The sequence below is a fragment of the Diabrotica virgifera genome, chromosome 7, assembly GCF_917563875.1.
Source record: "Diabrotica virgifera virgifera chromosome 7, PGI_DIABVI_V3a".
NCBI lineage: Eukaryota > Metazoa > Arthropoda > Insecta > Coleoptera > Chrysomelidae > Diabrotica > Diabrotica virgifera.
The window spans coordinates 65,809,176-65,881,264 of record NC_065449.1 but is presented as its reverse complement, the minus strand read 5'-3'; the positions used below and the strand labels follow the sequence as shown (position 1 = coordinate 65,881,264).

The following is a 72,089-nucleotide window of genomic DNA, read 5'->3' as shown; positions in this document are numbered from 1 at the left end:
GAATGGGAATAGACATAGGCGGTGGTAAATGTCTAACAACTTTGTTTTTTGCAGATGATCAGGTAGTCGTAGCGAATGATGAGGAAGACATGGACTACATGTTTAGAAAACTAAAGAAAGAATATGAAAAATGGGGCCTCAATATGAATATGTCAAAGACAGAGTATCTTAAAATAGGGGATGATGAAGAAGATCCAGAGTTAGAAATTAGAACCACGAAAAGATGTAATGAATATAAATATCTCGGATCTATAATATCTAAAGAAGGCACTACCAAAAGAGACATCGAAAAGAGAACGCAGCAGGGCAAAAAAGCGGTAAACATTCTGAGCTCTCTACTGTGGTCTAAAGATATAAGGCAAGAAACGAAATTGACAATCTATCGTACCTTGGTAGAGCCTATTATGACTTATGGGGCAGAAGTTTGGCAGATGACAAAAAAAGATAGGAAAAGAATAGAAGTAGTAGAAATGGATTATCTAAGGAGAGCGTGTGGTATATCTAAAAAAGATCACATCAGGAATGAAGATATTAGAAGGAGGACACATACTGTATATTCCAGTGTAGATAAAATTGAAACTAGACAACTAGTGTGGTATGGTCACGTGAAACGAATGAATGAAGATAGATGGCCAAAGAAAGCTTTAAATTACATACCACACCAAAGAAGAAGAAGGGGAAGACCTTCAGTTGCCTGGGAAGAAAATGTACGGCACATCATGAAAGATAGAGCCATCAAAGAAGACGAATGGATGGACAGAAAACGATGGCGGTCGAAATGCGAGAAGCGGCAGAGGCTGTAGGAACCTCGCTGATAGAGAGATCTTCGATTTTGGTAATAACAACTTTATTGAAGAAACTTATAGTTTTTGAGTTATTTATGAAAAACTGCTTTAAAACATGGATTTTTTTCAGGAAAAATCAAAACTTTTGATCTTTAATAACTCAAAACTATTGCTTTATTGAAATAACCTTATATAACAAATTTTACTTATAATTTGTCCCTCTATCGATTAGTGGTATTATTTTTAATAAAATAATTTCCACCCCCGAGAGGGGGTGGCATCCCCCCCCCCAGGGTAAAAGCGCAAGTTGGCACCATGTCACCTTTGTTTCTTGAGGTATCCTCTACATACTTACCAATTTTCATGAAAATCGATGGAGGTTCATCGAAAACTTTTTTTCATACGCGGAATCCAGACCTATTATAATAACGCTAACGTACATTAACCTATTTATAGATCGGGTTATAATTCAAAAATGCAAAGACGTAAATTAGTTTCAGGAATATTTCCTTGTTAATAGCAATATGTTACAAACAAAATTTTGAAATTTGAAAAAAAAAAATACCTAATTTAGGCGTTAATGGGTTAAATATCACTAGAAAGTTCCGAGACTGTATTTTACAAATAGAAATTGTTGTATACTGCTCTTTAATGTAACGATTGCAAAAGAAAAACAAAATTGTGTAATGGTTTGCCAACAACTACTTTAATTCTTATTATTGGAAAACGCGTTTAAGAAATAATGAAAGAAAATGAGAAAATCCATTAGCAAACTCGTAGAGAACAATCGTTTCAGATCGTGATCATTATGTTATTTGGGGAGCTTGATGGATTCTCAGTTTAATCTGATAACGTTGGAATGTCTAAATTGCTGTTGAATTAAGCTTTATTAAAAAAATTACCTATACATAATTAATAAATTCACTCAGGGATTAAAAATAATTTAATACGCATATTGAAAACAATTATGTATGTTTTAATTCCAGATGCTTTCTTTTTGATATACATTGAGGACATTTAGGTTGGAATAAATTCATTTTCTCGAGAATGGACGATTTTGGAGACAAATCCCAAAACAGGTCGATTTTTATTTTTAACTGGCCATGGTTCGCTCCGGAAGCTAAATTTATACAGGGTATCCAAAGAATGTCTTTTCAATTAAATTAATTGAGACAAAAAAAGAATGTATGTAATTTATTTAATTTAAAATACATTTAACTGCTGTCAGAAAACAGACAAAAATTATTAATTGAAAAATATACACTGCTTTTCGCTTAAATTAAATGTTCAAACTGCCAAGAGGCAGGTGGGTAGCCGTTTTAATATTGAATTAAGCGAAAGACAATATTTGTTTGCCAAAGAAACATTTTTTCATGTTTTCTGAAAAGAGTAAAATGTATTTCTAATTAAATAAATTACACATAAGTACATATTCTTCTTTTTGTCTCAATTGATTTACAAAATTGTGCACCCAGTATAAACACTTATGTTATTGTTTATATTACCGATAGAGAATTGAATAATCTTTCAAATGAGCTATAACACGACCCCTATTCTCATTTAAAAAAATCATCGGTTACGTCATCACGCCCAGATAGATGACGTCACTGGTATGACATATATGCTAAAAAATGATAATTTAGAAATAAAAATCGACCTGTTTCGGGATTTATCTCCAAAATTGCCCATTCTCGAGAAAATGAATTTATTCCAACATAAACGTCAGAGAAGCACGAGTAGTACGTTTTGCAACCGCTCTTCAGATTTTTCCTGATATAGTTAATTGCATAAACTTTTTAATTACAAAAGTTAGTCTAAAGTGTAGTATAAACTATTGTTTTGTATTTACAATATATTTTTAGTGAGATTTGGTATTATTTGTCTGCAAAATTTGGTGAATATTACAAAATCTAAAGTGGTTCAGTCGCCATTATGGTAATATCAACAACAGACATGCGTGAAATCAAAGGTGCCATAATAAGTATTTTTAATGATAAATACTTGCAAGAAATCGCTGAAAAAGTAGCTGGAATTGTAGCGAGCAAGCTGAAGGAAAGGCTTAATCAGCAGTCGGCTGCAATTGAGGCCCTCAAATCCCAAGTAAACACATTGGTTAAAGAAAACAAACGACTCCTGAAAATGTCTGACGACCATGAACAAACATCGAGAAATCAAAACATCAGAATATTCGGTCTAAAAAATAATGAAAATGAAGAAAACCTTGAAACAATAGGTTTAAGCCTGTTTAAAAATAAATTGAAAATAAATGTGGAAAAAGTGACCTATTAAAATGCCATTGTATACCTAATAAAAACGAAAATGATAACAATTTGCCAAGCGGAATTTTAGTCAGGTTTACGACGTGCAAAGTGAGAGAGTCGATTTTGAGAAACCGAAAAAATCTCAAAAATTCGGGAGTGCAAATCAAAGAAGATTTGACAAAAGTACGTCTTAGTTTGTTTAGAAAGGCCATACAGCTTTTCTCAAAAAATAGCGTGGGTGGTTAACGGCAATGTTTTCGTGAAAAATAAAAATAACAAAGTGTTCCGCATTCACAGTGAGCCCGAATTGGAAAAAATTTATCATGGAAACTAACCACTATGCCATGAATTAATAAAACACCGAAGTATGGTATGGATTAAAGTGATTTACATCTCTTCTTTGCTGAAGATAACCTTGTATGCTGTGATTTATGTTGATTGTTTGTGTAGATAAGTGATATTTGTCTATAATAATACAATGTTTAATAATAAAATTATTACATTGTTACACTAGGTACCTTTCTAACATATTATAAAAAGTGGCTCTTTTCTATACTGTTTGTATATTCATGTCTTTATTTTTTATTTTTTTTTTCTTCCAAATCGATATAAAAAAATATCAAAACTTTTCATTAACTAATATTAATAGCCTTGTAGCAAACTTACAACATTATAATAATATAATAATGGGTAGGTTTATCCTTCCATCTTATTCAAAAGGTCGAAAACATTATCGTAAAATGCAAGTATAAAAAAGGGATACATAAATATTTAAAAAAACATATAGATATAGGATATATGTACATGTATACGCATACTTATTTTGTAAAATTATAAACAATAACACAAAAAAAAAACTCTTTAAAAAATGTTATTATCTATTAGCAGATTTTCTTTTTGTATATATTTTTTTCTTTCTTGACTTCCGGGACATTAGTAACTACTTAGATAAAGTTAAATGGGCGGGTTGTGAGATAAAATTGAAAAATTATGAATTATTTAGTTAAGGCAATTTTTTTAGTTAATGAAACTTTTTTAAATAATCTTTTGGGCAAAACTGAACTGTGTAATCTGGGAAGAGGTAACTTGACCTACATTGGTGCGGGGAGAGGAGCTATTATGGGATATGGCTAATTATTTGGGCACTCGACAGTCGGAAAATAATGATGGCGATTTTTTAATAAGCAATTTAAGTAATTTTTCAATAGGCCATTTAAATGTACGATCTTTAAATACTGGTTTTGACGAGTTTACAAACTATATGATGGAATTGGATATTGACATATTGGGGTTGACTGAGACATGGCTAAACTCCGACATGCCAAGTTTCACCTACAGACTTCCGGGATATAGATTTGTAAGAAAGGACAGATTAGCAAGAGGGGGTGGCGTCGCACTTTATATTAAAAATAATATAAAATTTTCTTTGATTAATTTAAACTTTCCCTTTTTTAAACAAATTGCCATAGAATTCACTGTAAAAAATATAAACTATATACTTATTGATATTTACAGGCCACCTTCTGTAAGCGAATCTGATTTTCTAGACCAGTTTGAGGATTTACTGGGTTATGTAACCGTTGCCTATAAGAACATTATTATTGTCGGCGATTTAAATATCAACTTTTTAAGTAATACAACATACCCAAACAGACTAAAAAACTTGTTACAAACTTTACAATTTAATCAACATATTAAAGAGCCCACGAGGTTTAATTTTACAAATAACACATCTAGTTTAATCGATATCATTATTACTAGTCAAAACATACAATGTATAAAATCAGGATCATTGGCAATATCTCAATGTGTGACGGATTATAACCTGTTCTACATTTGAATCTGCCTAAAATAACCTGCCACAAAAAACTGTAACGTACAGAGACTAAAATAACATCATTTATGATTTATTAATGGAAGAAGGAAGAATGCTGGATTGGCAGCAGCTTTTCGTGACTAATAGTATTGACGAAAAAGTTCAGATTTTCACGTCTAACATAAATAAAATTTTAAATAAGCATGCTCCAGTGAAAACCAAGAAAATTTCCGAAAAACCTTATTTGCCATGGATAACTACCAACATAAAGCAGTTGATTAGGCTTAGAGATAAAGCACATAAAAAATATATGAGTACAAAAACGGAAGGGTCTTTATAATACTACAGACAATTTAGGAATTTTACCAAACATGCTGTAATACGGGAAAAATCACATTTTTTAATACATTTGGGCAGGGTAAAGGGAAGGAATTTTGGAAAACAGCAAAAAAACTCAATCTTACTTATAACGAAAATCAATCATATATACCAGATAATCTTAATAATGCGACAAATATACACAACTTTTTTTTCAGAAATCGATAACAAAAACAACACAGTTTCTACAGATTTTATAGAATTTTATAAATGCAACAGACTTACAGACAACACTGACGGGTTTAATTTTACACTATTGGACAGGGAAAATTTAAATAAAATCGTCTCCAAAATATCGTCTAATGCAGCTGGTGAAGATGGGTTAACAATAAAAGGTATAAAATTATGCTACTCTTTTGCGCAGATGCATTACCGAATATAATTAATTCGTGCATTTTGAATTCATTCTATCCATCGGGCTGGAAAAAAACTATTATTAAACCATTACCTAAAATACCTGAACCAAAGGAGCTGAAAGATCTGAGACCAATAAGTATACTTCCTGTCTTATCTAAAATTTTTGAAAAGCACTTATATAATCAAATTGAGTCATTTGTAGAAATTAACAAAATAATACCTGATTGTCAGTCAGGTTTCCGGAAAAATCTTAGTACCACTACAACACTAGTCAGCATTTTGAATGACATCCGAGAAAATGAAGAACAACAAAATAGTACTTGTATGGCCCTTTTGGATTTCAGTAAAGCATTTGATACTATTGGTCACGAGATGCTGTTGGCCAAACTTCATTACTTTGGCTTTTCTAACAGTGCAGTCAATCTCATGCAAAACCTACTGACGAATAGATTTAGTTGTGTCCTTGTTAAAAAAGTCTCGAGTGTTGACAAGTCAGAATTTAAATTAGTTAAAAATGGCGTCCCACAAGGTTCGGTAATTTCACCTCTGTTATTTTCCAGTTATGTTGCTGACATGAAAAACTGCATTAAATTCTGCAAATTTAAGCAGTTTGCTGATGACTCCCAGTTAAAAATACCTATAAATAAACACACTATAATAGACACTCAAAATAAATTAACTGCGGACCTTAAATGTATATCCTCCCATGCAGAAAATCACAATTTACAATTAAATGCATCCAAATCGCAAATAATAATTTGAAATAAAAATAAAAATGCCAGAGAACTTATCGAAAATATATTAAAAATTAACATTAATAACAACCCAATCCCTATCGTAAAACATGTAAAAAATTTGGGCGTTATCTTTGATAATGAACTCTCTTTCCAAAAACATGTAAAGAACAAGTTAACTGCAGGATATCTCAAATTAAAAAATTTATATAAAATAAAAAATACTTAACATCTATACAAAAATATTATCTTTGCAAGACTCTTGTCTTGTCCCTGTTTGATTATGGTGACGTAATTTATGGCCACTCTATATCTTGGTTACTTAAAATGTCAATCCAAAATAGTTTTCATATAGAATTCCGTATAATCGCCATACAGTGTGTCAATTTTAAAACTTACAATGGTTATATCTCACGAACAAAAGCTGAAAACGAAAAATGCTTGAAACCGTTTCTAGGATAGTAAGGGGGAACCAAAATGACATGAAAAAGAACTCACCCCCATCAACCCCCTAGGCCCCACCCCCCACAATCAAAAAAGTTTAAATTACAAACCCCTACTTGTGATACATCATTGAAAAGGCTATAAAAATGCTATCCAATGGTGTAAATAATAATTATACAGGGTGAAGCAATAATTGTGAAACTTTGGCTTAAATGAAAAATTTAATGAGGTTTTGTTGAACTACAAATTTGATAAAAATGTCAATTAAGTAAATGTTCAAAGTGGGTTCCGTTGTTTTATAAACAATAATACAGTCTATTTTCAAATTCGGCACGAAATTTGACAAATGTTTTTCTAGTAATAGGGCGACATGCTTGAGTAATTATTTCTCGCAATTTCCCAAGTGACGCAAGTTAAGTTTTATAAACAACTGATTTAAGGTAAAAATGGCAAATTAAGTTTTAATTAACAAAAAAAGTACGAGCGGATACTTACCATTTAAAATAATAGTCCGGGAGATAGCATTACAAATACAAAAGTCATAGTAAGCCAGCTGATATTAACACCCTGTATAATTATTATTTATACCATTGGATAGTACTTTTTATAGTAGGATAGTATATTACTTTTTTCTATGGGGTTACCCTAAATCAGTTGTTTATAAAACTCAACTTGCTTCACTTGGGGAATTGCAAGAAAGAATTACTCAAGCATGTCGCCCTATTACTAGAACATTTGCTAAATTTCGTGCTGAATTTGAAAATAGGCTCTATTATTGTTTACCAAACAACGGAATTCACATTAAGTATTTACTTAATTGACATTTTTAATAAATTTGTAATTCAACAAAACCTTATTAAATTTTTCATTTAGGCCAAAGTTTCACAATTATTGCTTCACCCTGTATAATTATTATTTATACCATTGTATAGCATTTTTATAGCCTTTTCAATGATGTATCACAAGTAGGGGTTTGCAATTTAAACTTTTTTGGTTGTGATGGGTGGGGCCTAGGGCGTTGATGGGGGTGAGTTCTCTTTCATGTCATTTTAGTTCCCCTTACTATCCTAGAAACGATTTCAAGCATTTTTGGATATCAGCTTTTGTTCGTGAGATATAGCCATTGTAAGTTTTAAAATTGATACACTGTATAACTCCTTACCTTAATCAACATAACATCCTCAAAATGGTTTATCGAAGAAGCCAACATATGTATAATTTTATATACAAAACAAAAGTTTTCAGTGTATTATTGTTAGATATACAAAATTGTTAAGACTGGGAAACCTCCATATTTAAAAGAAAAATTTTCAGCTTTGTCTAGAATACATACTACACGGAACACTGGAACATTTCTTCTTCCGCGTCACAGAACTGCGGCTTTCCAAAAATCATTTTCTTATCTAGCTGTCAAAATGTGGAACGGGCTGCCAACAAGAACAAAAAACTTGTCTCTGGTGAATTTTAGAAAGTACACAAAAAACATGTTATTACAAGAACAACTTAACTAAATTAAATCATTAACTATTTTTTTTACCATCTATCCGGCTGTCGAGAATCTGCACACTGTCCGGCTTCTCGTCCTTGGCACTCTTTCGTTGGGTTTAGTAAGTTATATAAATATTATCTTATTTGATTTGTTAATGCCCTTCTCCTTCAACACAGTTCAGTTTTGGTTTAGTTTATTAATTTTTTCTTTTGTCACTACAAAATGAGCTTCTACTGTTACCCTATTAATACGTACATTTAATATTAAATATTACTTCTCATTTGGGTCTTTTCGCAAAGGTCTACCTTTGTGGTGGACTTCTTGTAATCGGTTTTATAATCGTGAGAAGATCATTTTTTGTCTAAAACTGTTATTTATTTTGTGTTGTAGTATATTGTAATATTCTGTTTTTGACAAAATAAACTTTTTGTATTTGTATTTGTATTTGTATTTGTATTTGTATTTGTATTTGTATTTGTATTTGTATTTGTATTTGTATTTGTATTTGTATTTGTATTTGTATTTGTATTTGTATTTGTATTTGTATTTGTATTTGTATTTGTATTTGTATTTGTATTTGTATTTGTATTTGTATTTGTATTTGTATTTGTATTTGTATTTGTATTTGTATTTGTATTTGTATTTGTATTTGTATTTGTATTTGTATTTGTATTTGTATTTGTATTTGTATTTGTATTTGTATTTGTATTTGTATTTGTATTTGTATTTGTATTGGTATTTGTATTTGTATTTGTATTTGTATTTGTATTTGTATTTGTATTTGTATTTGTATTTGTATTTGTATTTGTATTTGTATTTGTATTTGTATTTGTATTTGTATTTGTATTTGTATTTGTATTTGTATTTGTATTTGTATTTGTATTTGTATTTGTATTTGTATTTGTATTTGTATTTGTATTTGTATTTGTATTTGTATTTGTATAAACGTCCTCACTGTAGATGAAGTGAATATGCCCTTGTTTTATAATTAATTTTATTACTTTAAATTTGTTTACTTATCTTCTTTTTCTAAAGGTGCCGACGACCACATCGACCCAACTTATTCTATTCACAGGAGCTCGGAATAGATCAGTTGAAGTTTCCATTTCCTAAGGACGCTAATCAATTTCTAATCCATCCCCTAAGGACACTAAAGAGGTAACATCTAAGAATTATTCTGCATAAATTGATACTTAAAGACAAGTCGTAGAGAATCATACAGATATAATATGTTCTCCACGCTAACGGTGTATCGTTTAATAGTTTTATATAATATGGGTGTTCTTACCAATGGTCATAATTTTTGTCTTCTTCTTCCCTAATAATATTTTCAGAGTATGAAATAGTGCTAGTGACAGTGACCAAACCTTTCGGATTACTTTTCAGACTGTGAAGATCTTGGACAGTTCATTTTCGAATCGCATTGTTACTTTTTGTTGGAAACATAAGTTTGAGATTAGTCTTCTATCCTTACCATCGAATCCTGATATTTTGGGAAATCAATTAGTTTACCATAGTACTTTGTCAAATATCAGCTCCCTGAACTAGAACTTGCCAACTGAAAAGTGCTTCCCTTGTTTCGAGTCCTGCTCTGACTCTCAATGAAACTTCACTTACGTGTTCTTTTAATTTAGTGTATGCGCATAAGTGAATGATAGTAAGGCATACTTTAAACACCTACATGGCTCATCAAAATAATGAATCTATGTTCTTCACATTTCATACTGTTGACTTATATTACTTAGCTTTTACTGATTGACTGAGCTTAGTGATTTGGTGTCCTCTAATATCTATAAAATTTCACCATGCACTTGATCAGGTCCTGGTGATTGTCAGTCTTTAAAGCTCTTAATTGTCATTGTTTGTCTATTTCACTCGGTCATCGTGCTTCACCTTTGAATAATTCTTGAATGAATTCTTTCCGTGTTTTTTTTCTCTCTATAATTGCTGTCAAAATCTGGATTCCTATGCTGGTATTGGGTTGTTTTCTGCTATTCTGTACCTCTTTAATCTTTTGTGGATATGGAAATCGTCATGTTTGCGTTGCAATATTTCAATTTGCATATATTTCTCCGTCAGCCTCTTTTGCTCTTGACAATTTTACTTTTTAATTTCCTTCGCTCTTCCACCATTTTATCGGTCGTCCACTTTTGCTATGTATTGATGTGATCTTTATTATTGATATGAGATAATATTTTTATATGTCATTTAATTTAATCAATACATGAATAATAATCTAATTAATTTACCAGATCACATATCAATGTGTTTTCAATCTCAGGGCTTTTTATAAAATTAAGTACTTACATACGTGGCTTCTAAGTATTTCTTAATGGTTCCTAATCGGGATAGGAAAGAAAAGAGTAAAATAATAACACATATGGGTTACAATTGTAATCAAAATATTGTTTATTTTATTTAAATGGCAATCACTGCTTAATATTTGCTATATCTTATTATTCTTAAACATAACATTTACACATGGGAATCTTATTTCCTTTTGGTTTCCAATTGAAAGTTTTTATTAACATTTAACTATTATGATTTATTAGCAACAATTCTATTTAAGTTTGATGAAGCTTTTCTGATATTATTGATTATGTTTCTTTAATTTTAAATGTGGTATTTAATACGAAAAACCCATACATTCATGTCCAAACAAATGAGACTGACCTTTTTCTGGTGAACTGAGAATGTCTTCACACAAGACCCGTTTCCTGCTATCCTTGGCTGCAATCAAAACCTCGTCCTGGCTTCCAGTAATGTTCTCCTCTGAAACTAGCTCGTATAGCTCTCGCTTCCTGCTTCTGTCGTGATGCTGTGTTCTACCTTTTTCGAAACTGCAATCAGCTACCGGGAACTCTTGGCTCAAAGAGGTTCTTTTACTCTCAACCTGGCCTACCTCTCGTTCCACGATAGATACTCCACACTCACGGAACTACACCGGCTTTCTCACTCTCCGTACACTACCATCTACTACTGGACTTCACTTCTCGACAGCTCAAAACATTCAGATCTCTATTTGTCATTCATTCCCCTACTTTCTAAATATCCCTTCCAGATTCACAAATCAAACTTCCACCACCAACTCTCATTCGCAGTATTCCTCAAAACCAATTTTTAAACTTTCTAAATATGCTTAATGGATTTCAAAAGAAAAATAGTTAATTCCCATTCTAAAATTACTTTCTACTAATTACAAAATTTTAATGACCTATTCTCTATTTCTACTAAGTCTTATTTAGCATCGGCTAATGATCGAACCTTCCGCGAACAACGATTATGACCTATTATCGATTTCACTTGAGTCTTATTTAATCACTTCTTAAAATTAAATATAACAATTTGTTGTATACAGGTTGTTCTAAATTTATATGCCCGTGGTTGAGAAAATTGAAAATATTTTATATTAAATTGAATTTTGTTTATAATTATCAAATTTTAATTTTCATATCAAATAGAAATATAACAAATCCCCGCCTTGTATTCGATAAAATTTATCTGCATTTTTAAATAAATTTTCTCGAGGCAAAACCAACTCCCTGTATATTTCTTTACTTTAATCTACGTCTTATACCCTAACTTACTATCTACTTCATGTAATTCTGTCTTTTATTCGTGATATTTGTATACATCGTGAATATTATAAATTCCTCGGATCTTTTCCGAGTTCCTGTGCCTCAACTCATAACTATTTATCCCATTTTCATTATTCACGATGTACGGGCCTTCGAAAACAGGCATCAACTTTGCGCAAATGCCACCAGGAAGATTTGATACTCGTAATGCCCTCACGAGTACTTTTTCACCCTTTTGGAAAGTCACTGGTCTTCTTTTTCTATTTTGTTCCTGTCTTTGGATATATTTTTCGTTGCTTCGCCGTAATCTTCTCTGTACGGTTTCAATCACCTGTTGATATTCTTTTGGATCTTGGTCTTCCCATGGCCTTATCGGCAGTACACCCTTCATGATGTATTCTGGGGTCTCTTTTGTTACTGTGCTCGGAATTGTATTTAGATACCTTTCTATTTCCGCCATTTTCCTGTCCCAGTGGCGATGTTGACCATCTGTTGCAATGCGAAGAAATTTCGTCACTTCCTGTATGAATCGTTCCGAAGGATTACTCTGTGGATGCCTGATGCTGACAAAATTTGTCTCTATTCCTCGTTCTCGAAGTTGTCCCTTGAAACGATCATTTCGGAAATACGTTGCATTGTCCAGTAGAATCTTTTTTGGTGTTCCTACTATGGCTATAAAATTGTCGATTTTTCTTAATATTTCTTCCCCCTTTGTGGTGCGGCAACTATATAATTTTACGTATTTTGAAAACACATCCACCATTACCAGAATATGTTTGTTCCTTTTAGTGGTCATAATTAGATCGCTTAACATATCTATTGCTACAATGTCTAGTTTGTTTCGGGCTTCAATATTTTTGGCAACATTTTCGTTTTTGAAATTCCGACTCTTATACTTTTGACATACATCGCACTTCTGGGTAATTTCCTTTGCAATGCGGTAATCCTGTCGGCTGATGTAATTTTCCCTAAAAACGAGCCAAACTTTTCTGCTACCGATATGCGCATTGTCCTCATGTAATTTCTTTATTATCTTTTCGGCCAATGTCTGTGTCACTAAATATAGTTCCTTTCCATCTATTCTCTTAAAATATATGTTATTTTCTACTTCCGCTCTTCTTTTTTCTCTTTCCTCTAGGTCTTCCTGGTTTGTCCTTATCTCATTTAACGAATATATCCCTTCTTCTTGTATTAATCTATTTAGTCCCACCTGTAGAGTAATTGTTTCCTTTTTTCCGGTGTCCTCATCCCGTGTTAGAGCGTCGGCTATTATGTTGTCTTTCCCTTTTATATATCGGAACTCAAAATCATACTCCTGTAATAATAGAATGCCTCTATGTATTCTATTATTTACTAATCTATTCTTCATGATATGTACTAACGCTGCATGGTCTGTTTCGATTGTGAATTTTGCTCCCAATAAGTAAAACCTCAATTTGTTTACGCAGTATAGTACACTGGCAAACTCCAATTCTGTAACACTATATTTTCTCTCATGTTTTTTAGTCACTCGAGATATAAAACATATCGGCACTTCTTGGTCGTTTTGTATTTGAGACAGAACTCCTGCAAATTTTTGTATGGACGCATCAGTTCGGAGTATAAAAGGTAAATTGTAAATAGGGTGGTATATTTTCGTTCCTTTTGCGAATTCTCGTTTTAATGTTTCGAAAGCTTCCTCCTGTTCTTCTTTCCAATTCCATTTTATTCCTTTTTTAAGCAATTTTATCAGAGGGATTTCCTTTTGGCTCAAATCGGGAATCAGCTTTTTAAAATAATTAATCGTGCCAAGAAAACCTCTCAATGTTTTCAAATTCGTTGGTCTTGGGTATTCATCTATGAGCTTGACTCTGTCTTCGGCTAATCTTACTGTTTTGGTGTCCAATTGAAAACCCAAATAAATGACTTCTTTTTGAAAAAATTGACATTTTTCAATGTTTAATTTCAATCCCGCTGTGTCCAATTCTTCCAGAATTATTTCTATGTGTTCCAGATGACTCTGAGTATCTTGTGAAAAAATTAATAAATCATCGATATAATGAACTATGAAATCTTCATGGCGATTCAAAATGGTATGTAGAGCTCGGACGAGTGCAGCACAAGCACTCTGCAATCCAAATGGCACTACCTTAAACCGGTAGACAATACCATCAATAGAAAAAGCGGTGTAGTTTCTACACTTTTCAGCTAACGGTATCAACCAAAAACTGTGTTTTAAGTCAATTTTCGAAAATATGTGTGACCCGGTGATTCTTCCAAAAATGGCCTCGATGTTTAGAGGTGATTCATATTGTGATACAGTGTGCTGGTTGATATTCCTGGCATCTAAACATAATCTCAATTCTCCATTGCTTTTCTTTACTATCACAATCGGGTTAACATACGGTGAATCACATCTTTCGATGATTTGATCTTCCAACATTTTATTTATTTCTTCTTTCACCTCTTGTCGATACTTGTATGGAATCGGGTAAGTCTTTGATCGAAAATTTCCCAAGTTTTTCACCTCAAATGAATGTTCGTACTTTTTAGCCACTCTGTTTTCCTCATTGATCAAATTTTCGTAGTTTCTTAACATCAACCGCAATTCTTTTTCTTTCCCTTCTCCACATATTAATTTTCTGTCTTCTTTCTCAGATTCTTCACACATGTTTACCGTGCATTCTGCATCCTCGTTTGCATATACTTCCTCTTCAAATACCACTGTTTCAATCATATTCTTTTCACTTTCATTTTTTAGCTTTATTTCTTCTTCTCCTGAGCTCGTCTCTTCTTTTGAGGAATCCCAGGTTTCCTTTGTTTCTGATACTCTCAAATTTTCTTCTTCTGGGCTCAACTCTTCTTTTGAGGAGCCACAGGTTTCATTTTCTTTTATCTTTTTCTGACCTTTTCTCCTTTTTTTTCTTTGTCCTTGCTTCGCTGCCAAATTCATTTCCACTGTTTGTTCTTTACTTGATTCGTCCGTATTTTGTTTCTCATGTTCCTTGTCCTGTTCTTTTTCTTTTTCTTCTGTTAGTTTCATCGTATTATTTTTAAAATCTATCACTACATGTTTTTCTGCCAATTCGTCAACTCCTACTATCATGTCATGTGACATGTTTGGCATTATTACACATTGTAGTGCATACATATTCTTACCCAGTCGTACCATTACTCGTATGCCTTCATTTATAGTTGCCAATGTCCGTTTGTTTGCGCCCACTAAATTTACCCTAGGTATTTTGTAAATTAAATTTGTTAAGTTAACTTCTTCTATTAGTTTTCTGTTGACCAATGTTATTTCAGATCCAGTGTCTATCATAATTTTAATTGGTTTCTCGTTGATAAATCCATCCACAAATTTTAAATTAACTCCATTTTTCTTTTCGTTGTTTCCTGCCAATTTAATAAACTCCTTGGGGTGACAAAAGATTCCTGTTTGATTTTTGGTTTTTAGTGAGCGCCGTCGTGAAAAGACGCCGGTTGCTCATCGTTGTTTATATTTTCGTCATAATGTCTCTCTCCGTCATATTCATCTGTCTGGGTATTATTTACTTCTCTTCTATTTTCTCTAGGTCTGTCGGATCTGTTTCGGTTTTCTCGATATCCCTGTTCATTTTGTCTACCATTATTTCTGTTTTCTTGATTTGAGCGTGTGGTGTTTGTATTCTGGTATTCTCGATTTCTGTCCTCATTCCATTGCCTATTTCTTTGTTCATAATTTCCTCTTCCGTTGTCTCTATTTTCGTTTTCCCTTCTGGGATTAAAATCTCGTCTTGTATAGTCCCTCCTATTTTGATTTCTATCTCTGTAATCTTGTGTTTCTCGGGGCCTGTAATCTTCTCGCGACCTTCTTGATTTTCTTTCTCTTAGACGTGATTCTCTTATTTGTAGGAATTGGCATAAACTATCTATGTCTTTGTAATTTTGCAATGTGATATGGTTTTCCAGCGTTTCCTCGAAATGTCTTGCAATCAGTTCGACTAATTGTTCCGATGAGTAATTATATTGTAAATGTTTTGCATTATTGTAAATTTGCAAAGCATATGTCCTTTCTGATACACCCATCCTATCATTGTATTTCCCATTTTGCAATTCCTTGTTAATTTCCAATTGTTGGACCTTTCCCCAGAAATAATTCAAAAATTTTTGTTCAAATTGTTGCCAATTTCCGAATTCTTCTTCTTTGCTATCGAACCATAGGCTTGCTTCATATTTGAGATGGTTTCTGATAGTTTCTTTTGCTGTTTCGAAATTTCCGATGTGTTGTATTTTCTTTTTCAGGCTATTTATGAACGGCACTGGGTGTAATCTTCTTACATCCCCGCCAAACCTTATCTTCACGTCATCTGTGCTATGTATAACCATTTCTCTTCTTTCTCCGACATTTTGTTGAGTATTGATTTCCGCAATCTTTCTTTCCACTTCTTCTCTGTCTGCTTGAATAGCGTTTTTAAACTTGTTTTCCAAATTTTCTATTTCCTTTTTCTGGCAATTCGTTACCTCCTTTATTTTGATTTTGATTTCTTTAATCTCTAACTCCTGTTTCTCGCTCTTTTCTGCAATCTCTTCTATTTTTTTAACCATTTCCTTCTTAATACTCTCTATATTTCTGTTGTTTTCTTCTATGGCTTGTTTTGTTTCCTGTTGATTGTCATCCATTTTTTGCTGTGTTTCATCCATTTTTTGATCCACTTTATCCATTTTCTTTGATGTTTCTTCCATGGCTTGTTTCGTTTCACGTTGATTTTCATCCATTTTTTGTTGTGTTTCTCTTTGATTGTCATCCAGTTTTTGTGACTGGAGTTGCATCAGTTGTAATAGTTTATCTATTCCTGATAATTCCTGATTTTCTGATGCCATGATTGTCGTGTCTAAAATATCTTCTTGGTCTGAATGTTCTTTTTGTTTTTTGTTGTCTTTGCTTTGGCTTCTTGTCACAGACATTTGTTTTCAAGGAGTACTGTCCCCGCCAAATATGAAATTTTACTAGTATGTTACCAAGATGACTTTTTCTCACCCAAATATTATAAATTGTCAATAAATATATCAAATGTAAATATCGTAAAATAAAATATTAAATCAGTTATGTAAAATTTGTACCTAAAGAGATCTAAAATTTTATGTTATCAAATGTAAGTATCTCACTTTTTACCACAGGCATATAAATTTTCAAATACCGGCTTTACTCTTTCTATCCTTCAAATTTGCCACTAGAGATACTTTTCCATGCTTTCCACGTTGGACGACAGTTGATGTGATCTTTATTATTGATATGAGATAATATTTTTATATGTCATTTAATTTAATCAATACATGAATAATAATCTAATTAATTTACCAGATCACATATCAATGTGTTTTCAATCTCAGGGCTTTTTATAAAATTAAGTACTTACATACGTGGCTTCTAAGTATTTTTTAATGGTTCCTAATCGGGATAGGAAAGAAAAGAGTAAAATAATAACACATATGGGTTACAATTGTAATCAAAATATTGTTTATTTTATTTAAATGGCAATCACTGCTTAATATTTGCTATATCTTATTATTCTTAAACATAACAGTAATTGTACTGCAACAGTTCGGCGTATTTTCCCGTGTTAAATCCCATAAGAAATCGCTAAGGTCCATTCTGGTCATTTTTGACGCGTATAGTGGTGGAGGCGCCAAGACTCGTCCGATCTTGACGTGTGAGGTATCGAAGGAAAGTGGGGAGGGTAAGGAATAAGTTAACACAAAAAACAAAGAGAACGGCAGAGCCAAAACGGTACTATAGCATATCTCCGTTGTTATCGGTCCGATCATGACGTGTGAGGTATCGTAGGAAAGTGGAGGGGCTAAGGAATAAGCTAATACAAAAAACAAAGAAGACGACCAAAACGGCACTACAGCATATCTCCGTTGTTATTGATCAGCTCGTGATGTATGAGGTATCGTAGGAAAGTGGAGGGGGTAAGGAATAAGCTAATACAAAAACAAAGAGGACAGCCAAAACGGCACTACAGCATATCTCCGCTGTTATTGATCAGATCATAATGTGTGAGGTATCGTAGGTAAAGGAAGGAATAGCGAATATGTTGAGAAAACAATCATCGCGACATTGACAAAAGGAGTATTGAATCATGGAAATTACAATGGCTGCATTATCAGAGGAACATTTGGAATGTAGCGTCTAAACGACTTACCATATAAGACACAATAGAATCATTAGGACATTATATCCAAACCACCGAACATACATGACATGCTCTCACTTTCATCTTCCGTTCTTTATCTTTGCCCAAACCATCTAGCATCTATAAGACATCATAAAAGACTCTCTCTCTCTCTCTCTCTCTCTCTCTCTCTCTCTCTCTCTCTCTCTCTCTCTCTCTCTCTCTCTCTCTCTCTCTCTCTCTCTCTCTCTCTCTCTCTCTCTCTCTCTCTCTCTCTCTCTCTCTCTCTCTCTCTCTCTCTCTCGAAACAATTAATAAAAGATACAGGTGTCGATAAAAACAACATAGCAGCGTGGGAGGTAATACTAGAAATAGAATACGACGAACGTATACCATTCTTATGACCAAAGCAACAATCATCATCAATATAATCTTCTATAATCTTCTATACATGAATCTCCCTCCATTCATACACCTGGTCATTACAAAGAATATAATAACATTCTTAAGATCAAACCAACAAACATCCACCGTCTTCTATTATTGAATACTACTATACATGAATCTCCCTCCATTCATACACCTGGTCATTACAAAGAACATATAACATTCTTAAGATCAGACCGACAAACATACACAATATAATATTCTCTGATTGGATCTACATGAATCTTCCTCCAATCATACACTTGCTATTTACAAAGATTGTAAGTTGCATACTTTATTTCATATACGGCAAGTAGGGTAATATTATGTAGGTTGGTATTATACTTCTCACATAAAAAATGGGATTATCTGTTTTATTAGAAAAATCGTTTAACAATATAGCATAGCACAAACAATTGTTTATAGATATGAGTTATACGTCGACATAGAAAAGGTATTTAATATAGTGAAAATAAGTTGTATTATTGAAATAGAAAAATACATGTACTGTATTTTACCTACGACCATAAACAAATTTAGACTACATAGACTGAAAAAATGTTAGCAAGGACAGTCAAGCAGTAAGTAATGGTTAATATGTAAACGTTAATAAAATAATGTTAGTATCTAAGCGATGAAATGTGTGTAAAGCGATTTATAAAAATAATGTAAGCATGCAATGAATGAAAGGTAGCCAATTCGGTCGAACATAAATTTGTTGAAAAAACAAAAATATATTCTTAACAGCGATCACCAACGTGAAGGTACGACTACATCGACCGCCAGGTTAGTAGGGGTAATGGTTAGTAGGAATGATTTTTACATTATATGATAATATATTTAATAATAGTGATATACTTAACTTACTAAGATCAGCTCTTTACTTGGTTTAGTAGACATCTTTTTATTGATCTGTTGGACATCTTTTATGTATTCTTATTAATGTTAAAACACCGATACTTTGGTATCAATTCATTCGTTACTAAGTTCTATAGTATTCAAAAATGAATTATTAGGGGAAAATAACTGTAGGTTATCTAATCTTAAAACTAGGGATTTTTTCGACTCCTGTATTTTGATAGGATATCGAAGACTTAAAACTAAATCGGGGAAAGAAGACCATTAAGTTATCGATTGTTTTAACTTGGAGGCTACACGAGCAACGGCTCTGGAATTAACCAGAACGGCTCATTAATTTGCCAGTGGTCCATATCAGATATCTTTTTTTTTGGTCATAACTAAACATCTTTTTAGGGGCATACTTAATTATACTAAATTTAGAGATAATATATACAAAAGTATGAGTTACTAGAATCATCATATGATATAAAAACAATGAGTGTGGGAAAGGTTGAGGAATGTAGTAAAAAGGGCCTGTTCCAGATATCATTATGTTAGTTGTAATAAATAAAGTTATAAAAAATTACAATATTCAATCATATAAATAATCTTAGTGACGTAAAAACGATTAGTGATAGGGTGATAAGAGGAATATAATACAAAAAATTGTACATTTGTAATAAATAAAGTTTTAAGACCAACTTCAATCAGCATCCATCTTAAAGTCAATAAAATCATCAATGATAAATGTTAAAATAAGTTTACTCAAATCTTTGTGTTAAATCTAATCAACATCCATCTCAAGAGTATCAATTAAATAGTGCCCAAAGGGAAGCGTATCATAAGAACCCTGAATGTGATGTCTTTTATCATCATTGGGGCTTAGCGCAATCTTACTTTGAGTTATAGAATAAACTTTGTGTTTATCAGAGCGTATAAGATTTTGTGAGGTGACCTTTGCTGTAAAGGTATCTGAACATTCTACGTAGTCCTCAAAAGTAATTTTAGTATTTACTACAGATTTCTTTACCCCCTTCGCCTTCTTTGTCACACCATAATTTCGTATAATATTATCAACTTCATCATCGTCATACTCTTGTTCTTTCAACTTCCCCCTCAGCTTTTTAATGTCAACATCTGTGGTAGCTGCTTTTGTCGTGTATAATTTCGATCGGAGTCCTATGTAGTCGGTCATAATGCAGCCATTATTCTCATCTTTCATTATGCCCAATACCTTCTTATTAACCAGAGGGATGCCGTAAATGTTGTCTTTAGGATAGTCTGAGGTATCAAAATATTTATAGCAATCATGTATCATTGCTTCATACGGGTCTTTTTCCCGTATCTCCACGATCACACTATCAGTATCGGTATAGCAGGTCGAAAAGTTTTCTCCGAACCTGCTAGCTAAGTAGCCATATTGGAAATCATATATGGTCGTTTTCGCCAAGTCTAAAATACTCATTCCAACATAAATCGGTTTAACTAACCATATTTCCGCTCTATGCATCTCAACAGCAATCAAATTTTCATTAAAGATAGTAGCGTTTTTAAATTTTAAACAGGGGGCTACTTATTCTAGCTTCAGCTCCATAACGACCCTCCCACTCTGTCAGCAATTTAATATCAACGCGCCTGCGCACACCCTCTAAAGTCTTACCAAACACTGCATTGTTCATAAGCTTAAACAGATTCTTTTCAAACTCATTTTTTGCTGCCTTCCGGAGATTTGTATTCAAGTCGATGTATGACTTTAACCAAGGAGACTGCTTAAATTTCAAGACTCGATGAATCTTTTTTAGTATTAATCCATGAGCTAGCGCTTGCTTCAAGGCTCTGTAATGAATTATATATCTTTCTTTATCATGAAGGGTAGCCATTAATTTGGTCAGCTCTCGCGGACGTTTAGGAGGTTTCATAGTTTTCGGGTTCAAGGATTGGGGACAGAATGGGATGTCTTTATGACGATCATGGAGATGTTGAGGGTACTCCAGATCGACCTCGAGAATGCACCCTTCAGAAGAATCGTCCGGAATACTAAGAACGTTGATGTTAGTATCAGACCACTCGAAACCTCCATATGGAAGATATTGTGACATTGCCCACCCATATTGATTATTGACATCGAAATACATCAGATAGGAGTCGGGCTTCGATGGGTCGTAAGATGCCATGTACTTGTTATTAGCATGAACACGACGTTTCGAGCAAACTTGACTCAAACCACCACGAATGCCACGCTCCACAAACAAATGCATATCTGGATCAGTTAAAAGTTCAAGTTCCTGTTTTGTATAGTTAAGCATCGCATCCCACGTGAATCCAGGCAGAGTAAAGTAATGAGCGGGGTCAAGATTATATGTTTCGAGACAACTGGAGCGGAACCGTTCGAAAACGTCGGCAAGAAGAAGAATATCGGTTTTCATGTAGAGATCGACGTAATCTCCGAGAGAAGAACAAGAGAATGAGGACCAGACTTGGAGAGCGCGATGATAATGGCGGCGAGGACAAGGTTTATCCTCAAGTTTATTATAAAAAAACTCGATAGGCGGCAGACATGTTTCAATAAAACGATCGAAAGAATCAATATAATCATAAGGCATGATACCTTTCACAGTAAGAAGATTGAACTGCTCCTCGGGAAGGAAAACATATTGAGAGCGGAGATTAGGATATTCGGTCAAATAAGAAGAGAGCTTATCGAGAGAAGACGCCATAAATCGAAAACTATCGATGAAACGAAATTTAATTCGAGCATCATTAATGTGTTTAGTGAAAGAAATATATTTTTCCTTAGTAATAGGAAGAAGATCTACAGGACCTTTGATGTGAGTAGCAATATCATTAATAATGAAATGCGCGTCATATCCACTGAGGTTATGAAATATCACAGGGATAGTGTGAGCATCTTTGTAATTAATATTACAGCCTTCATGAGATGCAAATCTATAATTATTTTCTGGGATCAGGTGATTATGGTCTCGCATTTTCTTATCACTGAGGGAGAAGCGCTGCTCGCAAATATGACAATGAGTGGCTGCTTGAAAATCACTCTCTTGCTGAAATGTCATATTAATATCAAACGGACACATAAACACCGTAGAAACATCCTCAGCAAGCTGATTTAGTTCATCTGCGAACCATTTCATGCAATCTTTTCCACGATATGATTTATAAAATGACAGAGAATCATCATAGGAACATTTAAAGTAATACCCAACGGCAGCAGGTATATGTTTTTGATAGGTAGTCTTTTCAGCACTATGTTCCAGAACGCTTTCAAGATCTGCGTATACCGCGAAGGGGGCTTTTAGTTTATTCCTGAAATTCTTAAATTTTAACATTTTATGGCTTTCTTCAGGCATTTTAATGGCTGTTTCATTTATTCTTTCACAATCGTTGATGTGAGCTTCTAGCTGTGTAGACGATAAAAATGGTTGTAAACACCTATCACAGAGAACATCTGATCGCCCTTTGCAGCATGTCTTATGAACATTCAACTTTTCTTGCGATCGAAAGTAATGGAGGCAGCCATCACAGAAATATTTTGTTCCATCTTCATTGCTAAGCTGCTTGGAAAGGAGGCGAGATAGATTTTTTATCCAAACGTAATGATATTTAAGGGGACCTTGCTCATCATATTTATCTTGTATCAAAAGCAGATTCACATGTTTATCCTTCTTGTTTTTTGTTAGGAAGGTAGGGAGAGTCGTATAGTTCTTCTTCTCCTTTTTCAAAATGTAAACATTAATCGATATATTATTCTGCTTTTCAAAATTAGGAATCTGTTTGGCGGTCATTGGCCACTGAATACCTTTAAGTTTCAACACTTGGGAGTAGTGTGGGTAAGATGACATTAAAGCGGAGTTATTCTGACAAGGATATAATGCCGATATGACAGCCCATGCAAAGCATGCATCGTCATCGTTTTTAACATTAATGCATGCCTGTTTTATTTTTATCTGAGGGGGAAGTTCAATATATGAGGAGCCAAGCTGTGGTGTAAATTTGTTTATATTCACCCCTAGGTTAACAACAGCTTTAAGTGCCCAGCCACTATCTCTCTCTTGGAATTCTTCCAAGTCTCTGTTGATGGGTTCCACTACTTTTTTCTCGAACCATTCATCAAGATTGGTGTCTCTATAAATGGCTGAGTTTGAAGTAGTGAAGTACTTGGTTTCATTTATCATCTTATCGCCTTGAGCAATCTCGAATTCTCCTCCAAATGCTATGTTAACTTTTACTGCAGCGTTATTTTTTTAAGGCAGTCTGGATTCGTCGCTTGAACAGAGCTTTGCAATCAACCAGGAAACTACCTGGGTCCTTGTGTTTAAGGTTCGAAATGACTCCAGTCTGAATTCTTGAATTAAATGTAGATACAGAGTCTTCCCAATGTACCCTACGCTTTGCAGTCTCCGGACGAGTGTTAAGTCCCGCCCCCTTCTTTTGTTCAGCCTTCAGTTGCTTACTCAACGTTCTCACCTGCCGCATCTGAGCTTCGAGGTGCTGCTTTTCGCCAATCGTCTTTGCAAACCTCATTCTATCATGAATCATTTTAATCGCTTTCCTACACTCTATCAACCCTTTTCTTAACTTTTCATCATTATACTTGTTTTGAATTAAACCTAAGATGGTTGCAATTAACTGAATAAGTTTAGTTAACATGTTAAATTAAAAAAGCCAATATTCAAAGATAGATTAAGTATAAAAATTCAAAATTTTCAAAAATTGCTAATTTAAATCAAAAATTATCAAAAAAATTCAAAAATTATCAAAAAATCAAAATTTTTCAAAATATGCCACTCACCAGAGCACACGTCTAAATGATTTACCAAAGCACTGAATGAAGATCTGAAACAGAATGAGAAAATATAAGTTGCGTTGTCACCAACAGGGTTCATTTAACCAATGACACTCGTTTGTGCACGGCCTAGGCTCCACCCTCACGTTTCTTTGTTGTCGGTAGTGATTCAAAACTATAAAAGGTGGCGAATCTCTACCGACGGTCTCTCTAGTTTCTTCGACTCTTACGAGCACTACACGTGCGTCGTGCGGGCTTCGGCCTACGCCGTGACGGCCATGTGGCCTTCTTTGCAGGCATATATGCCTCTAACTAGAATACTGTGCTGCAGTTCTTTGTTTTTCAAACCTAAAACTGTGTAATTACTACCTACCCTTCTTAAAATACAAATGTAAGAATACGAGGTGAAACCTCAATACTGAGAAACGCCGTGAATTGGCAAACTAGTTGCAGAATATAACGTACGGTTATAAAATGGAATAAAGATGTTATAATCAGCTTTGCAGACAACACACTTCACACCCCTATCTACTCTTAGATAGGTAAAGCATCTTCATATGGAGTATGGTCGAAGGGGCTTATTTCCAGACCATGAAAGCCGGTGATGATGATATGGCGCCCAACTAAAATTCGGACTACACCACGTCCTGAGATCCTGACTAGCTGCTTCCTGTATGGTATGGTTCCACACACAGCGTGAAACCGACGCCACCGGCCTCCTGGAAACCATGGAATCCACGTAGCATCGCCGAGCATGGAATGTGCCTGGCCTGGCACCCGGCTTTGACCCGTTCCCGCAGGCACGCTCGCCTTGCACCTCTGGATGGCTGATGGGACCCCGGTGCGCTTATGGTAGACCGCATACGGTCTGTGCACCTCCTGCAGGACACTGGTACAAAAACGTGAGTTTTTAACTATCTTTTTACAAGTGATTTGTGTTTTATGTACTTTATTTCATTATTTTTGCAATTTTTCAACTTTATTTAAACAATCTTAATATTTAACTAATTTTGATCAACTTTAATAACATTTAACGTAAAATCTTAATTTTTACTATTTTTTTGGCTAATAACCATAATTATTTTTTGTTATTTTGATTTAACTACGTAACGACATTACACATGTTTAGTTAAATATTTTAAGAGATTTCTTACATTTTTTTTGAGGTACTGATTAACTTTGAAAATATTCAAAAATATTTTACAAGTTCAATTTTACCGGCAAAACCATATTTGCCAACCTTTTTGTGCTTTAAGTACAACCTTACGATATTTTTTTATATATATATGAGAATAATAACTTTTGATGCAATTTTCGTTCACCTTAAAGAATATTTTGACTACTTTTTGTAATATTTTGAATGTTGGATACATTACACGTATTTTCAATTATTTAATAAGTACCTAATATTTGTTTTTTTGATTTTATACATATACTATAAAAACATAGTGACTTTTACATGCATTTTATGAACGAACTTCTATACATACACTATAATTTTTTTTATCTAGATATATCGTAACTAAACTTTTGCACAAAATTTAATTTTGAGACATCGTCTGTCGAGTTTTCGTTTCTTTCTCGTTTAGGCCCTTTTCGTTGCCCTATGTCACGCATTTTCGACTCTTGGTTGAGGTACTTATCTTGGTAAATTGCATCTGTTCTGAGTCCGGCCAGACTTAGACGGATTTTGGATTTTCCATAGATATAGTATCTCACATATAAGGGGAAAGTGTTGACTTTGGGTTATGGATCCTACCTGATCGAGTTTTCACGTAAGACTCATGAATTTTTGCCGAATTTTCACAGATTTTTGTGCAAAATTGGACAAAGATTCTCCAAAGCAGGGGGGATATCGCCAGGCGCATACGGTCCAAACTGACCAACGCCCTGCGCTCATTTCCTCTTCTTCTTTCACATTTTCGATGTACAAAATACATCAAAATATTTCAGCTTGCCTTCTTTATGGCTTGCACCCTTATTTCTGATCTTCGAAGTGCCGTTTCAAGTAACAGCTTCAATTCAGATAGTTTGGGACGTCTATTGTGGACATGAAGGTGTAAACCGTGTTTACACGTACATAATATTCGAATAACTCTATTCTTGTTTTCTTGCAAACTCTTGGGTTATCTTCGAATATCTATTTTCCATGTAACTACCTCAGTACCTCTAATTTTGAAAAACACAGTTTTAACCTAGTGCAACTTTTCGCACGACTTTCAATATTTTTTTATTTTTCGTGCTAGTGAACGCCCGTTCTACCGAATAATGTGTACAGCATGTGTAATAAACTACACGTACACATTACTTCGAGATACCTTGGCCCACTACCACCTAGGGAACCTACACCCTTCTCTACGTGCTATGGGGAGCAGCACCCCCAAAATAACACGTACCTTTTTGTGTCCTCCATAAGGGAGTCGACTTTTAGTTGTTTTTTTTGTGTCCTCTATAAGAGAGTGACAATTTTCGCCACTAGAAGCTGAAGTTAAGCCTTCCAAAAGCTCTAGTGGTATGCCACCGGGCTGGTGATGCCGTCCTGCAGGTGATGCACTTCCACTGCAGAGACGTGATAAAATTTTACTTTTTCCGCTGTGCAGGTTAGATGTAGCCAAGCTACATAGCACAGCTGATTTTTATATACTTTATTTTGGTATATATATTTTAGTTAGTAAGGATTGTATTAACATACAAAGCTAACGGTTTTAGTCATTTTTCATAATACTTACTCCCTTTTAGCTGTTGTTAGAGTCCTTCTGGCATGCACGGTCTAAGTCAACATTGTCTGTCTTTTCTCCCGTGTGTAAATAATTTCCCTCTAACTTGCCCTCCGTGAGACTTGCATCCGTGGTACCTTCTGGGAAATGGCTCTCCTCAGGGGTACAATTTTCGTGTTGGCTTGACGTGCACCCAGAGGGAGGAAAACTCCACTAAAATAGTGGTATTTTTGATATTTTTGGCTTCTTTTTGTTAATGTTATTAACTTAGAAAAATTTTGCAATTTTTCGACTTAGAAAAGTTTTCAGTATTTGTTACTTTATTTTAACTTTGAAAATTTTTATCCTTTTACGGACTTAAATTTTGCAATTTTTCGACTTAGAAAAGTTTTCAATATGTGTTACTTTATTTTAACTTTGAAAATTTTTATCCTTTTACGGACTTTGAAAAATTTTGCAACCTTTTCTAACTTAGAAAATTTTTTACAACTGCACACTACTAATAGAAATTCGTTCTTGTTTTCATTAATATTTTATTTTTTTTCCGCATACCTTAGGGACACTAATAAAGGCCTTGTCCATATGTACTCCCTAAGGATGCAACGTATGCTATTAAACATTTTTATACACTTTACGGAACAACAAATAATAAAGGTTATAACCCTTTGTTCCGTAAAGTCATGACTGATATCCTGTTGTGATATATTCCTTTATGAAGCACCATGCTTCGCTCTTGTACAATTGATGTATCGTTTTGGAAGCACCATGCTTCACATTTTGTATCTTGTTATTTTTTATAAATAAAGATATTTCAACTGTAGCACAGATTCTCTAAAGCAGGGGGGATGTCACCAACAGGGTTCATTTAACCAATGACACTCGTTTGTGCACGGCCTAGGCTCCACCCTCACGTTTCTTTGTTGTCGGTAGTGATTCAAAACTATAAAAGGTGGCGAATCTCTACCGACGGTCTCTCTAGTTTCTTCGACTCTTACGAGCACTACACGTGCGTCGTGCGGGCTTCGGCCTACGCCGTGACGGCCATGTGGCCTTCTTTGCAGGCATATATGCCTCTAACTAGAATACTGTGCTGCAGTTCTTTGTTTTTCAAACCTAAAACTGTGTAATTACTACCTACCCTTCTTAAAATACAAATGTAAGAATACGAGGTGAAACCTCAATACTGAGAAACGCCGTGAATTGGCAAACTAGTTGCAGAATATAACGTACGGTTATAAAATGGAATAAAGATGTTATAATCAGCTTTGCAGACAACACACTTCACACCCCTATCTACTCTTAGATAGGTAAAGCATCTTCATATGGAGTATGGTCGAAGGGGCTTATTTCCAGACCATGAAAGCCGGTGATGATGATAGCGTCAAGTATTTAGTAAACATTGGTCGGACGGAAAACTGAATGGTGATACGTTATGCTCAAAAGGCCCCTGAAATGAGTAGATTTGTGCTTGTTTTCTCATAAGAATCAATGTAAAAGTGCTGTATTAAAATATTTATTGAACTTGGTTACATTTTTTTCCCTTCATGTACGATATGTATAAATTAAAAATTTCAGATGTAAACATGTAAAAATCCTGATTACCCCCCACCACCTTGACCACTAACAAAATCATTAATTCAAAATAATACCATTAAATTTTCATTCATGGAATAAAAATTGTTTCAACAATTTAGCATAACACACACAATTGTTTGCTATGCTGATATGATGTATATGTTAACATAGAAAAGTATTTAACGTGGTGTAATAAGCAGTATAGATGAAATAAAGAAATGTCTTACTATTTTTATCTACAACCATAAATTAATTTAGAAAAACATATCACATAAAAACGTATCACATAACAACGTATCACGCTAAAATGGAAGTGGGCAGACATAGAAACAATGGAAGACAACTTTTGGACGAAGCGAGTTATTTAATGGCGTCCAAGGGCAATTAAAAAGAAGTAGAGGCAGACCTCAAACAAGATGGACTAATGATATCAAGCGAATGGACATAAAAAACAGCAAACAGATAATATGAATAAACACACCCAAGGTAGGCTTTTATCCGACGATGGATGGAATAGCTGATAGATCACATAACATATCTCCGCATAAATAGTAAAATGTAATGAATATATAAGCTTATAGTATATAACATAATATGTAAAGTATGTGAGAGAAAACAGTAAAAGGAATGCAAAACAGTAGTTCAGATAGTAGTCTCCAGGGGAAAGACACTTTTCCTCTCTCCGTATATCACTTCTTGTAATATATTGGCGGTAATCATAAAATAGACATGGCGTTGCATCAAAAGACACTATGATGTTCTTCCTCTTTCCTTCTGGCACTTCAATCGTTTTCTGGGTCAAATCGTCAGACACATGACAATGCTTCGTCTTTTTACCTGTAATGTTTTCTGTTTCACGTCATTTTCTTTCATTTTTTAATGACAGATGACCTTCTTGGTTTAGGTCTAGCCAGGGATATGTCATATGATGGTTTGCAGGCAATAAAATATGATTAAGAAAAATCCATAATTTGAGTAATATATTATATTATATGACATTTTATATAGAACGAAACAGTTCTTAATGCACATTCATCACAGAACTTATATGTATAAACAAAAATCATTGAAGTGGCATTGAAGTTGACACGGTCGTTTACACCAGCTATCATTATATCTGATAAATCATCTCGAAAACTAGAGAAAATATCATATAATTCATGTGAATGGGTGAAATTTTTGAATATTATTCAAAACAAAATTATTAATATATGTTTCCAAGAACCTCTGAATCCGAGGAAATACTAAGAAAATGATCCGATAGAATACCTGTGTGAAGAGTTTTCAACAATTATTTATCTATTCCAACGTAAAAATACAAAGTTTATTTCCATTATAAAACATGGTGTATACATTGAGTTGATTCGAGATCAAAGAACTTTTGTTTATTCACAAAAGTATTATCCAGCAAAGAGTGAGACTTTTATGTTGACTTAATTTTAGGGTGTATTATTATAACATTGCAAATATAATAAAAGCAACATCCTGTTCCTCTTCTATAGATTTGTTGGAGCTAGTGCAAATTAAAATTTCATACAATTTTAGTATTTTAAGTATTGCTTTAGCAGAGATTATATATTACTATAGAGATAAAATATTGTTAGATTTACATCAATAAATGTCTTTTATATAATAAAAGTTTTATATACAAAATAACTTTAGACCACATGTTTAAACATGTTACCTAAAATAGTGCAATATTCAATAAATTTTCTCTAAGGCAACGTGACGTGAGCTAACATAATGCCTTCCATATCTACTTTAAAAGATATTATAGACAAGTATGCTTCTACGTGAGAAAGGTTGAAATTTGAATAATTTAAAAATACCTCTATTAGTATGAAATATTATTCACCTAATTAATGTAAATTACTATACACCCTTTTAGGTTAGTATTAATATTGAATATAATTGTTAATAAATAATATCGATTTAGAAAATTAATAAAAAATTACATAAAATGATGTCTCATACCACTTTTGTCCCTACCCCATCGTGTTTCGTCTATAGAATTAACCGTATTTATAAGGAAAACAGACAAGTTTCAGTTTATAATATTGCACAAGTCCAACAGCTCAATAAAATTAAGAATGAGCCAAAATGAGCCAAAATGAACCATATTTTCAAAAATATTAGCAACATGTAATAGATATTGATAAGCATATGACCCTAACTATAACTCGAGAACTTCATTAGTAGAATATGAGATAATGTAAAATATCTTTTAAAGATGAAAAAAATTATCTAGAAACAACAGAATTTAAGACTGCTCCCGGATTACTTAATTTAATATTTTCTAAACAGTCATCTAACTTCACTCAAGAAGATTTATAAATTTATAGCAAATTCTAGAAATAACAGGTCTTTACCTCATTTAACAGGGATATTACACCACCGAACCACCCTCCCATAAAAATTTGAAAATATCACTAAATCTCTATTTACCAAAAAATAAACGATTTTGTTCTCATATACAGAACGCCGATAATGCAAGTGCTAACATTTGTTATACATAAAAACTTTAATTATGAAACCGATCCAAACATTCTAGTAACTATATAATTAGTAATTTGAAAATATTGAACAGATTATATACTTAGATAAAATGAGTAGTGTGTATTTGTATACCCCCCTCTTCTACACTATCAACACACCACCAGATGATCATCCGTATTTTGCTAGTCGAGACTGCCAGAAACTAATTAATATTCACCCTAGACAACGGATGTTCACCTAATTAATATTCCACATCTTTGGTCATACAAATCCACATGCCACTCTGGTGAGTGGCATATTTTGAAAAATTTTGATTTTTTGATAATTTTTGAATTTTTTTGATAATTTTTGATTTAAATTAGCAATTTTTGAAAATTTTGAATTTTTATACTTAATCTATCTTTGAATATTGGCTTTTTTAATTTAACATGTTAACTAAACTTATTCAGTTAATTGCAACCATCTTAGGTTTAATTCAAAACAAGTATAATGATGAAAAGTTAAGAAAAGGGTTGATAGAGTGTAGGAAAGCGATTAAAATGATTCATGATAGAATGAGGTTTGCAAAGACGATTGGCGAAAAGCAGCACCTCGAAGCTCAGATGCGGCAGATGAGAACGTTGAGTAAGCAACTGAAGGCTGAACAAAAGAAGGGGGCGGGACTTAACACTCGTCCGGAGACTGCAAAGCGTAGGGTACATTGGGAAGACTCTGTATCTACATTTAATTCAAGAATTCAGACTGGAGTCATTTCGAACCTTAAACACAAGGACCCAGGTAGTTTCCTGGTTGATTGCAAAGCTCTGTTCAAGCGACGAATCCAGACTGCCTTAAAAAAATAACGCTGCAGTAAAAGTTAACATAGCATTTGGAGGAGAATTCGAGATTGCTCAAGGCGATAAGATGATAAATGAAACCAAGTACTTCACTACTTCAAACTCAGCCATTTATAGAGACACCAATCTTGATGAATGGTTCGAGAAAAAAGTAGTGGAACCCATCAACAGAGACTTGGAAGAATTCCAAGAGAGAGATAGTGGCTGGGCACTTAAAGCTGTTGTTAACCTAGGGGTGAATATAAACAAATTTACACCACAGCTTGGCTCCTCATATATTGAACTTCCCCCTCAGATAAAAATAAAACAGGCATGCATTAATGTTAAAAACGATGACGATGCATGCTTTGCATGGGCTGTCATATCGGCATTATATCCTTGTCAGAATAACTCCGCTTTAATGTCATCTTACCCACACTACTCCCAAGTGTTGAAACTTAAAGGTATTCAGTGGCCAATGACCGCCAAACAGATTCCTAATTTTGAAAAGCAGAATAATATATCGATTAATGTTTACATTTTGAAAAAGGAGAAGAAGAACTATACGACTCTCCCTACCTTCCTAACAAAAAACAAGAAGGATAAACATGTGAATCTGCTTTTGATACAAGATAAATATGATGAGCAAGGTCCCCTTAAATATCATTACGTTTGGATAAAAAATCTATCTCGCCTCCTTTCCAAGCAGCTTAGCAATGAAGATGGAACAAAATATTTCTGTGATGGCTGCCTCCATTACTTTCGATCGCAAGAAAAGTTGAATGTTCATAAGACATGCTGCAAAGGGCGATCAGATGTTCTCTGTGATAGGTGTTTACAACCATTTTTATCGTCTACACAGCTAGAAGCTCACATCAACGATTGTGAAAGAATAAATGAAACAGCCATTAAAATGCCTGAAGAAAGCCATAAAATGTTAAAATTTAAGAATTTCAGGAATAAACTAAAAGCCCCCTTCGCGGTATACGCAGATCTTGAAAGCGTTCTGGAACATAGTGCTGAAAAGACTACCTATCAAAAACATATACCTGCTGCCGTTGGGTATTACTTTAAATGTTCCTATGATGATTCTCTGTCATTTTATAAATCATATCGTGGAAAAGATTGCATGAAATGGTTCGCAGATGAACTAAATCAGCTTGCTGAGGATGTTTCTACGGTGTTTATGTGTCCGTTTGATATTAATATGACATTTCAGCAAGAGAGTGATTTTCAAGCAGCCACTCATTGTCATATTTGCGAGCAGCGCTTCTCCCTCAGTGATAAGAAAATGCGAGACCATAATCACCTGATCCCAGAAAATAATTATAGATTTGCATCTCATGAAGGCTGTAATATTAATTACAAAGATGCTCACACTATCCCTGTGATATTTCATAACCTCAGTGGATATGACGCGCATTTCATTATTAATGATATTGCTACTCACATCAAAGGTCCTGTAGATCTTCTTCCTATTACTAAGGAAAAATATATTTCTTTCACTAAACACATTAATGATGCTCGAATTAAATTTCGTTTCATCGATAGTTTTCGATTTATGGCGTCTTCTCTCGATAAGCTCTCTTCTTATTTGACCGAATATCCTAATCTCCGCTCTCAATATGTTTTCCTTCCCGAGGAGCAGTTCAATCTTCTTACTGTGAAAGGTATCATGCCTTATGATTATATTGATTCTTTCGATCGTTTTATTGAAACATGTCTGCCGCCTATCGAGTTTTTTTATAATAAACTTGAGGATAAACCTTGTCCTCGCCGCCATTATCATCGCGCTCTCCAAGTCTGGTCCTCATTCTCTTGTTCTTCTCTCGGAGATTACGTCGATCTCTACATGAAAACCGATATTCTTCTTCTTGCCGACGTTTTCGAACGGTTCCGCTCCAGTTGTCTCGAAACATATAATCTTGACCCCGCTCATTACTTTACTCTGCCTGGATTCACGTGGGATGCGATGCTTAACTATACAAAACAGGAACTTGAACTTTTAACTGATCCAGATATGCATTTGTTTGTGGAGCGTGGCATTCGTGGTGGTTTGAGTCAAGTTTGCTCGAAACGTCGTGTTCATGCTAATAACAAGTACATGGCATCTTACGACCCATCGAAGCCCGACTCCTATCTGATGTATTTCGATGTCAATAATCAATATGGGTGGGCAATGTCACAATATCTTCCATATGGAGGTTTCGAGTGGTCTGATACTAACATCAACGTTCTTAGTATTCCGGACGATTCTTCTGAAGGGTGCATTCTCGAGGTCGATCTGGAGTACCCTCAACATCTCCATGATCGTCATAAAGACATCCCATTCTGTCCCCAATCCTTGAACCCGAAAACTATGAAACCTCCTAAACGTCCGCGAGAGCTGACCAAATTAATGGCTACCCTTCATGATAAAGAAAGATATATAATTCATTACAGAGCCTTGAAGCAAGCGCTAGCTCATGGATTAATACTAAAAAAGATTCATCGAGTCTTGAAATTTAAGCAGTCTCCTTGGTTAAAGTCATACATCGACTTGAATACAAATCTCCGGAAGGCAGCAAAAAATGAGTTTGAAAAGAATCTGTTTAAGCTTATGAACAATGCAGTGTTTGGTAAGACTTTAGAGGGTGTGCGCAGGCGCGTTGATATTAAATTGCTGACAGAGTGGGAGGGTCGTTATGGAGCTGAAGCTAGAATAAGTAGCCCCCTGTTTAAAAACGCTACTATCTTTAATGAAAATTTGATTGCTGTTGAGATGTATAGAGCGGAAATATGGTTAGTTAAACCGATTTATGTTGGAATGAGTATTTTAGACTTGGCGAAAACGACCATATATGATTTCCAATATGGCTACTTAGCTAGCAGGTTCGGAGAAAACTTTTCGACCTGCTATACCGATACTGATAGTGTGATCGTGGAGATACGGGAAAAAGACCCGTATGAAGCAATGATACATGATTGCTATAAATATTTTGATACCTCAGACTATCCTAAAGACAACATTTACGGCATCCCTCTGGTTAATAAGAAGGTATTGGGCATAATGAAAGATGAGAATAATGGCTGCATTATGACCGACTACATAGGACTCCGATCGAAATTATACACGACAAAAGCAGCTACCACAGATGTTGACATTAAAAAGCTGAGGGGGAAGTTGAAAGAACAAGAGTATGACGATGATGAAGTTGATAATATTATACGAAATTATGGTGTGACAAAGAAGGCGAAGGGGGTAAAGAAATCTGTAGTAAATACTAAAATTACTTTTGAGGACTACGTAGAATGTTCAGATACCTTTACAGCAAAGGTCACCTCACAAAATCTTATACGCTCTGATAAACACAAAGTTTATTCTATAACTCAAAGTAAGATTGCGCTAAGCCCCAATGATGATAAAAGACATCACATTCAGGGTTCTTATGATACGCTTCCCTTTGGGCACTATTTAATTGATACTCTTGAGATGGATGTTGATTAGATTTAACACAAAGATTTGAGTAAACTTATTTTAACATTTATCATTGATGATTTTATTGACTTTAAGATGGATGCTGATTGAAGTTGGTCTTAAAACTTTATTTATTACAAATGTACAATTTTTTGTATTATATTCCTCTTATCACCCTATCACTAATCGTTTTTACGTCACTAAGATTATTTATATGATTGAATATTGTAATTTTTTATAACTTTATTTATTACAACTAACATAATGATATCTGGAACAGGCCCTTTTTACTACATTCCTCAACCTTTCCCACACTCATTGTTTTTATATCATATGATGATTCTAGTAACTCATACTTTTGTATATATTATCTCTAAATTTAGTATAATTAAGTATGCCCCTAAAAAGATGTTTAGTTATGACCAAAAAAAAAAAGATATCTGATATGGACCACTGGCAAATTAATGAGCCGTTCTGGTTAATTCCAGAGCCGTTGCTCGTGTAGCCTCCAAGTTAAAACAATCGATAACTTAATGGTCTTCTTTCCCCGATTTAGTTTTAAGTCTTCGATATCCTATCAAAATACAGGAGTCGAAAAAATCCCTAGTTTTAAGATTAGATAACCTACAGTTATTTTCCCCTAATAATTCATTTTTGAATACTATAGAACTTAGTAACGAATGAATTGATACCAAAGTATCGGTGTTTTAACATTAATAAGAATACATAAAAGATGTCCAACAGATCAATAAAAAGATGTCTACTAAACCAAGTAAAGAGCTGATCTTAGTAAGTTAAGTATATCACTATTATTAAATATATTATCATATAATGTAAAAATCATTCCTACTAACCATTACCCCTACTAACCTGGCGGTCGATGTAGTCGTACCTTCACGTTGGTGATCGCTGTTAAGAATATATTTTTGTTTTTTCAACAAATTTATGTTCGACCGAATTGGCTACCTTTCATTCATTGCATGCTTACATTATTTTTATAAATCGCTTTACACACATTTCATCGCTTAGATACTAACATTATTTTATTAACGTTTACATATTAACCATTACTTACTGCTTGACTGTCCTTGCTAACATTTTTTCAGTCTATGTAGTCTAAATTTGTTTATGGTCGTAGGTAAAATACAGTACATGTATTTTTCTATTTCAATAATACAACTTATTTTCACTATATTAAATACCTTTTCTATGTCGACGTATAACTCATATCTATAAACAATTGTTTGTGCTATGCTATATTGTTAAACGATTTTTCTAATAAAACAGATAATCCCATTTTTTATGTGAGAAGTATAATACCAACCTACATAATATTACCCTACTTGCCGTATATGAAATAAAGTATGCAACTTACAATCTTTGTAAATAGCAAGTGTATGATTGGAGGAAGATTCATGTAGATCCAATCAGAGAATATTATATTGTGTATGTTTGTCGGTCTGATCTTAAGAATGTTATATGTTCTTTGTAATGACCAGGTGTATGAATGGAGGGAGATTCATGTATAGTAGTATTCAATAATAGAAGACGGTGGATGTTTGTTGGTTTGATCTTAAGAATGTTATTATATTCTTTGTAATGACCAGGTGTATGAATGGAGGGAGATTCATGTATAGAAGATTATAGAAGATTATATTGATGATGATTGTTGCTTTGGTCATAAGAATGGTATACGTTCGTCGTATTCTATTTCTAGTATTACCTCCCACGCTGCTATGTTGTTTTTATCGACACCTGTATCTTTTATTAATTGTTTCGAGAGAGAGAGAGAGAGAGAGAGAGAGAGAGAGAGAGAGAGAGAGAGAGAGAGAGAGAGAGAGAGTCTTTTATGATGTCTTATAGATGCTAGATGGTTTGGGCAAAGATAAAGAACGGAAGATGAAAGTGAGAGCATGTCATGTATGTTCGGTGGTTTGGATATAATGTCCTAATGATTCTATTGTGTCTTATATGGTAAGTCGTTTAGACGCTACATTCCAAATGTTCCTCTGATAATGCAGCCATTGTAATTTCCATGATTCAATACTCCTTTTGTCAATGTCGCGATGATTGTTTTCTCAACATATTCGCTATTCCTTCCTTTACCTACGATACCTCACACATCATGATCTGATCAATAACAGCGGAGATATGCTGTAGTGCCGTTTTGGCTGTCCTCTTTGTTTTTGTATTAGCTTATTCCTTACCCCCTCCACTTTCCTACGATACCTCATACATCACGAGCTGATCAATAACAACGGAGATATGCTGTAGTGCCGTTTTGGTCGTCTTCTTTGTTTTTTGTATTAGCTTATTCCTTAGCCCCTCCACTTTCCTACGATACCTCACACGTCATGATCGGACCGATAACAACGGAGATATGCTATAGTACCGTTTTGGCTCTGCCGTTCTCTTTGTTTTTTGTGTTAACTTATTCCTTACCCTCCCCACTTTCCTTCGATACCTCACACGTCAAGATCGGACGAGTCTTGGCGCCTCCACCACTATACGCGTCAAAAATGACCAGAATGGACCTTAGCGATTTCTTATGGGATTTAACACGGGAAAATACGACGAACTGTTGCAGTACAATTACTCATAACATTTACACATGGGAATCTTATTTCCTTTTGGTTTCCAATTGAAAGTTTTTATTAACATTTAACTATTATGATTTATTAGCAACAATTCTATTTAAGTTTGATGAAGCTTTTCTGATATTATTGATTATGTTTCTTTAATTTTAAATGTGGTATTTAATACGAAAAACCCATACATTCATGTCCAAACAAATGAGACTGACCTTTTTCTGGTGAACTGAGAATGTCTTCACACAAGACCCGTTTCCTGCTATCCTTGGCTGCAATCAAAACCTCGTCCTGGCTTCCAGTAATGTTCTCCTCTGAAACTAGCTCGTATAGCTCTCGCTTCCTGCTTCTGTCGTGATGCTGTGTTCTACCTTTTTCGAAACTGCAATCAGCTACCGGGAACTCTTGGCTCAAAGAGGTTCTTTTACTCTCAACCTGGCCTACCTCTCGTTCCACGATAGATACTCCACACTCACGGAACTACACCGGCTTTCTCACTCTCCGTACACTACCATCTACTACTGGACTTCACTTCTCGACAGCTCAAAACATTCAGATCTCTATTTGTCATTCATTCCCCTACTTTCTAAATATCCCTTCCAGATTCACAAATCAAACTTCCACCACCAACTCTCATTCGCAGTATTCCTCAAAACCAATTTTTAAACTTTCTAAATATGCTTAATGGATTTCAAAAGAAAAATAGTTAATTCCCATTCTAAAATTACTTTCTACTAATTACAAAATTTTAATGACCTATTCTCTATTTCTACTAAGTCTTATTTAGCATCGGCTAATGATCGAACCTTCCGCGAACAACGATTATGACCTATTATCGATTTCACTTGAGTCTTATTTAATCACTTCTTAAAATTAAATATAACAATTTGTTGTATACAGGTTGTTCTAAATTTATATGCCCGTGGTTGAGAAAATTGAAAATATTTTATATTAAATTGAATTTTGTTTATAATTATCAAATTTTAATTTTCATATCAAATAGAAATATAACAGTATATATATATATATATATATATATATATATATATATATATATATATATACACCGTTATTAGGCGTCAACGCCCGTCCGGTAGGGATCTATAGAGGAGTATCACCAAGCCGCAAGCCCTTATCCCTTGCCGTACCGCTCCTCAATAGGCCGATCAGACACCTAGTTTATTCGAAACCAAGCCGTAGATTCTATATAGAATTTTATACTACGACGATTGCCTTTTTTTATTTTTCAATGTCCGGGCCAGGAATCGAACCCGGATCGAAAATCCACTAGAATTGCCGATCTATCGCCTCAGACCACTAAGCCATCTGACCGACCCATTTTTGCTTCTTTTCTTTTTTGATGTAAGATTTTCATATCAATATAAGGTAATAGATGTCTTCATTTCGTTCCACTGTTCTTCTATGCCGCTAGTAGTGTTTCCAACTATTTTCGCAAAATATTTATTGAGCATTTTTTTCCTTTTTACTGGATCCTTTTTTTCAGTAATGTATATTTTATTTTAGGCCTCATTTCTTGATGAATTATATTCAGTCACATTATGGTAAAATTAAAACTCGTATAGAAATTGCAAGAGGAGCATTTATGAAACTTAGATCTGTTCTGAGCAACTCTCGGCTGAATTTACAACTAAGAATCAAGTTCCTAAAATGTTATGTGCATCCTGTATTACTGTATGGATGTGAAACCTGGATCATGAAGGTTAACATGATGAACAAATTAGAAGCCCTCGAGATGTGGTCATATCGTAGAATGCTCAGAATATCTTGGGTTCAACGCATTTCAAACAAAGAAGTCTTAAACAGAGTTAGTAGGTCAAGGCGAAGGTGACTTAATGAAGATGATAAAAAAGAGAAAACTTGAATATCTCGGGCATATAATGAGAGGTAGCAGATACAGGATGCTGCAGTTAATACTCAACGGAAAAATCGACAGAAAAAGAGGAATTGGTAGGAAGAAATATTCATGGCTCCGAAACCTTCGTCAATGGACTGGCTTATCAGCAGATCAACTATTACATGCCGCACGATATCGGCAAGATCGAGAACGATATCGGCAAATTGCCACGTAAGCTACCCGCACGCCTAACATTTGGGCACGGTACTTAAAGAAGAAGATATTATGGTAATATTTGCAACTCAAGACTATGATTCGAAGAGACATATTCGCCTGGATAATGTTGTTACGAATAAAGCATGTTGGGTGCCAATGTGTCTAATCATCAATGACCAAAACTTCGAAGCGGTCAAAGAGTTCATATATCTAGGGACATCGGTTAACCCCAATAATGACACATCTGAGGAAAGAAAAAGGCGAATAATAATTGCAAACAGGTGTTATCATGGTCTATCAAAGTACTTATCTAACAAACGTCTGTCTCAAAAAACTCGTATAAGGCTGTATAGAACATTGATAGTCCCCGTTCTCACATATGGTTCAGAGGCATGGACGCTAACTAAAACAGATGAATCCGCTCTATCAATTTTTAAAAGAAAGGTACTACGCAAGATATTCGGAGCGGTTTGTGAGAACCTAATGTGGAGGCGTAGATATAACTTTGAACTGCAGAATATCTACAAGCAAACGTTTGGTGAAAAAGATAACGAGCGATCCAAAATTATTGGGATCAAAGCTAGCCGTGCAAAAAATTACGTATGTCCTCTTTGAATCTGAAAAATATATCATTGGTTTATCAATTAATTTTGATTAACATTATAAAACATAAAAAATCAGTCAAAACTTTTAACACAGAACTTTAATCAAAAATAAAAAGAATTAACAAAATTATAAGTAAAAATAATAAATAAAATCAAACAACCAACATCTCTACATAACCTAACTTTTCTTGAAGTTGACGTACACTACAAAGTTGACGTAAACTGGTAAATATATCTGAATTAAGAATGGACTTGCACTGTATAGCTATCTCTGTCGTTCAGAGCCACCTATGGTGACAATAATTTTGGATCACACGTTATTATCACTATAATTAAGCGAAATCGCCTGCAGTGGGCAGGACATGTAGCCCGAGCCCCTGAATCGAACATGATAAAAAAAGGATTCTAACAGCTCAACCCGTGGGAATGAGAAGACGGGGTAGACCAAAGTTGAGGTGGATGGACGGGGTAACACAAGATGCCGAGAAGATCGGAATCGGCAACTGGAAAGTGCAGGCAAGGGACAGAACAGAATGGCGTAGAACGCTTGAGAAGGTCGAGGCCCTCTAAGGGCTGTAGCACCATGATGATGATGATGATGATGATGATGATGATGATGATGATGGGTGCCAATGTGTTACAGATAGCGTCTCACCTGTAAAGGCGTTGGGTGCAATTTGTGTAACGATAAACTGCCACAGAGGATTGAACTATTATTTTATTAAAAAATCAATGGGAAAATCCCAATAGTTGGCTGTATACCATAGTTTAAAAAACCAATACAGAAGTAAAAACTTCGAGATGTATTCTGGTATAAAATCGTTTATTTAAAACTATAAAATGTCATGGATTGCAGAACGTTTTCGTTCTAAACAGAACATCTTCAGTGCATCCTACCGAGTATTTTGAAACTAGCACACTGTAAATAGTGTTAACATCATCGTATATGGTTTACATAATGTAATATCTTAAAAAGTTATGACTACAAGTCGATGTTAATAGATAAAGTGGAACACATGCTAAAAGGGTGCCATGGTTCCCTGCTCGAAGATGCTAGGTCCAACTGAGTTGGTCTGTGCCCATTGAATTGGCAAGTACCTAGCATCTTCGAGCAGGGAACCATGGCACCCTTTTTGCATGTGTTCCACTTTATCTATTAACATCGACTTGTAGTCATAACATTTTAAGATATTACATTATGTAAACCATATACGATGATGTTAACACTATTTAGAGTGTGCTAGTTTCAAAATACTCGGCAGGATGCACTGAAGATGTTCTGTTTAGAACGAAAACGTTCTGCAATCCATGACATTTTATAGTTTTAAATAAACGATTTTATACCAGAATACATCTCGAAGTTTTTACTTCTGTATTGGTTTATTATTTTATTGTAAAATATTATATTGTAAAATAATAATTCAATCAACTATGTTAGTTATCGTTTAGTCCAGCCTTTAGCTCAGTGTCTCAGGTTAGTACGTCTTGTCTTAATCAAAAGATATGAACGCTGAAAATTTAGATGGAGGCAAACAAAACAATAAGTTAACTAATCAGGTTTATTTTTCAGTAAAAATTGGATTCAATAATATATTATTCAAATTCTTGCCCAAAGCTAACAATTTTGAATTATACTTATTGGCTTTTTCTGTTACGACGACGGTAACTTCTTGATGCCGGGTGGTACAGCTGTTGACTTCTAGACCTTAGCATAGATGGTTGGCGTCAGGTCCCTGCAGATTTAGTTTTCTGGTTAATGTAGTTGCTGAGATGCATCATGTTCTTGCCTTGTAGTGGTATCACCGGTGATGGAGGTGGAGCCTTCAGGCTCCCGAAGGAAGGAAGGTTTGATTTATTCCCAAAAACTAGAATACATAATGTGTATGAGACACCAAAAAGTATTGAAACCTTTCCTTGCCAAATAATCGGAAAAAGTAGCAAATAGCAAAGGAATAAATAAAATAAATGGTAATGATTAGTAGTTAAATTATTTATATGATTTCTATATACATATAATTAATAAAAGAAAATATCGGAAATATAAAATATCCAGAATATGTGCAGAGAAATGAGGTTAATATAAAAAAATTTAAAAAAAAACTATGAAGGTAGGCTAACAGTAAAATAGTGTAACTACACACCCCATGAGATCGTCTGCTTGAAATAAAATGTTTTATTATCCGCTACATTCGCTACTGAAAAGGTGGGGTTGACATTGACATTGAATGTAAAGAGAATTACCTATAGATAAGAAATAGAGGGCGCCAAACAAGTTTTTAACGGGAAAACAAGTACAGCAAAGACATGAAAATTATTATTATTGAACTATCAAGGAAAATAGAATAAAATAATTATTCAAAAATTAAATAATAAAAATGTGACTTTTATAACGTTACAATGTTTCTGCTGGGGGATACAATCTTGTAAAAGAGAGAACTCAAAACAAATTGACTGGCCAGTTGCTAAAATCAGTGCTAACAAAACATAAACACACACCCTGCATTTCGTAGACAAATATTTCACAAAAATCATATACGTAGTAGACAAAAATAATCTAACTAATCTTCCTAACGTCGCTTCATTTCCCAGTACATTAAAATATCATTCCGACGGAATTAGACAGATCTCTATTGTGTTCCGTCTTCCTCCGAAAAATATGAGTTGAATGGATCGTAAGTAACGCGCTATCATTAGCGAAAAGTCAGAGAGTAAAAACTGCGACAGCCCGTCACTGTGTCACAATGGATGTCTTATGGATGTCTTGGCGCGGTCAATGTTATGTTGTGGTGCCATTTTTCCACGTCACCGCAAGGCGACTCCAAGGCTGATAAGGGATGACGATGATGATAGTGGATGTTGGGGTGGACGACGCGGGAAAGACGGGATAACAGGGCTTTTTCTAACATCGATCTTTCGGGAGAAAATTAACGGATTTGGATTTATATATTTATATTGCACTTATCCTTGCCAAAGAACATAGTCCTAATATAATATACCTAGCGTGGTATTTTAGGAATTGTAGAACTTTTGATCATCATTATAGGAATAAAACTCACTAACTACACTTTTCAGAAAATGGAGTAAAATCGATTTAAAGGAACAAATTGTTTTTTAAATTTACCTAACTTTAATATTGGAATTTTTTTAATGCATCTTTAAAAGTCAAATAAAAACAGATATTTTAGGCCATGTTTCGTCACAATAACTATGATTAATTAAATATTAGACTAATTTTTCTTCTTGGTGAGTTTTTCAATGAGAACAATTATTGGATATTGTGAAGTTAATGCATTTGTCAAACCTCTGGCTTGAAAATGAAAGAAATAAGTAATAAAATATGCATTATAGTACAAAATGTTAAAACTAAAACAGATTATCTAACCTCTTAAAACTGCGAATCTACACAATAAGTCAAAAAAAATTCTTGTGAATGCAGTTTTAATTTCACTCGTCTTCGTCACTCTCGCTACCAGATATTGATGACTCTGGAACTCGATCTACCAAACCTTCAGTGGTTGAAAGGCGTATTGTACCAGGTCCAGGTTTCCTCCGGAATGGGACCATTACGGCAGGAACGCGGCAAGTTATGTTTTGCGGCACTTATTGGCAACATTCCTGTATATGTCTTGACCAGTTCAAGGCTAGCATCTTTTGGTCTTCCAGGGCAGTAAGCCTTCTGTATTCCGAAGTGTGGTCATATTTGAAAAAATTATACCTGGCGAACTTGATTCAGGTATTTTATTCGTAATCAGGAGACGGTGCGTTTTCCAAATAGAGGAAAAAGTTCTCGAACTCTAAAACGATATAAAAGAGACACTAATAAAAAGCACTACTGAAGGAGTATATCTAATAAATTCACATAGAAAGATTTAGACACATTAATCAAGGGATCAAATAAATTATAATGGAAAAGAACAGGGCCAAAAAGAAACCCAGATAAACAAAAAATCACAGAAAGACCAAATTAGGGCCAACCGACTGAACTGGCAAGTCAAGCAGGCACTAATATAACATACAAAGCAAAAGTGGAAGAATCACGTAAACAAACTGGAGGAATGGGGCCACCATATGCAATAAATATGGTGGCTCCAAAAACACAAACAAACGATAGAAAACGCATTCCCATACAACACAGGGAAAACGGAATCGGGGAGTCTGTGGAAGAGAAAGAGACGAAATAGAGAGAGAGAGAGAGAGAGAGAAAGAAAGAGAGAGAAAGAGATAGACGAAGAGAGAGAGGGAAGGAGAGAGACAGAGCGAGGGACAGAGTGTACACTGAACAATCACCAACGAAGAACAGGAAGAAATAATAAGTCCCACATCACCAAGAAAAATAAGCGAACTTAACAGAGAAGTCCATCGAGGAAAGCACCCGGTCCAGACGAAATCGCTAACAGTGCTCGGAAATATCCTCCTTCGAAAGCAATCGTATATTTAACAATATAACAAACGCAATACTAAGATACAGATACAGGCTCTTCCCAAATCGATGGAAGGACGCCCATGTAATTATGATGCCAGGAAATAACAACACATTTCCGAAAAAATTACAGGTCGTAAAATAATTTTAAATTACAGATATCTTTGATATACAATTTTATCATAAACATTTTTCTATATACTCTATAGTTCAGCTTTAACAAAGGAAAACCAGAAGTTTGGCCCACCCTGTATATAGAAAAAGTCGAAAATGTTAAAATAGGTATATTTATTACACTTCTAAAGAAACAGTGCATATTTTGAAAATATTCCAGATCTCTTTGCAATTTCACAAATAAGGATTTATGATACCAAAAAAGAATAAGCACTAATGTGGAGATTATTAAAATACTTATTTTATCGTTAAACCTGTAAATAATCATTAAAACCTATCATCCATATCGTCTACAAAAATTATTAAGGTAATTATAAAAGAAATTTAATTTATATCTACCAGGGAATTAAATGTCATTCCTCAAAAACTTCTAAGGACTTTCTCAAACTTTGGTAATAAATATTTCAATTCCAAGTTGCGATGTAACCACGAGTAGGGCAAATTCATAAGTTACTTACGTTCAAGTTATTTATAGTAATCATTAAACTAACGAGTTATGCGGTTGTAAGAATAAAGACAAGACTGAGAAGGCAGTTGAATGTAAGTAATAAATAGAGAAATGAATTGGGTAACTGAAAATGGGAACAAATTGGTATAATGTCAGCAAGACGTGGGGAGAATTTAGGGGAAACTAACGCTATGGAACATGGCAGGGTTGGCTTTTGCTACTCATTTGAAGATGAATTGTTCGAAAATTGCGATGTCAAAAACGTGTTCTCTATAACAAGTTGTGTATGGTCTATAACCTGAAATGTATCTTTTATAATTTATTTCAGCCTTAACCAACATTTGTCAAAAATATTAATTTTGTTCAAAAGTAAAAACAATTATTTTTAAGAGAATCGAAAATATTAATGTTCATGTGTAATCAGATCAATTTACAGTGAAAAATTATTTCTTCCTGTCGAAACGTTTCCCGACTTTTTTAGTTTATATTAGCCTTGGGATGATCTTTATTCGCATCTTATTAATTGATTGCTTTGTTGAGTTTTTACTCTCGTGGTATATGCTTGCATATTCTAAAACAAACCGCATAATCCACTTAAAAAATTTACCGTTTTAGTTCTATCATAAAATGCCCTTACGATCAGTTTATTTTCATATTATCTCTTTGAAGATTTTATTGAAATATTGCCGAAACTTTTGTCATGGCTCGATTCTGACCACTCAGAAAATACCAAGTAACCCTGCTTTTATCTATTTAAATAAATATTTTTTCTATGAATGCTATATAATGTGCATTTTCTCTCACTACTTACATACATTCAAAACGAATAATTTGTCACGCAGTGAGAAAAGTCGACCATTGCAGTGAGAAATATTTTTCTAACGGGTTCTCCTACAGTGTTCCATATGATCGCCGTTTCTATTGTAACATATGCACAATACAAACACAATTAAGTAATGTCAAACAAAATGTGTTGAAGCCAAACTTACCAGGAATTACCTTTCAAAATTGTTAAAAAATAACTGTTAATTAGAATTTTAAATAAATAACGTCTATAAATTTTATAGTTATTAAGGTACGAAGGGTATTATAAGGATAATAACGCTTGAGGTCAATGGTGTATATGCTATAGTCAAAGCCCGAATTTCAGGCACTCCTAGGTTTGACTAGGCAATCCTCAGGTCTGACTAACGGTCTTATTCAAAGCCCGAAATAAATTACAGTTTCGGCCTTTGACTAGTCAAACCTAGGAGATACTACGTTGGTCAGGCAAAGGTCGAAATTTAGTTTTATGAAATCGGGGTTTTACTAGACAAAATGAGAGTACTGAGAAAAATCACAGGAAATACTCTGATATGAGAGATCCTAAGAAGAGTGAAGACGTTAGAACGAAATGTAACATACAGTTCATAAACCAATGGACACTAAATAGAAAAATAATGGAATAACCATATAAGCAGAATTAGAGTCAAAATAGCAAAAGACAAATCACAAATCGGTAGAAGAAGTATCGGAAGATCTCTCAAAAGATTGAGTGGCCACTTTTAAGCACCAAAAAGCAGATTTTCTTATAAAAAGAAAGAAGAAGAGTTTGTATTGTATCATCTAATTACAATGTGAGATATCACAAGAGAATAATTTCAAACAATTTTATGCTGAGCTTAGTCCGTCTCTCATAGTAAACTGGAACTTGTCTCTTGTCTCGACGAGAAGGGAAAACAAAACCACCCTCGCCCTGGTATTATTGACAAAATAAACATTATATTAAACTGCTTATGGAACATTTAATACTTGTTAGTTTCATTACGAAAATTTACGGCAGATCCTTCAAAGAGCTCGTTGGAGGTCTCAAGCAAAGTATTTGCAAACTAGTTAGATGTTCGTTAGACGTTTTATGATCCCATAATCGTTTTAGGATATATTCTGATTATTATCGCTATTCGAATGGTGCCAGTTATTGTGTTCTAAAAAGAATATTATTGTACGATAGTGGATAGTGACTAGTTTATTGCGATATTGAAACTTTCTACGAAGACCTAAACAATATTTTAAAATCGATTAAAACGCAGGATGTTACAATTATAATGGGAGATTTTAATGCAAAGATTGGGGAAGAAAAATTGTAAGAATTGTAAACAGAAATGAAAGGGGTGGCAGGCTTATCGAATTTTGCCAAAACGATAAATTTGTTATTGCTAATGTATTGTTTAAAATGCCAAAGAGAAGACTATATACCTGGAAGTCACCAGCAGATCAGGAAGAGAGAATTGTAAGAAACTAAATAGACTATGTATTAATTAGACAAAGATACAGGGACGCAATTATATCTGCAAAAACATATCCAATTGCAGACTTTGGATCAGACCACAATCCAGTAGTGACCAGAATTAGGCTTAAAATAATAATAATCCCATAAATCCCGATGATTGGACACATTATTACAGACATCTATTAAATGAGAACAGAGACGAATTTAAAGAATATATGAATTCATCAAGAATCGAAATTCTGATATCAACAGAGTTCAAAAAGTTATAGCAGGAATGAAGAATGGGAAAGCAAGCGGACCAGAGGGAGTAACTACGGAACTAATAAAGAATGGCTCAGAGAAATTACACAGAATGATCACTGGGATATTTAACGAATATATTAGTGGCCATCCAACACCAAATGAATGGAAAACAGCATATATGACTCCAATATAGAAAAAAGGTGACAGGAGAAATTGTAAAAACTATAGAGGGATATCGGTCACAAGTTCAATAAGTCGGCTATAATATGGTCGAATACTACGGGACCTGATAGAGGAAGATTATTAATCGTCTGAAGGCGAAGAACAAGGAGGATTTAGAGCAGGTCGTTCATGTACAGATAACATCTTTTGTCTTAAACAAATTATAGAAAAGAAAGTTGTGACAAATAGAGAGTTACATATGACTTTTGTAGATCTTGAGAAGGCATATGACACAGACCCTCTAAATAAACTATGGGAAGTCCTGGGCACATCAAACATACGTCAAACATTGGTTAGTGCTCTCAAAGATCTATATTACGGTTCAAACTCCCAAATGAAATTCGGAAACCTCTTAACTGAAAAATTTGCAGTTACTAAGGGACTCAGACAGGGATTTTGTATCTCTCCGACTTTGTTTAAGATTTATATCTCTGCAGCTCTGAAACAATGAAAAAAGAAAGTCAAAGGAATAGGTATACAATTGAACGATCAGGATTACATATATACTTTACAGTTTGAAGATGATCAGGTGGTAAATTTCAAATGACAAAGACGACATGGAATATATGCTTAGAAAACTAATTGAAGAATACCAGAAATGGGGACTAAATATCAATTTAGAAAAGACAAAATACCTCTCAATTGGCGCTGAAGCAGAACAACTCGATATCGAAGACAATTAAAAAAATAAATCCATGTGACGAATATAAATACCTGGGCGTTATTTTCGACCGTAGTAGAAAAACGAACGAGAAATAGAACATCGAATCATACAAGCACGAAGAGCTATAGCATGTCTCAACGGAGTTCTATGGAGTAAAGAAATATCAAAGAAAAGAAAATGGAACATATATGAGACAATGGTTAAAACTAGCCTACTTTATGGAGCCAAGACATGGAGAATAACCGAGAAATATAAGAAAATGGTCGAAGCCACAGAAATGGATGCCATCAGAAGATCGATGAGAATATCAAGAGCCGAAAGAATAAGGAATGAAGTAATAAAACAAAAAATGGGTGTAGAGGGCACTATAGTTGAGGATATTGAGAGAAAACAGCTCATATGGTATGGGCATGTGAGCCGAATTGGGGACGAAAGATTGCTTAAAAAACTATGATGTGGCCACCCACAGAGAAAAAAAAACGAGGAAGACCACCACAGAGCTGGAATCTGGGAGTTAGGAAAGCAATTAGCGCTCGAAATCTAAATGAGGACCTAACTCAGGACATAATACAGTGGCGTTTGGGAGTCGGACAACGTCGTAACACATTATGAAACCGAATATATATTTAATCAAAATAATAAAACGAAGAACAACAGATGCAAAAATCGATGGAACGATGCAGTAAATTAAGGAACCCACTCATAAGACAGATGAAATCAATAACGGATTAATGAACGTTAAAGAGTAAATTGTGCAAAAGACTGAAATGGATACAAAATGGTTATTAATAAATAAAAAAATAGATAAAAGTCAAAAAAAATTCTGACACGAACCAGATACAAAAAGAAACAATGGATGACGGAGGAAATCTTAGATTTAATAGAAGAAAAACGTCAACATAAAAACAAAGATAATCAGAAGTACAAAAATGTGGATAAACAAATAAAATATAAAATTAAGCAGCCGAAAAAACAATGGTTAGTGAATGGTCTTATGCCAGAGTAAACTATGTACATTTTATTTGTTTTTACTTTTTCATTGCCATTATGAGGCAAACTTGTGTTCTAAACTTATGCCAAGATGAACTATGTGAATATAAGAAAACATTAGCTGGAAACTAATAAATTCTAGTTAGCAAAAGATTGGTAGTACTGGTAGTCATATGCCACAGTGAACCATCATCCAGTCCAAGATGGCGTCCCGTGCACATAGTTCACATCGTCATCACATTGTTGATAGAAATTCTAGTGAAGATGAAGTCGCTGATTTCAGTAGTGGGTCTTCAGATGATTACTATCCAAGTTCTGATTCGGATATTACTGAATCATGTAAGATAATAATATTTATTAATATAAAAAATATCAGTATAAAAGTATGGTTATGTTTTGGATTGTTTCTTTTGCCAAAGTGAAGCATGGGCGAATTTATCTCTTGCGGTGTCCGCTGGGAGCTCTTGTGAAATATGAGCAGTTGTACCAACGTAAGAACATAGTTTTTACCTATCTGTATTAGAATTATGCAATATATCCCATCATTATTGTATTGGAATTGTAAAAAAAATAAAATCACATAGTTCACTTTGGCAAAAGAGAATGAAAATTATCTGTCTTATGCATAGTGAATGTGTGAAAGTATTTTTTATGTATTATAACATAAAAAAGTAATGTTACTTGTAAAATATTTACTTATATTAAATATTAATATTTTGTGTCTTTTACAGATGAAGAAAATACCAGAGGACAGGAAGAGTCCAAAATAAGGAGAGAAAATCTGATCCTAAGAAGTGGAAAAAAATATACGCAAGCGAAAAAGGGCAGCTGGTAAAGAATATATGACTAAAAATGAATAACCATTTTCAATTTCGTTGCAAAACGAAAACACAGCCGAACCATATTCTAGTCCAATCAGAGAGTGCTGCAAGCTCCCCTACCGGTTTCGAAACTTATTAGTCTCTCATCAGGAGGCACATATGCTGCTCTCCCTGATCCAACCAAAACAAACCCCAGCGTGCAGTCCCGGATTGCAACGAACGAAATGGCATAGATGCCCTAGCGGCAACTGCTAGCAAAAAGACTAAGTTTTCACTCTAATGGCATATAAAACAACATAATGCTATTCTACACCCCACCAGAATGAAAACAATGGGAACCTTCTCTGGTTACACCTCCGAGGCTTCTACAATTTGCAAGCCATACGGATGCTGAGACTAAGGAAGATGACGGAATTCTACAATTTACAATTCACGTCCCATCTGCTCAGCGCGGTAAAGTTCCAACGAGAATGGTTCCCTTCATACTCCACACAGAGTAAATGTAAATCAAAAATGAATAACCATTTTCAATTTCGTTGCAAAACGAAAACACAGTCATGTTATCACATTATTCTTGAAAACAATTCATGGTCGTATAAATAAAAAACTGGAAGAAGGACTAGATGATAGTCAGTTGGGTTCATAAACGGACTAGGAACTAGGGAGCCGTTATTTGCTTTTAATGTGATACCTCAAATATGCCTATATATGAATCTGGATGTGCATGTTTATTACGTTGTTTTTATAAAAGCATTTGACAAAGTAAGACATGAAAAATTAGTCCAAATTCTAAAATCAAAAAGGGACATTATGGATATACAGGATGTTTGGTAAAGAATGGGCCATAGCTTAACCCTAGATTCTTGAGCTTAAAATAGGTCGATTTAAACTAACTTACCTTTGTATAAAAGTTGATAATAACCGAAATGCAGGGTCTCAAAGGTAAAGTTTTATTTTATTTAATTTTGAATATTTCCTGACAAGCATGAGCTAACAACAGGAAATTTGGTAAGCAGGGTTTTTTTGGAACGAGAAATTTAAATTCTCCACCAAAAATGATGTATTACGCAGAGGGCGCCACATACTTCTTACAGCGCTCATTTAATTCGTTCAATTTTTTTTATCCTCCTTTTATCCTTTTTATGCTTTTTACTTAAAAAAAATTACTACATTTATTTCGTTAAACTTAACCGTTTTCGAAATAAACGCATTTTAAATCTGCGATGCAACATATTTTTTGCATAATATCATTGTAGTTACACCCGAAAAATAAACTTAAAGCCATAATAATTTCCAAAAATGTATCGCTAACTTCTTCTAATGGAATTTGCGATGCAATAACATAAATATGAGAACTTTCACAATTATTATGGTTTTAAGTTTATTTTTCGGGTCTAACTACAATGATATTATGCAAAGAAATATGTTGCATCGCAAATTTAAAATGCGTTTATTTCGAAAACGGTTAAGTTTAGCGAGATTAATGTAGTATATCTTTTTTATGTAAAAATATTAAGAGAATAAAAATTTTTATTCAGAAAGTATGTAGATTTGGGAATAAAAATGAACGTATTAAATGAGTGCTGAAAGACGCATGTGGCGCCCTCTGGATAATACATCGTTTTTGGTGGCGAATTTAGATTTCTCGTTCCATTAAATTCCCTCTTACTAAATTCCATGTTATTAGCTCATGCCTGTCAGGAAATATTTAAGAATAAATAAAATAAAAGTTTAACTTTGACACCCTGTATTTCGGTTATTTTCAACTTTCGTACTAGCGTAAGTTAGCTTAAATCGACCTATTTTAAGCTCAGGAATCTAACATTAAGCTATGGCCCATTCTTTACCAAACACCCCTTACGCAGAATAACAAATAGGTCTGGATCCCGCGTATGAAAAAAAAGTTGATTAATAGCAAGCTGAAAATTTGTTAAGAGCTTAAGGGTGTCTAGTCGGACAAACTTTGATATATAGGATTACTGAAACAGGGGAAGTTTTAATTGTGGAACAGGTTAAAAATTTGGAACGTTCAGACCACGACAACGTCACATATGTATTTTGTCCGACAGAACTTCCAATTGATTTGTTACCCTTTCATTAAACTCTTATGCAAAAATCAGGCTGCTATTTGTCACCAAATGGTAATTATAATGAGTGGAACACGTAGAATATGTCAAATGACAAGAATTATGACAGATGATAAATAGCAGTCTGATTTTTGTATGAGAGTTTAATGAAAGGGTAACAAATAAATTGGAAGTTCTGTCGGACTAACTACATGTGACGTTTTCGTGGTCTGACCGTTCCAAATTTTTAACCTGTTCCACAATTAAAACTTCCCCTCTTCCAGTGTTCCCATATATCAAAGTTTGTCCTACCAGACACTCTTAAGCTATTAACAAATTTTCAGCTTGCTATTAATCAACTTTTTTTTCATACGCGGGATCCAGACCTAAAACCTTTACTGAAATCAAAGACTGCAAATTGTAATAGATAACGAACCCAGTCCAGAAATTGAAATTAGGAGAGGTGATAGGCAGAGATGTCAGTGGCGGCTCGTGACCTCAGTATGCGGGTAGGCTACACATATACTTCGGGTAGGCGACAAAAAATATCCTACAATTTGTAATAACTTTTGAGCCGTCTTGCAATACTAAATGTAATCTATTAGCGCAACGATGTGTAAAAATTGCTTTTGGAGCATCTACTTTAATTTTTGATTGTAATCCGTTTAAAGAGCCAGCCATTACACTTGCACCATCGTAAAATTGAGCAATTAATTTATGTTTGTAATCATATGGCTCAAGCACGTTTGAAATTAAACTATATAGAGCGTCTGCAGATCTATCCTCGCTAACATCAAAAAACCCTAAAAATCTTTCTGTTACCTGACCAACTTTGTTAACAAAATGGATTGTTAAAGTACACTGTGATTTTTCGGTTATATCAGCAGTATCGTCCGCTAGTATAGAAAAAAATTGACTTTCATTAATTTCTGTTGAAATTTCATTTTTTACGTAATCGGCAAGACAATCTATTAAATCATTTTGTACTGTTTTTGACAAACCCGTGAACACCCTTTCTATTTTTTAACATTATCCTGGATTTCCTGATCGCGTTTAACTACTAAATTAAAAATTTCTTTAAAATTACCCATGTTTGAAGAAGTATGGCTCTCACCACGACCGCGAAATGCAAGTTCTTGTTTTGCTAACAGAATTGTAACATCAATTTCTTCAACTTCTTCAATCTTTTTCAACTTCTTCATTATATATCTTATTAAATAGAGAAATATGTCCAGCTAAAGCACTGTCAATAGTTTGTTTATTTTTTTCTAACCCTTTTAAACCTAAGCAATTGTTTAAATGTTCTTTCAAAGATTCATGTACACTAGCTAATAAATTTTTCAAATCTGAATATCCCTGACTCACCCAAACATTTTGCTTCAAATTTGAGAACAACAGACAAGGCCAATAGAAAAGTGAACTTTTAAAATAACTTTCGCTTAGCCATTTATGATTTTCATACCATATTGTTTTAAATGATCTCGAAAATGGTCGATTGTCTTTTGTCTTATCTGTGGATAAAATTGTTAAATTTGGTAAAGGCCGGCCCATTGAAATAATTTCTGATCTTTCTTGATTTTGGCGCCTTGAAAAAGGCGTCTCGATCAAACTGCATATTACATCGTTTAAAATATTCATATTCGATGACTAAAGTTTTTCCACCAATAAAACTAACACACCTACGTTTCAACAACGTCAAATATTACTTATTTTATTTATGTATCAAATAATAATTTAATCTTCGAATAAATTGATAAGTTAACAATTAACCTCGCTTTATATTTTTAATTATCTATATAATCTAATAACACAATTCGTCAGTTTAACTTTAAATTATGCAAATGGTATTGAAACACAATAAAAATATAATGGACGACTGACAATGGTAGGGGAGCAAAGTATGCTAAATGTGCAGTCACTCGAGCGCTTTGGGGACCTATTGGGTTGTAAACAGTAGGTCCTAAAACCAAAAAAAGTTAAGTAAAATTTTCCATTTTAGTGGGCGCTTGCCATTTTTTAATTTAATTTTCCATTTCCAACAATGGTTTTTTCCGATTATAGCGACATCTATCCATAATTCGAAAAAATGTTTCGAATAAAAGTTACTTATTTTTACGTAAGGAATCCAAATCTGCAATAAAAAGTGAGGGTTCCTATTTAAGATTTTAAAGTAACCCCCCACCCCACGTCTATGGGGCGTCGTGTTTGGTGCCTTTCGACAGATTTTTCAAAAATATTGAATAAGTGTATTTTACAGTTTTTCGATCTGATGTACATTTCGCGAAATATCACGGGATTCGTATTTAAAATATTAAATTTACCCCCCACCCCTCTCCGTGAGAAGTTGTGTTTGGTATCATTCGATAGATTTTTAAAAAATATTGAGCATGTATTTTTTAGTTTTTCGATCTGTCATTCATTTCGCGAAATATTCGGTTTTTTCTTGTGAAAATTTGGGGCTCACCCATTTCCTTACGCCCGGCTCAAATCGTCAGATTTTTGAAATATACACTCGTTTGCATGTACTTAACCTACCTTATCTTAATCTGATAATTTCGAGTTTTTTTAAGGGTAGATTTTTTTTTTCGGGCCCCCCTTAACGAACTCCCCTGTGTTAAGAGCCAATATATAGTAGAGGTACATCTGCAGGGTACCAGGTTTCTCACCATATGCTAATCTGACGCGCTCGAGTGACTGCAAAAATCCCCGCTTGGGCTCCCCTACCAAAATAACTATTCACAGATTTATTTGTCGTTAGTGAATTATTACTAAATTAATATAAAATTAAAATGCCCTTCAATAGACCGATCTCAAATTTACCTGTTTATTATTCAGTTTTCATAAACAAATTTAAATTGTCCTACCTAGTTTTATTGAATACTTAACCTACTAATAACAGCCAAAATCAAAAAACAATTATTTAAAACAGTTTCACAAGACACAAGAGAAGCAACTGATAAAATTTTGTAGGTCCGGCTATAAGACTCTGTGCCTATCCGCCCTTTCAAAATCGTGGCCAGCAGACCTGCAGCAGGCCTTTAGTTCGCGTAAACAGAGAGAGATCGCACGTCAATTCAGTCTTGGCGTCGTTCTATTTCAGGCTACGTTTTCAAGTGCCTGACCAAGGAAGAATATAGAATCTTATACAGTACTACAAGGAGCGTACAATAATTATAACTACGGAGAAAATTTTTTGGATATTTTTAAAAATAATTTGGATAATTTTTGCCATTTTATTGTAGGTATTGTGTCAAAATTTATAAATTACAATTTTGAAATAAGTAATTTATATTAATAATTTATATTATTGTACTACATTTGAAGAGGGTAGGCGGCGCCTACCTTGCCTACCCCGACGGGCCGCCCCTGAGAGATGTATTATCTCTCCACTACAATAAAAATACCTCAAATAAAAATTGTAAATTGTAACTTTTATTACAATCACTTGAGGCTTAATGCCATTTAAAAATGATATTTAACTTAGACATGTCACAAGAAAACAGTTTTTAGTTATCAAATGTAGCTTATTTGTTTTCCACTTTTTAGTACCTAGTGAAGTTAGTTATTTAATTAGAAATAGTTAAATATTTAATGGGCAGCTAAAGAAAAACAAATCCACTTCTCATGTTCATTCAATCACAAAATAAAGGCGGGTTTTTAACAAAAATTCTTCTAAGGCAATTAAATATAAGCCTTTCAGCCGTTAAATTATGCATTCTAAAAGAAGAAAAACAAAATTAAAATGGCACCGAGTGTGAAATCAATTTAAACATAACTAAAAACGAGTACAAAAGTTGCTATATAAAATACACGCACGTTCTACAAGAATTTATAAAAACAATTGCAGTAAGCGACGTCGCCATCTTTGTTCTTTTCTATAGTCCGGGCAATAAATTGAATAATACTTGTAGATTTAAATATTACCAATGCATTGAATATTATACATAATAAACAGAATAAGCATAACTAGCTCGCTGGGATCTGCTGTTATATCCATGGCATATCCATAACAGCAGATCTAATAAGATGTAAATTGGAGCGGAAGGTCAGAAAATAGAACAATTGATGGAGTTTAAATACCTAGGCATCACACTATCTAGCTACGGAAGGCCCGAAACAGAAGTGGAAGATCAAGTGAATAGAGCAAACAGAGCCGCAGGTTGCCTGAATGACACAATATGGAGAAATAAAAATATCAGAAAAGAAATGAAAGGCAGAATTTACAAAACAGTCATCAGACCAATCATGATATCTCTCTCCTGTCGTTTCCCCATTACTAAGGATCGTGATTTCTTCCAATATTCCTAACAATGTTTCTCCATTGGTCTCTATCTTCAGCTGCTCTAAGAGCTTCGCAGAATGAGTTTCTAGCTGAATGCCTTATTTGGTCAGACAATCTAGTTGGTGATCGTCCTCTTGGTCTTCTCCCCGGAACGTTTCCAGAAACAATTAATCTCTCCAAACTGTCGTCACCTCTGCGAACCACGTGACCAAAGAATTGCAGAATTCGTTGCAGACATATTGTGGACAGCCTTTTTTTAATATTGAGTTGGTTTAGAATGGAAACGTTTCTCCTATGAGCTGTCCAAGGTATACGCAGGATTCTTCTCCAGCACCACATCTCAAAGGCATCAATTTTTTGGCGTTCGCATGCGCGAAGAGTCCAAGTCTCTGCTCCGTATAGAAATATTGAGAATACAAAGCCATTCACCAGTCTCATCTTGATATTTTGAGAGATAGATTTGTCTTTCCAAACTTTTGTTAGGCGACCCACAGCATTTTTTGCCATACCAATACGTCTCCGAACTTCTGCTTCACCGTTACCATCGTTACTTATACTAGACCCGAGATAGACAAAGGTGTTTACTATCTGGTATTCCTCTAATTATCCTCTCATTATTCCTCTAAAATTATCCAGGTTTTGGCCAAACTTTTCACCGAATGCATTTACCAAGGAAAAACGCCTTCTCAATGGAACAATGCGGTCATTGTTTTATTGTACAAGAAAGGTGACATAACAGATCTAAAAAACTACCGTCCTATCAGTCTTCTATCACACATATATAAACTTTTCACAAAAATTATCTAAAAGAGACTGGAGGCTAAGTTAGACTTCTATCAGCCTAGAGAACAAGCTGGCTTCAAATCCGGATACAGCACTAACGACCACTTACTGGTAATAAAAAACTTAATCGAGAAATCTGCGGAATACAACAAACCATTGGCACTGATATTCGTGGACTACGAGAAAGCGTTCGATACCATAAACCAGCAGAAAATGTTAAAAGCATTGACAGAATGCCGAATAGATTATCGCTATACTAACATGATAAAATATATCTACCACAACGCAACGGCTAGCGTAAGTCTATCTGATCAACAAACAAATAAATTCTGTATACAGCGAGGAGTACGGCAAGGAGACACCATCTCACCAAAGCTGTTCACAACCCTTTTAGAACACAGTTTTAAGAAGGCGGATCTGAACGAATATGGTATCAATATAAATGGAGAGAAGCTCAGTCGTTTGAGATTCGCAGATGACATCGTCCTTATAGCCGATCGTATGGATGATGCAATAATAATGTTGAACAAGTTATATCACGCTTCCTTAGAGGTCGGACTAAAGATTAACATCAACAAGACGCAAATAATGACTAATCTGGCGCTAAATCGTAATATTGTTCTTGATGGAATGAATCTTGAGCAGAATGCATCTTATAAGTACTTGGGACATGAAATTCGATTGGGAAGAGATAACTAGACGTGCGAGCTCCCACGTCGCATAGGATTAGCCTGGGCAGCGTTTGGGAAACTGAGCTATGTATTTAAATCGGACTTACCCATATGCCTGAAAAGGAAAATTTTTGACCAGTGTGTATTGCCTGTACTCACTTATGGAGCGGAAACATTAACTCTCACAAAAAAGGTAGTGAACAAGATTCGCATAACTCAAAGGGCTATGGAGCGCCAGATGTTGGGTGTCTCTCTGAGGGACCGAATCCCAAACGAAGAAATACGTCGTAGAACAAAAACAGCGGACGCCGTCGAAAGAATCGCGTCGCTCAAGTGGAATTGGGCAGGACACGTCGCCAGATTGTCAGACAACCGATGGACAAAACGTATTATCGAGTGGAGGCCACGAGAAGAAGCACTACGGAGCAGAGGACGACCACCAACCAGATGGGCTGACGATCTGAAACGTATTGTCGGCAACTGGATGCAAGCCGCACACAACAGAGAAAGATGGAAAGAGCTGAGGGAGACCTATGTCCAGCAGTGGACGCGTACGGGTTGATGATGATGAGTCCTCTAATATGTTAGTCAGTTGAATAGTGTCAAATCTGTCGACCACCATTATTTTTGTCTTAGCTTTATTGATTTTCAGACCAACTTTATTGCTTTCATACTCAACTCTTCGCAGAAGATCAAATATTTCTTGCTCATTGCTGCTATAAGTGTAGTGTCATCAGCAAATCTTAAATTGGAGATTTTCCTACCAGCTACTGTCACTCCACCGGCCCATCCTTCTAAAACCATCCTCATGACATGTTCACCATAAATGTTAAATAAGTCAGGTGACAACACGCATCCTTGTCTAACACCTCTCTTGGTCTTGAATTGGTCTGAGAACTTCTGATCTAGTCGTACTGTCGCTATATTAGACTGGTACAGATTTTTAATAAGTGTCACCAGGTGCATTGGTGCGCCCATTTCTATTAAAATTTACCACAGATTTATCCAGCTTACAATCAAATGCCGTTTGGTAGTCAACGAAGCATATAATCATAGGTACTTGAAATTCTCTAGACTTTTCAATGAGTTGTCTCAGGTTCAGGATTTGTTCCCTTGTACCTTTACCCTTTACAAACCCGCTTGTTCCTGAGATATTTGGTAATGTAGATAGGTTTTTAATCTGTTTTTGATGATATGCAACAAGATTTTACTAGCATGTGTTATTAGTGACAGTGTGCGGTAGTTTTCACATCTGGTAGTAGTTCCTTTTTTGTGAAGTGGGATGTAAATTGGGGTACACCAATCAGATGGCCATTTTCCTGAATTCCAAACAGCGACACAGATAGAATGGATGATATGTAATCCTTAGTCACCTAGTAACTGTAGTATTTCACATGATATTGAATAAATGCCTGGGGATTTATTTCTCTTTAGTGATTTAATTGCATCTTTGACTTCAGCGAGTAAGACAGTAGGTTCTCTAGGGTAGTCAGAAGGCCACTGATTTTCTGCTGATACCTCGTTATTTTTATATAGCTCGCCACAGTAGTTTCGCCATGTTTCCAATATTTCATCAGTATCAGTCTTTAAATTACCTTCCTTATCTATTACAGACCACGTTTGAGGTTTAAATTCTCTAGTAAGGAGTTTGATCTTCTGGAATAAGTCCCTCGGTTCATTTCGACAGCCACGTTCCTCTATCTCTCTGCATATTTGAGAGATGTAATCAGCTTTATCTTTGCGGCACTGTTTTCTGATTTCTCTCGATAACGCTCTGTATTCATCGTTTGTTCCGTATCTAGTTTTTGTGTTCTTTTCTGCGTTGCATCACAGTCCACGTATTATCGGATATCCATGGCTTACGGCCAGTGGAAACCGCTGCCTCACAGTCTCTTGCAGCCTCTATTACATTATCTTTGAGATAAATCCAAGTGCTCTCAGGGTCACTATCTACTTGGTCTAAAGAAAGAGCATCTTCTAGGTTTTGTTGAAAGTCATTGATTTTTGATGGACTTAGAGACATGACTTTTCTCTGGGGTCTTCTTTTGGGGACTTTAAAACGAAGTCGAACGTTCAATACCAGGAGTTGATGATCGCTTCCACAGTCTGCGCCAGGATATGTTTTACAGTTGATGGACGACGACTTCCATCTTGATATTATTAGGATGTAGTCTATTTGATTCCTTGTTCGTCCATCTGGGCTGCGCCATGTGTATAATCTCCGTGGATGATGTTGATATAACGTGTTTGTAATTGTAAGATGTTGTTCTACACAGAACTCAACTAGACGGTCGCCACTCTCATTTCTCTGTCCCAGTCCATTTTTTCCCAGCACTCCTTCAATATTTTCATTAGATGACCCCACTTTGGCGTTAAAATCTCCTAAAATTATGACGAGTTCACGATTCGGAATAGCGCGAACAGTTTCTTCTAGACGACCATAGAACCTGTTGATGTCTTCTTCTTGTGCAGCTGTTGTAGGAGCGTATACCTGGCCAAGGTGTAGGGTATTGGTGGAAATTCTCATTTTAAGGGATATTATCCTGTCATCAATAGTATTATATCCAATTACGCAGTCGTTAAATTTAGAGGGTACAATTATTGCGACTCCATTTGTACTTTTGTTATCTGGGCCTGAAAAATAGACGACGTTGCCAGCAGTTGTTTTAAAATGCCCTTTTCCTCTCCAGTGAGTTTCTGAGAGTCCCAGTACCGAAAGATTTTGGAATTATGATATACGCTGCAGAAACAAGACCCGATAGAGAAAGGACAAAAAGATATATGGTCATCTATTGAAAAGAAGAATAGAAGAGGAGTATAAAGAAATGGAAGAACAAAGTGGCTTCGGAGCAGGAAGATCGTGTGTGGACAACACATTTACCTTTCAACAAGTAATTGAAAAACGAACTGCTCGAAACCTCCCTACGCATATGGTATTTATAGATCTGGAGAGGGCTTATGATACTGTCGCTTTAAAACTTTTATTTAGTGTCTTGTCGAAAACGGACCTTAATAAAGTATATCTAAAAGCACTAGTGAACATCTATAAAAGTCCTCAAACCACAGTAAAAACAGGAAATACTTTCTCAAGGTTATTTACAATAACGAAAGATTTGAGACAATAATCTTGTCTTTCCCTTACCCTATTCAAAATATATATCCCAGAACTGCACCAGTGGAGACAAAAATGTGTGGGAATGGGATTGAATCTTAACAACCATTATCTGACAACGCTGTTCTTTGCAGATGATCATGTACTAATTGCAAGTTGTGAAGAAGGTGCAGATTATATGCTTAGAAAGCTCAAAGATGAATACCAAAAATGGGGGATGAGTATGAATATGTCAAAAACAGACTGGATGCGAATAGGTAGTGAAGACGAAGACCCGGAAGTTATACAAATAAAAAGTTGCTATGAATACAAATATTTTTGAACTATTATCTGCAGTAAAGGAACAACGGAGCAAGATATCGATTATAGAGTGCAACAAGGCAGGAAGAGTGTTCAAATTCTGAATTCGATACTTTGGTCCAACAGAGTTACTTTGAAAACTAAAATGACAATCTTCAAAGTAATTGTAGAGCCCATTCTTACATATGGAGCAGAATGTTTGCAAATGACAGCAAAAGGAAAGAAACAAGTTGACACGGTTGAAATGCAAAGCCTATTTTACTTCAAATCAGGCCCGAGGCACTACACAATTTTCGGGCCCCTTAACATACCTAATTTACTAATATTGTTCTGATAGCTTCAGAACAATATTTTTTCAAAAATAAAATAAATAAGACGTTAATAAAATCATTTTTTTAGTTAAATTGTGGCTTATTTCCTATTTAGAATAGTTAATTTAATAATAATAATAACTTTTTTAAATGTATTAATTATATGAATATAACTCTTATTAGGCGAGCGGCAGCAACCCCTAAAATTACGCTATACCGACCACAAAAATCAACTTTAAGGTGAATGACCAAATTTGGTCATTATTTATATTTTCGAGATTGCTGAATCCGAATATGAAGTTTATTTTTATCTAAGATTGGTGGAACATATTCAGAAATCAAATTTTATGCAAACATGCAAAAAATCAATTTTGATGATTTTTCAACTTGACCTCGCTGTTCAACCACTTTTTTGAAGTCGCTATTAATTTCGATAGTCGCTATTTCGTGACGTCATTTCGTTAGTTCAACTAAAATCCACAAGGCTCGCACAGTCGCATTTCGACGTCGCCATATTGAAAGCGACTTGTTTAGTGTCGAAATTTGATTTAGAATCAGGGCCTAGAACGTGTGCCTATACTAAAATTAGAAGGAAAACAGATAGAGTACATAAAATAAAACTTCGGAAAGAATAGAAGCTAGACAATTAATATGGTATGGATACGTGCAGCGGATGGACAACAACATGTTCCGCGATAGACACAACATTATAGAAATAGAGATTTGCGGGTAAGTGCTCTTATGAAAATTATTGAAGAAATGCGTGAAAACGGAATTTCCATGACTATGATGGATGTTAAAAATCGTATAAAAAGTATTCAAACAACATATTCTGCTGAAGCTAGTAAAATAAAAAATGACTACAAAAAACGATTCAGTAACACAAGATATATAATGTTGTTCTGAAGCTATTTTCTTGTGGCATTTTTGATAATAACACGCATGGGATAATGAACATAGAGTTCAGTGGAGAGATTCAAGTATAGTCCTGAAAGAAACAGATAGTAAAAAGAGAAAAATCAACGAAGCGGCTTTAATTATGCAAAATGAAACTAATTGTGTCGCAAATATCTCGGTAAAATGCAGTAGGATACGATGTGGCTACCCATACTAAAAGAGGAAGTCAATAGAAAGAAAATATCAGGATTAGTAAGTCAATAACATATCGAGTTAGTACATATTTTATATTTTAGTATTGTTTATATATCTATGTATTATAATTATTATTTATAATTTAAAATATATTGTACATATTAAGGTCAGAATTTGGTATTAGTTTTGGGAGTAAACTAAAGTGAGACTTAACACTTACAATGTCGAGATAGTATCACGAGATTTTTTCCTGGTTTTCCCTCGTGATTTACTATGGAATCTCTAGCGCGAGAATTTTACTGCCACCATTGCATGTGGTTGTCTTTTTAAAGACAGACCACATGTTATGATTTTTTTGTGACGGATATTCTTGAGTTGGGTATTGATTTCATGTAATAGAATGAACTATCTTTCAGTAAAGTCGTCCCAGGAACGCAACTCATACATATTGGCAATATCATTTTAAAGTCTTCTACTTTAAAATGTATAATATAACACTGAATTGCCGATATAAATGAGTCAGACGAAATAAATTATTAGAAGAATTTTTTTACTAAGCAACAACATTTTTGTTTAATTCATTCATTTTTTTTTGTATTTTGACAACGACACCGGATTTGGGCGTCGAAACGTTAATAAAATCATTTTTTTAGTAAAATTGTGGCTTATTTCCCATCAAAACTAGTTAATTACAAGATATACATGTACCCTCAGACCCTCATGTGCATTATCATTGAAAAAGTCACCAGTTTCTAAGTAACAAAGTGTTATTTCTAATTTTATTTTAGGAGAAATCGCTTCCCACATAAAATTACTTTTTAAGAGTTTTGGTGTTACTCTTTCCAATAAAAAGTTAAATTACTCCTCAGTCATTCTTAAAAATTTCTTATAATCTTCTGGTTATTCATCTCTTGGTTCTTGTAATAACCCTGCCGATGCCCCTAGTTCACTTTTACGTTTAATCCATTCCCTACACCAGAATCTTCTTTTGCGTAGCACAGTTTTACAATATTTTTTTTAATTAAGTAGCAATACATATAGCAATACATTTTACAATATAGGGCTTCATTTAAAATACCGCGAAGAATCTCTGTTTGGCGCCATTTTTTACTGAAATGCCTTCATGTCAAATGAAACATGTAAACCTTTTTAAGCATTCAGTTCACTTGAAGTCAAGTGAGTTGATCAAGTCCCTTTACCCATGTCAACGCAGATTAAGGTAAGTTAGGTTTAATCGAACTATTTTTGGTCCCAGAATATGTGTTTTAATTTATGACCTGCCTCTTTGTTACACTCTGTATAGATTTAGATTTGATATTGTATACTTTTACTAATTATCTACAAAAAATATCGTGAAGACAAACTTTTTCCATATTTCCTAGACTAACGTGTTCTTTTGTCTCTTTCTAATTCACTAAAGATCGGGACAATACTGGTCGGGCAGTGAAATATATCACCACCGCTTTTTGTAGTAAGCCCGCGATTGTTGAAACGGCTGTTTAATCGAGATCCTTATGGCACTTTTTTATTCAAGAGCCCCTTTTAATTTTCACTACCAGTTAAATTTTTATTAGCGCATAAATATTTTTTATTGGATCTTTTTCGAATTCAACTCATTCACAAAACGAGAATATAATTGTCTGTGAAAAAGGTGTCACAGTTTTCGGTATCTAAAAAGGAGATATTTGATTATTTACCACAAGGATTATATGCACAGGACTTTAAAAGATAAAAGATAAAAGTACTTTTGAAATTAGGTCAACAGGGAATATTGAAATATAAGTAAATATACACGGCAAAAAACATTTTTACCTGTTAATTTTTACCCAAAATGAACAGTGATTATTTGATGGGCATTTATTGTGCTTACATAGCTTCTTTATTGTAGCTACTATCATAAAAGCAAAAGAACATAGTAGCAGAACCTTCCCATAAACCATATTTCTTAATAACCGAGCAAAGATTAGAAGCATTTGAGATGTGGATATATCCGAGAATTCTTAAAATCCCGTGGACTGACCGGGTCACAAATGAGGAGATCCTAAGAAGAATGAAGAAGAACGGAGAGGTACTGACCACCATCAAATCTCGAAAGTTAGAATACTTCGGACACATTATGCGAAATGAATCCAGATATTCCCTCCTACAAGCCATCCTGCAAGGAAAAATATTTGGAAAGCGAGGTCCAGGAAGAAGAACATCCTGGTTGAAGAACCTAAGAACCTGATTCAACACAACACCTGTGCAGCTTTTCCGCGCTGCTGCAGATAAAATAAAGATTGCCATGATGATCGCCAATACTCGTCACGCATAGGCGCAGACATGTAGCCAGGAAATGTGCTTGAGGGGGTCCAAACACAACTCAAATTTTGGCGCTCTCTGAACTAACTAAAATAAGACTGCTCTTGTTTCGATTCACAACGAAATGATTATTTATTATTTTTATTAGTTCTACTCCTATTCTGAGTATTGGGAACTAATCTTGGTTAGAATTTTGCCGTGCTGGACAGGCGGGTAGTGAGATGCAACTTGTTTGATCCTCTAGATATATGCAACTCTTTACTTCGGCGATTCGTTGGCTTGCAAATTTTAGAAGCCACGAATGGTGTAATCAGGAGATTAGTTCTGATAAACTTTCGTTCGTCTTTAGCAGATGCCAACACAGCATCCATATCATCTCAATCTTTCGTTTGTGGGTAGAGGCTGACAGCTAGAATTTTAGTGGTTCAAAGAGAATCAAATATGTGCTCTCTGAAGAGACTCTAACAAGGGTCGAAACTAGTTAGAGCACTTTTGGCGCTCTCTGAACTAACTAAAATAAGACTGATTCACAACGAAATGATTATTTATTACAACTCAAATTTTTTGTTAGATTAAACGGTCAAATTTTTCAAATTTCACCTTATTTCATTATTGTATCTTTAATATCATTTTAGCGTCTCTGATGATGTTAGTCATCACATATAACAGGGTTAAAGTGGAGATTTGTGGGTCACAATGCCAGACAGGATGATAAAAGATGGACTGCTACAATATAAAACTGGAGGCCGTGATAGGAAGAAGAGGAAGAGGAACACCTCAGATGCGATGAAAGGTCGATATTGGATAAGCTACAGGAACTCACTGGAAAAGCGCAGCCAAACACAGATTATATGGAAAGATTTGGGTAAGACCTATGTCCAAAGCTGGATAGAAATGGGCTAAAGAAGAAGAAGAAGAAGAAGATGATGATGATGTTAGAGACAACTATAACGAAATATAGGATTCCATAGAAAAGAGCACATCTGGTCTTCTATTCAGTTGTCGACCCAGTAACTTTTGGTTATTTGATAAAAAATGTACTTACTTGGCTTTAACTCAACATTGCAATGAACGGACCAAACATCCAATAAAATGAGTCTTTCGTCGTTTCCCATCTTGTTTGCGGGTGAAGTTTTTACTTGATTCATTGTTGAGAAAGAACGTTTTAGACTGGCCGTTGTGACAGGGATCGTTGCCAAAATTGTAAGAAATTTGTAAATTTTTGAAAAAAAATCTTTATTGCAATGTTCATTACTCGGAGAATTTCGGTATTTGGGTTCCAAAGATGATTGTATTACAGTTATACCATAACATATATTCAGCTTCTATTGCTGTAAGATAAAGGTCGTGGGAGTAATAGGCAGACAAATTTTCTATCAATTTTGCTTTTTCTGCGGAGGCAAATCCAGGTAAGAAAATTTAAAATATTGATAGAATACTTATCCTTGTGGTAAACATGATTTTTAAACTGGATATATGTCAAAACGTACACTGAATAAAAACAAATAATCCTAGTACAAAATATTAATAATTTCGTTTACTTTTTCAAAAATAATAATAACTTGGGGATAACTTGCTGCTTTGGTACCAAAGCCGAGACAGTTTTGGGAGGGGTCCGGACACGATGGACCCCCCTTTGGCTACGTGCCACAGCATAAGCACATGGAGAATAAAAACCGAGCAAAAATAGTAGCTTTGAAATTGGTTTCTTCCGACTTATTGAAGAAAAATATGTAGCAAATCCATCAGCAGAATGCAGCAGGCTTTGGTTGTCAATACTAAAAGAGGCCAATAACAAAAACATACCAACAATAAAGGAATAAAGGAAGTCGAAGAATCGAAAATCTCATACATAATACCACTGCAAATACAATACATGGACGCACAAACATGGAAAAACATTTAAAAAATTTATTTTCACCAATCACATCTATGATACACAAACAACCCACCACAGAATCTCTCGAGGAACTCTAACATATGCTTTCTCAAGATCAATGTATACCATATGAGCGTTTGTTTCTTTACACCTGTATTTTTCCATCAACTGCCTTATAATGAAAATTGCATCTATTGTTGATCTACCCTGCATAAAGCCAAATTGATTCTCGGATATTTCGGTCTCTTCACGTATCCGTCTATCAATTACTCTTTCCCATATTTTCATGGTGTGGCTAAGCAGTTTTATAGCCCTGTAGTTTGTACATTGTTGTATATCTCCCTTGTTTTTGTAAACAGGTACCAGTATACTGCTTCTCCATTCGTCTGGCATTTGTCCGACTTCCATAATTCAATTAAATAGACCTGCTAGCCACCTTGTTCCTCTCTCTCCCAATGCTCTCCATACTTCCCCAGGAATATCATCTGGTCCTACCGCTTTTCCTTTCTTTATTTTTTGAAACGCTTGAGCCACTTCCTCGTTGGTTATTTTGGTGGCCATTGCTGCTACTGTCTCCGTTGACTCTACAGGCTGTCTGTCAAATTCTTCATTTAATAAGCTGTCAAAGTACTTTCTCCATCTCTTTTTGACATCCCTTTCGTGAACTAGTATTTTATTATTTTCATCTCGGATACATCTAATTTGATTAAAATCTTTTGCTTTCTTTGCTCTCTGTTTGGCTATTTTATATATCTTCGTTTCGCCTTCCCTGGTATCAAGTTCATCGTATAGGTTTGAATACGCTTCTGCTTTGGCTTTTGCTACTGCTACTTTCGCTACCTTTTTCGCCACCATATAGTTTTGAAGATCTGTGTCGGATCTGGTTTCTTGCCACTTTTTATATAATTGTCTCTTCTCTTTTATTTTTTCTTGTACTTCGTTTGACCACCACCAAGTGTCTTTATCCTCAAACTTTTTTCCTGGCGTTTTCCCAAGTATTTCAATAGCAGCCTCTCTAATACTACTGGCCATTTTTCTCCAAATTGCATTAGGGCTTCCTTTCATGTTCCAACATATTTTTTCTACTATTCTTCTCCTGAATATACCTTCTTTCTCATCTTTCAGCAGCCACCACTTGATTTTTTGTGGTCCTCTCCGATATTTTTGTTTAGTTTCGCTTTTTACTTCGATGTCCAGAACAAGCAGCTTATGTTGTTGGCTTACTGTCTCACTAACTATTACCTTGCAGTCCTTGCATTCACGTATGTCTTCTTTCCTTATCATGAAGTAGTCTATTTGGGATTGATGTTGTCCACTTTTGTAGGTAATAAGTTGAGTTTCTCTCTTTTTAAAGAATGTGTTAACAATCGCCATATCCACTGCTGTTGCTAATTCAAGCATGTCATCTCCAGCTTCATTTCTAGTTCCAAAGCCTAATCCCCCATGTATTGTTTCATATCCTGTCTTGGTTTGGCCCACATGTGCATTGAAATCACCTCCTATTATAACTTCCTCCTCTGCTGGAATATCACTCAGTACGTCTCCTAATTGATCATAGAAAGCTCCTCTTTCATTCTCACCCAGACCTGTTTTGGGGAGCATACACACACAACATTCAATACCTCTTTATCAATTACAAATTTCACTGACATCATTCTATCACTCTTTCTTACAACTTTTACTACGTTATTTTTCATTTCACTATCAGCAATTATACCAACTCCATTTCTAATGTTACTACTCCCTACATACCACAATTTGTATCCTTCACCTAGTTCTTTCGCCCTTTGTCCTTTTCACCAGCCACATCTACGATACATAAACAAATTAACACAAAATACACAAAAACAATCAGAATTTGATATTCCCAGTATTGCCAGTATTGAGAGTATTGTCACAGGGCAATACTAGGTTGTTCGATAAGTTTTGCAGCTCGATAAGAAAAACACTATTTTATGACTTGAAATACACTTTATTGTTCAGTCTCCCTGAACATCAATGCATTTATTCTAACGAGATTTCAATTTATAAATTTTATCCCTGAAGGGAGAATAAGAAAGGGCTGCAAAATACGCTTCCACAGCTGCTATATACACACCATTTGATGAAAAACGTTTCCAAGCATAATTTTTTTAGGTATTGAAAGAAATATAACTCGCTAGGAACCAAATATGATTAATACTGTGGATGCTCCAACAATTCGAACTTTAATTCATGGATTTTAGCCATTGGTAAAATGCTCATATGACATGCTGCGTTGTCCTGATGAAAAAGGATTTTTTTCTTTTTCAAACCGGGTCTTTTTTCCCGATTTTTTTCCTTCAGCTGGTCTAAAAGGTTACAATAATATCCAGAATTTATCGGTTTATCAGTTTGCAAGTAATCCACAAAAATATTCCTCTGACATCTCAAACACTGATGCCAAAATCTTCTGGGCCGATTTCTGGACACAAACTCGTTTTGGAGCCGAAAAAACAGATTCTATCACTCTTTAACCTCTTGTTTTGATTCAGTATCATGGCGATTCATCATAGACCAAGTTTCATCCATTCTGATGAATCGACGCACAAAATCTACTTTATCCTTTCGAAAACGCCATAAATATTGCTTAGAAAGTCGCATTCGAATGTGTTTGTGTTCCGTTGTCAGCAAATGCGGCACCCATTGTTGCCACAGCTTTTTGAAGCCAAATATTTCGCCCAAAATATTGCTTACACTGCTCAATGAGATGCCCAGGTCTTCTACTAAGTCACTTTCAGTTACTCGACGAGTTTCCAATACCATGTCCATATTCTGTGTTTTTTCTACGATTTCTGGTGTTGTTGCTGTTTTTAGGCGTCCTTGACTGGATCGCTTTTAAGGCTTGAACGACCACGTTTAAATTGAGGAAAATCTCATATTTTTACTGTAATAATTTAAGACGAAGAGTACTTATACACTTTCAATATTCGTTCATAAATTTTTTGCTTTTAAACCTTCCAAAAATAAAATTTCAATCACTGCACGATACTTGATTATTTCCATTGTAAAAAATACTGTAACACATCGATACTGAATGGCTTCTAAAAAAATAATGAATTAACAGATTCAAACAAAACTTCACATACGTTCATATGAAGAGTGTACCAACATAACAAAAAAGAATTAGGCTAGTAGCAACTCCGTCTCTTATCGAACCGCAAAACTTATTGAACAACCAGTAATATCACTTTAAAACAATTTTTTTCTACAACCACTATTCAAAGTGCACTTTTCTGCACGGTTTTATGTTAGCAAACTTGATATTTTCTCACAGTATAAGATATTTGACATTAGTGTGCAGAAAAGTGACGTTTCTGTGCCGCAAAAATCTTTTCTGCACAGTTGACTACCTCATTCTGAGTAACGTTATATTCTGTTTACATCCGTGGACTACCGCATTCTGAGTAACGTTATATTCTGTTTACATCCGTGGTTAAACTTTAGACAAATATATAACCTATAAGACAATTATTATATTTAACTATAGCATAGAAACTAAATTATGGATGTTACAACTGTTTTATTTTACAATTTTATTCTAATTAAACATGTTAATCAAATAACCAATAAGGATTTAGCAACCTGTGCAAGAGACGTCGATACGTCGAATGAAGTAGGTTTTGTGTAAATCCGTGACTGCATAAATATCATGTCAATAATGTGTAATAATTGTTTAAATTTAAACAAATTAAAGCAGTGCATTAATTTTTTAACTGATTTCTGTGTAATTTATTTAGGTATAAATAAGTAATTAGTAGGTATTAATTAAATACAGTTTAAAATTTGTCACATAGGTACCTATTATAATTAATCGTCGTTTGGAAATTGTGATTTTTATTTTTAGGAAAAACTGTGCTTGTAGAAAAAGTATAGTGTGAAACACGTGCAGAAAGATAATTTCTCACTCGTTTGAATTGCGGCACTCGCTTGCGCTCGTACCGCAACTTTTCAAACTCGTGAGAAATTAGTATCTTTCTGCACTTGTTGCACAATATACTATTTTCTACGAGCGTGCAAAAATGTCTACTTTCGCGCATGCATTTTAGTTTAGAAAGTTTCACTTTTCCGCACGCGTGTTACTTTTCCGCACCCGTGTTACTTTTCCGCACGCGGTTTTTACTTTTCCGCACGCGTGTTAATTTAGATATGTTAATATGGCCTTAAAGTAATTATAATACATGCAATAAACTAATATTTAGATATTATTTACTAATTTATTTCAAATATATCTTATTGTGTTCCTGTTTTAATGAAATTAACGAGACAATTCGATGAAATAAAATTATTTTGACATAATATTCGAAAGTCAAATCGGTAGACAATAACAGTCGTTTTGAATCATCGTCATGGAAACCAAGATCGTCGTCATGCTAACTAATTATATTGAAAGTTTGGTTTTGACAACCTTGTCAAAGAATTAATTTGTGTATGTATTCTTATATTAATTAAATTAATTGATTAAGATTTGGTCATTTTTTAAAGACTCGTAGAAAAAATATTGTTCCTAACTCTTGCAGAAAGTCTCTTTTCCGCACTCGACTGCATGTCGAACTCCCGCTTCACGTCGTTCGGCAAACTGCAGTCGCGTGCGGAAAAGAATGACTTTCTGCACTTGTTAGGAAAATAACTACTTATTTCAACTACACGTTG

General features: G+C 34.5%; 2 protein-coding genes across 2 annotated transcripts; one reads left to right on the top strand and one right to left on the bottom strand.

Moving 5' to 3' along the window:
* Positions 1–20,795: 20,795 nt before the first annotated feature.
* On the bottom strand, positions 20,796–23,435 carry LOC126888516 (uncharacterized). The gene has a single exon (XM_050656858.1). It carries the CDS (start codon positions 23,433–23,435, stop codon positions 20,796–20,798), a length of 2,640 nt encoding a protein of 879 aa, XP_050512815.1.
* An 8,302-nt stretch (positions 23,436–31,737) lies between these two features.
* Positions 31,738–35,136, top strand: LOC126888515 (uncharacterized). The gene has a single exon (XM_050656857.1). It carries the CDS (start codon positions 31,738–31,740, stop codon positions 35,134–35,136), a length of 3,399 nt encoding a protein of 1,132 aa, XP_050512814.1.
* Positions 35,137–72,089: the final 36,953 nt, after the last annotated feature.

Coding starts and splice junctions, on each gene's coding strand:
- LOC126888516 (XM_050656858.1), bottom strand. CDS start 23,435: ATGATAAATGAAACCAAGTACTTCACTACTTCAAACTCAGCCATTTAT.
- LOC126888515 (XM_050656857.1), top strand. CDS start 31,738: ATGATAAATGAAACCAAGTACTTCACTACTTCAAACTCAGCCATTTAT.